At 46.1% G+C, this 72,089-nt stretch overlaps 2 protein-coding genes across 2 annotated transcripts; one reads left to right on the forward strand and one right to left on the reverse strand.

Annotated features, from left to right (window-relative positions):
- The first annotated feature begins 29,790 nt into the window (after positions 1–29,790).
- LOC119327531 (activator of 90 kDa heat shock protein ATPase homolog) lies at positions 29,791–32,532 on the forward strand. Its single transcript, XM_037600630.1, has 3 exons — positions 29,791–30,787; positions 31,949–32,028; positions 32,125–32,532. The coding sequence occupies exons 1-3, from the start codon at positions 29,885–29,887 to the stop codon at positions 32,216–32,218; spliced, it is 1,077 nt and encodes a 358-aa protein (XP_037456527.1). The 5' UTR covers positions 29,791–29,884; the 3' UTR covers positions 32,219–32,532.
- A 10,962-nt stretch (positions 32,533–43,494) lies between these two features.
- On the reverse strand, positions 43,495–54,360 carry LOC119329204 (ultraviolet-B receptor UVR8-like). The gene is made up of 11 exons (XM_037602209.1): positions 54,153–54,360; positions 53,933–54,077; positions 53,717–53,827; positions 53,581–53,641; positions 53,384–53,502; positions 52,970–53,055; positions 52,667–52,868; positions 52,192–52,245; positions 45,439–45,549; positions 45,261–45,317; positions 43,495–43,895 (listed from the first exon to the last, which is right to left on the reverse strand). Exons 1-11 carry the CDS (start codon positions 54,188–54,190, stop codon positions 43,710–43,712), a joined length of 1,170 nt encoding a protein of 389 aa, XP_037458106.1. The 5' UTR covers positions 54,191–54,360; the 3' UTR covers positions 43,495–43,709.
- Between the last annotated feature and the right edge of the window lie 17,729 nt (positions 54,361–72,089).

Genomic DNA, 72,089 nt, shown 5'->3' on the forward strand with positions numbered 1-72,089 from the left:
CGTGAGACCCGTACCTTGGTGTATGTTATGTATGACTCTCTGAGCCTTAAATAAAGTACTTGTGTCGTAGAGTCATGTTGTGATGCTTCGTTGTAATTGCACATATCGAGCATATTGTGTGTATGATTGAAATGCTTGGTATGTGTGGGATCTGACTATCTAGTTGTTTATCTTTAGTAGCCTCTCTTACCGGGAAATGTCTCCTAGTGTTACCGCTGAGCCATGGTAGCTTGCTACTGCTCTGGAACACCTAGGCTGGCCGGCATGTGTCCTTCTTCGTCCCTGTGTCTGTCCCTTCGGGGAAATGTCACGCTTTGAGTACCGGAGTCCTGTTAGCCCGCTACAGCCCGGTTTACCGGAGTCCTGCTAGCCCAGTGCTACAGCCCGGACCCACTTGCTGATGACCGACACGTTCGAAGCTGGGTCATGGATGCCTGTCCCTGTAAGTCTGTGCCACTTTGGGTTTACGACTAGTCATGTCAGCCCGGGCTCTTTATCATATGGATGCTAGCGACGCTATCATATACGTGAGCCAAAAGGCGCAAACGGTCCCGGGGCAAAGGTAAGGCGACACCCGTGAGGATACCGTGCGTGAGGCCGCAAAGTGATATGAGGTGTTACCGGCTAGATCGATGTGACATCGAGTCGGGGTCCTGACATGACAATAATCGGGATACTTACCGGTGATGACCGTAGTTTGAGGAGTTCATGTATTCACTATGTGTTAATGCTTTGTTCCGGTTCTCTACTAAAAGGAGGCCTTAATATCCCTTAGTTTCCATTAGGACCCCGCTGCCACGGGAGGGTAGGACAAAAGATGTCATGCAGGTTCTTTTCCATAAGCACGTATGACTATATTCGGAATACATGCCTACATTACATTGATGAATTGGAGCTAGTTCTGTGTCACCCTATTTTATGATTGTTACATGATGAACCACATCCAGCGTAATTATCGATCACTGATCCGATGCCTACGAGCTTTCCATATACTGGTTTACGCTTATTTACTTTCCCGTTGCTATTGTTACAATCACTACATAATACCAAAAATATTACTTTGCTTTCATTACTCTTTTGTTACCGTTACCACCACTATCATATTACTTTGCTGCTAAACACTTTGCTGCAGATACTAAGTTTCCAGGTGTGGTTGAATTGACAACTCGGCTGCTAATGCTTGAGAATATTCTTTGGCTCCCCTTATGTCGAATCAATAAATTTGGGTTGAATACTCTACCCTCGAAAACTGTTGTGATCCCCTATACTTGTGGGTTATCAAGACTAATTTCTGGCACCGTTGCCGGGGAGCATAGCTCTATTCTTTGAGTCACTTGGGATTTATATCTGCTGGACACTATGAAGAATTTGAAAGGCGCTAAGACAACAATTTATCCCTCAACTACGAGGGGAGGTAAGGAACTGCCATCTAGCTCTGCACTTGATTCACCTTCTGTTATGAGTAAGCTTGCGACACCTAAACCTGCTACTGCTATTCGTTCTGATATGTCGCATGTTATTGATGATGCTACTTCTGCTATACATGATACTTATGATGAAACTACTTCTATGATTGATACTACTGTGCCACTTGGTGATTTTCTCGAGGAATGACTTGCTAGGGCTAGAGAGATTGAAAATATTGAACCTGGTTATGATGATGAAAGTGATGATGAAGAATCACTTGTTATTCCTGAGGGTTATTTATTTGATCAAGAAGCTTCTTTAGCTATTTTAGCTTGCAAAGATAGATATGAACTCAAAAGGTTGGTAGGTAAATGGAATAAGCAATCTCTAAATGCTAGGATGAAACCTGACCTGCTTTTGCTACTTCACCTATCTGTGTTACTGATAAGGATTATGAATTCTCTGTTGATCCTAATATAATTACTTTAGTTGAATCTGATCCTTTTCATGGCTATGAATCTGAAACTATTGTGGCACATCTTACTAAATTAAATGATATAGCCACCCTGTTCACTAATGATGAGAGATCTCGCTACTTTTATATCCTTAAAATATTTCCGTTCTCATTAAAGGGTGATGCTAAGATATGGTTTAATTCTCTTGATCCTGGTTGCGTGCGTAGCCCCCAGGATATGATTTACTACTTCTCTGCTAAATATTTCCCTGCTCATAAGAAACAAGCTGCTTTAAAGGAAATATACAACTTTGTGCAAATTAAAGAAGAGAGTCTCCCACAAGCTTGGGGGAGGCTTCTCAAGTTACTTAATGCTTTGCCTGATCATCCTCTTAAGGAAAATGAAATACTTTATATCTTTTATAATGGACTAACCGGTGCTTCCAGAGATTACCTGGATAGTTGTGTTGGTTCTCTTTACAGGGAAAGAACACCGGATGAAGCTGAAATCTTATTGAATAATACGTTGACAAATGAAAATAATTGGGCACCTCCTGAGCCAGCTCCTGCTCCCATTAATGATCCTATTCCTAAACCAACTCCTAAGAAGAGAGGTGTTCTATTTCTCAGTCCCGAAGATATGCAAGAGGCAAAGAAATCTATGAAAGAAAAAGGTATTAAAGCTGAAGATGTTAAGAATTTACCTCCTATTGAAGAAATACATGGTCTTAATTTACCGCCTGCCGAAGAAACATATGATCTTGATCCTTTACTTATTGAAGAACCTCCATACCTCGATAACCCGACACGGGTAGTAAAGGTAAATTATCTCTATAGATATGATAGAGTTGAAATCCCTCCTACTAAAATTGCTAGTCAATGCTTGGATGAGTTTGATAATTTTATGTTTAAGCAAGAAGACTTCAATGCTTATTTTGGTAGACAATTAAAACAAGATGCTGATATGATTAAATACTTGGGTGATTATATGACTAATATTAGAGGTGAGCTTAAACTTGTTAGCAAACATGCTTCTATGGTTACCACTCAAGTAGAACAAGTACTTAAAGCTCAAAAGGAATTGCTCAATGAGATGAATAGTAAGAAAAATGATTATGCTGTTAAAGTGGCTACTAGAACTGGTAGAATGACTCGGGAACTTTTGTATCCTGAAGGCCACCCTAAGAGAATTGAGCAAGATTCTCAGAGAAATAATATTGATGCACCTAGTTCTTCTAAAAAGAAGAAAAAGAAAAATGATAGAACTGTGCAAACTTCTAGTGAACCTATTGCTGAACCACCTGATAATCCAAATGATATCTCTATGTCTGATGCTGAAACACAATCTGGCAATGAACATGAACCTAATGAAAATGTTAATGATGATGTTCATAATGATGCTCAACATAGTAATGATAACGATGTAGAAATTGAACCTGCTGTTGATCTTGATAACCCACAATCAAAGAATCAACGTTATGATAAGAAAGACTTTATTGCTAGGAAACATGGTAAAGAAAGAGAGCCTTGGGTTCAGAAACCCATGCCTTTTCCTCCCAAACCATCCAAGAAAAAGGATGATGAGGATTTTGAGCGCTTTGCTAAAATGATTAGACCTATCTTTTTGCGTATGCAATTGACTGATATGCTCAAAATGAATCCTTATGCTAAGTACATGAAAGATATTGTTACAAATAAAAGAAAGATACCAGAAGCTGAAATTTCCACCATGCTTGCTAATTATACTTTTAAGGGTGGAATACCAAAGAAACTTGGAGATCCAGGAGTACCTACTATACCATGCTCCATTAAAAGAAACTATGTTAAAACTGCTTTATGTGATCTTGGAGCCGGTGTTAGTGTTATGCCTCTCTCTTTATATCGTAGACTTGACTTGAATAAGTTGACACCTACTGAAATATCTTTGCAAATGGCTAATAAATCAACTGCTATACCTGTCGGTATTTGTGAGGATGTGCCTATTATGGTTGCAAATGTTACTATTTTAACGGACTTTGTTATTCTTGATATTCCCGAGGACGATAGTGTGTCAATTATTCTTGGAAGACCTTTTCTTAATACTGCAGGGGCTGTTATTGATTGCAACAAAGGCAATGTCACTTTTCATGTTAATGGTAATGAGCATACGGTACACTTTCCGAGGAAACAACTCAAGTTCATAGTATCAATTCTATCGGAAAAATTCCATCGATTATATTTGGAGGTTTTGAATTTCCTCTTCCTACTATCAAGAAGAAATATGATATACTTATTATTGGGGATGTGCATATCCCCGTTGAGGTAACCTAGTGTTATTCGAAATTTCTCCGGTTTCATGTTAATCGAATGAGTTTGTTAACAAGACTTGATCAACCTTGTTAGTGGATTCCTTTTGATGAGCATGAGATGGATGAAACTAGAAGCACAACCTTCTGTACCCTCTCTATACTTTCTGTTATTTAGTTGAAATAAAGTAAAAATAGTATTTTCTGTCTGTTTCCTGATTTATCCGTACAATATAAAAATGTCCTGAAAATAAAAGTCCTTGGAATGACATGCCAATTTAATATGATTTTATCGAGAATATTTGAGGATTTATGGTGCAAAAATTACCGCGGGGGGAGCTGCCACCTGGTCACGAGGGTGGAGGGCACGCCCTACCCCCCTTGGGCGCGCCCCCTGCCTCATGGGCCCATGGTGGCCCTCCTCCACTTATTCATGCACTCATCCTCTTCTTCTTCCTCCCACAAACACGAAAAACCAACTCAAGCACGAGTTCCAGCCCTCTTTGCTGCCATTTTTTATCTCCTTGCTCAAAGCACCTCTCACAAAACTGCTTGGGGAGATTGTTCCTTGGTATGTGACTCCTCCATTGGTCCAATTATTTTTTTTCTAGTGCTTTATTCATTGCAAATTTTTGCTGCTTAGGTGACCCTGTTCTTGAGCTTGCATGTCAAATTTATATGGTCAAAAGTAGTTTTGATGCATGATATAGGCTCTAGGCACTTGTAGGAGTGGCTGCTATCAATATTATTGAGTTTGGTTTACTTTTATTTTGAAGTTACTAAAAATTTCAGAATTTTTCAGAAAATGATGAGGAGACTTTTGAGGGGCTCATCGAGCCAAAGCTCGAAGGAGAAGGCACCGAAGCCTAAGTATAATTTGCCTCGCACCGCGGAGGTTCAGGCGTGTGAATGGCCTTCTGAGGATTTCTTAAGAGCGGCCGGGATTTATGAAGATTTTCATGAGTTGGCTCAGACTGCAGGCCTTACCGCTTTCCTCCACGACCAATGCGATCAGTATCTCTTGCTCACAAATACCTTTGTGCAAAACTTTCATTTTCATTCTAGGAACTCACCACCTACGGTGGAATTTCATTTATATGATGAGCATAAGGAGATGTCACTTTATGATTTCTATCGGACTTGTTTAGTCCCTTTTGGGGGCAAGACAGAAGAACCACATCGTGATGATGTGGAGGGATTTATTGACACTATCACTGTAGGGGAAACAAGGAAGGTTTCCGATGCACGAATCACTAGCATACATTTTCCTGTTTTACGCTACTTTGCATTATTTGCTAGTCGTTGCTTAATTGGTCGCGGAAACTGTGGAAACCTGAGTATCCCTGATATTATCATTTTGCACCACGGCTTATACGGTGATAACTATTTTAGTATGGGCGGCATTATTGCTAGACGGTTAAGTATGAACCGTACTAAGGGTCCCATCTTTGGAGGCATCTATGCTACACGCCTAGCTGCACATTTTAACATACCTATTAGGCATGCTGAGAAGGAAGAGAAAGTGCTGCCCCGTGTTTATCTAGATTATAAAAGTATGGTAGCACATGATTTTATTGTTAAGAATAGGGAAGGAGAGCTTAAATATCAATTGTTCTTTAATAAACATCATCCTGAGACTGTTACCTCGCCCGCTCCTTCTTTGTTTGATTTGACTGTAGGCACGTACCTTGTTCCGTTGGCGGCTATTCACGCCTACCGGAACCCTGCACCAGCCCCGGAACCGGAACCACAAGAGGAGCCTCCATGACAGTCTGTTTATTCTTGGGATCCGGAGATGGTTGTCAGCCAATGGCAGTCAGAGTCTTCTTCGTCGCAGTATGACCCCAGCTACACCTACAGGTATCCGCCAGGGTATCCCTGGCAATAAACCAACTTAGACCAAAAGCCTAAGCTTGGGGGAGTATGTATTTCTCACCGACATTACATTTATGTTCACACACTCATTGCTAGATGTTGGTGTTCATACTTTTTCATTGTATCATCCATGCTAGTTTATTTCCTTTTATGATTTCTTCTTGTGTGTTTGATAAACCTTAAGAAAAACCAAAAAAATTAGTAGTAGTTTACTTTTCTTGCTGTAGTAATAATTAAAAAGAAAAACCCAAAAATATTTCCTGTTCTTCTTTTGCTTGTTGGGAGCTTTCCCGTGTAAATAGTTTTATTTGTTTTCTTTGGGGGTCAGTAGGAGAAGACCATGATTAAATTGTTGAAGTGGCTCTTATATGCTTTATTGTTGATTTAACCAATAGCCCATATTGCTTTGTCTTCTCGTGTTTATTGAATGCTCGCAAATTCCAACTTAGTCCAATGCACGTGCACTCTTATTATTATTCACATCATTCGGTCATGCAAGTGAAAGGCAATTATGATGATATATGATGGACTGACTGAGATGAGAAAATTTGGTATGAACTCAACCTCTTTTGTTTTTGTAAATATGGTGAGTTCATCGTTCTTAATTCAGCTTGTTATGAATAAACATGTTTGCGATGGCAATTAGAGATCATAGTTGCTTGTGCCATGCTTGATTAGCTATGAGTTATAATGGTTTACCTTGCGTGCCAACATGCTATTGAGATGGTTATGATGTGGTATGATGGGGTGGTATCCTCCTTTGAATGATTTAAGTGACTTGACTTGGCACATGTTCACGCATGTAGTTGAAACAAATCAACATAGCCTTCACGATATTTATGTTCATGGTGGATTATATCCTACTCATGCTTGCATCCAATGTTTATTAATTTTAATGCATGTACATGGCTGTTATCGCTCTCTAGTTTGTCACTTCCCAGTCTTTTGCTAGCCTTCACCTGTACTAAGCGGGAATACTGCTTGTGCATCCAATCCCTTAAACCCCAAAGTTATTCCAGATGAGTCCACTATACCTTCCTATATGCGGTATCTACCTGCCGTTCCAAGTAAATTGTATGTGCCAAACTCTAAACCTTCAAATAATCATCATGTTTTGTATGCTAGAATAGCTCATGTATCAACTAGGGTTGTCTGTATCTTCCATGCTAGGCGGGTTATTCTCAAGAGGAGTGGACTCCGCTCCTCACTTACGAGAAAATGGCTGGTCACCGGGATGCCCAGTCCCATGCTTTATGCAAACTAAATCAAAAAAATTGCAAAACAAAACTCCCCCTGGGACTATTGTTAGTTGGAGGCACTCGTTGTTTCGAGCAAGCCATGGATTGATGTTTGTTGGTGGAGGGGGAGTATAAACTTTACCATTCTGTTTGGGAACTGCCTATAATGTGTGTAGCATGGAAGATATCGCCATCTCTTGGTTGTTATGTTGACAATGAAAGTATACCGCTCAAAATATTATTCACCTCTATTTCAAAACCGAGCTCTAGCACCTCTACAAATCCCTGCTTCCCTCTGTGAAGGGCCTATCTATTTACTTTTATGTTGAGTCATCACCCTCTTATTAAAAGCACTAGCTGGAGAGCGCAGCTGTCATTTGCATTCATCACTGTTAATTTATATTGGCTGTGACTATGATTGCATCTATTTTACCATGAATTACAATGTCTAGTCAGTCCTTGATCTTTAAAGGTGCTTTGCATTTATGTTTTGCGGTCTCAGAAAGGGCTAGCGAGATACCATCTTGTTATATCATATTATGATTGTTTTGAGAAAGTGTTGTCATCCGAGATTTATTATCATGGCTTGCTAGTTTATTATGCTATTGATATGGGTAATCATGAGACCTGAGAATTATTGCAAATGTGGTTAGTTATAATCTTTTCTGAAAACTTAAATGCTAGCTTGACATATTTATAACAACAAGAGCAAACAGAGTTTGTAAAAGTTTTTCTATATTTCTTTCAGTTTGTCAACTGAATTGCTTGAGGACAAGCAAGGGTTTAAGCTTGGGGGAGTTGATACGTCTCCGTCGTATCTACTTTTCCAAACACTTTTGCCCTTGTTTTGGACTCTAACATGTATGATTTGAATGGAAGTAACCAGGACTAACGTTGTTTTTAGCAGAACTGCCATGATGTTGTTTTATGTGCAGAAAACAAAAGTTCTCGGAATGACCTGAAACTCCACGGAATATCTTACAATAAATAATAAAAAATCCTTGCCAAAGATGAAGACCAGGGGGCCCACACCCTGTCCACAAGGGTGGGCCCCCCTAGGGCGCGCCCGCCTACCTCGTGGGCCCCCTGGAGACCTCCCGACTCCAACTCCAACTCTATATATTTGCTTTCGGGGAGAAAAAAATAGGAGAGAAGATTTCATTGCGTTTTACGATACGGAGCCGCCGCCAAGCCCTAAAACCTCTCGGGAGGGCTGATCTGGAGTCCGTTCGGGGCTCCGGAGAGGGGGATTCGTCGCCGTCGTCATCATCAACCATCCTCCATCACCAATTTCATGATGCTCACCACCGTGCGTGAGTAATTCCATCGTAGGCTTGCTGTACGGTGATGGGTTGGATGAGATTTACCATGTAATCGAGTTAGTTTTGTTAGGGTTTGATCCCTAGTATCCACTGTGTTCTGAGATTGATGTTGCTATGACTTTGCTATGCTTAATGCTTGTCACTAGGGCCCGAGTGCCATGATTTCAGATCTGAACCTATTATGTTTTCATCAATATATGAGAGTTCTTGATCCTATCTTGCAAGTCTATAGTCACCTATTATGTGTTATGATCTGTTAACCCCGAAGTGACAATAATCGGGATACTTACCGGTGATGACCGTAGTTTGAGGAGTTCATGTATTCACTATGTGCTAATGCTTTGTTCTGGTTCTCTATTAAAAGGAGGCCTTAATATCCCTTAGTTTCCATTAGGACCTCGCTGCCACGGGAGGGTAGGACAAAAGATGTCATGCAAGTTCTTTTCCATAAGCACGTATGACTATATTCGGAATACATGCCTACATTACATTGATGAATTGGAGCTAGTTCTGTGTCACCTTATGTTATGACTGTTACATGATGAACCACATCCGGCATAATTATCCATCACTGATCCGATGCCTACTAGCTTTCCATATACTGCTTTACGCTTATTTACTTTCCCGTTGCTATTGTTACAATCACTACATAATACCAAAAATATTACTTTGCTTTCATTACTCTTTTGTTACCGTTACCACCACTATCATATTACTTTTCTGCTAAACACTTTGCTGCAGATACTAAGTTTCCAGGTGTGGTTGAATTGACAACTCAGCTACTAATACTTGAGAATATTCTTTGGCTCCCCTTGTGTCGAATCAATAAATTTGGGTTGAATACTCTACCCTCGAAAGCTGTTGCGATCCCATATACTTGTGGGTTATTAGCAGCCCCTCCCTCTCTCCCCTAAAGCCCATTAGGGCCCATATACTCCCCGGGGGGTTCCGGTAACCTCCCGGTACTCTAGAAAATGCCCGAACTCACCTGGAACCATTCCGATGTACAAACATTAGGCTTCCAATATATCGATATTTACGTCTCGACCATTTACTCCTCATCATGTCCGTGATCAAATCCGGGACTCCGAACTACCTTCGGTACATCAAAACACATAAACTCATAATACCGAAGGTTAAGCATGCAGACCCTACGGGTTCGAGAACTATGTAGACATGACCGAGACACGTCTCTGGTCAATAACCAATAGCGGAACTTAGATGTTCATATTGGCTCCCACATATTCTATGAAGATCTTTATCGGTTAAACCGCATAACGAAATATGTTATTACTTTTGTCATCGGTATGTTACTTGCCCGAGATTCGATCGTCGGTATCTCAATACCTAGTTCAATCTTGTTACCGCCAAGTCTCTTTACTCGTTCTGTAATGATACATCCCATAACTAACTCATTAGCTACATTGCTTGCAAGGCTTATAGTGATGTACATTACCGAGAGGGCCCAAAGATACCTCTCCAACAATCAGAGTGACAAATCCTAATCTCGATCTATGCCAACTCAACAAACACCATTGGAGACACCTGTAGAGCACCTTTATAATCACCCAGATACGTTGTGATGTTTGGTAGCACACAAAGTGTTCCTCCGGTATTCGGGAGTTGCATGATCTCATAGTCATAGGAACATGTATCAGTTATGGAGAAAGCAATAGCAACAAACTAAACGAGCATCGTGCTAAGCTAACGGATGGGTCTAGTCAATCACATCATTCTCTAATGATGTGATCACATTAATCAAATGACAACTCATGTCTATGGTTAGGAAACATAACCATAATTGATTCAACGAGCTAGTCAAGTAGAGGCATACTAGTGACATTCTGTTTGTCTATGTATTCACACATCTACTAAGTTTCCGGTTAATACAACTCTAGCATGAATAATAAACATTTATCATGATATAAGGAAATATAAGTAACAACTTTATTATTGCCTCTAGGGCATATTTCCTTTAGTCTCCCACTTGCACTAGAGTCAATAATCTAGTTCACATCGCCATGTGATTTAACACCAATAGTTCACATTACCATGTGATTAACACCCATAGTTCACATAGCCATGTGACCAACACTCAAAGGGTTTACTAGATTCAGTAATCTCAGTTCACATCACCATGTGATTAACACCCAAAGAGTACTAAGGTGTGATCATGTTTTGCTTGTGAGAGAAGTTTAGTCAATGGGTCTGCCAAATTCAGATCCGTGTGTATTTTGCAAATTTGTATGTCTACAATGCTCTGCACGGAGCTACTTTAGCTAATTGGTCCCACTTTCAATATGTATCTGGATTGTGACTTAGAGTCATCCAGATCAGTGTCAAAGCTTGCATCGACGTAACTCTTTACGACAAACTCTTTATCACCTCCATAACCGAGAAATATTTCCTTAGTCCTCTAAGGATAATTTTGACTGTTGTCCAGTGATCCACTCCTGGATTACTTTGGTACCTCCCTGCTAAACTGATAGCAAGGCACACATCAGGTCTGGTACACAACATTGCACACATGATAGATCCTATGGCTGAAGCATAGGGAACACCTTTCATTTTCTCTCTATCTTCTACAGTGGTCAGGCATTGAGTCTGACTCAACTTCACACCTTGTAACATAGGCAACAACCCTTTCTTTGCTTGATCCATTTTGAACTTCTTCAAAACTTTATCAAAGTATGTGCTTTGTGGAAGTCCAATTAAGCGTCTTGATCTATCTCTATAGATCTTGATGCTCAATATATAAGCAGCTTCACCGAGGTCTTTCATTGCAAAATTCTTATTCAAGTATCCTTTTATGCTTTCCAGAAATTCAGTATCATTTCCGATCAACAATATGTCATCTACATATTTAGATATATTAAAAATGAGCACCCTCCCAGCCCTCTCAAGCCATTAGTTTTCAGCCATTGGATCCTTAATTCAATGCATTTATGGCCGTTAGATATGCTCTGGATCGCCCTCGGTTCGTTGTTAACATCTGCCAAGTGTTATGGGCCGCTACTCTGGTCGCATTTTTCGGCCTATGTGGTAAACTTCAGCCTAATGGGTCGTTGCCCTCTTCCAGACCCGTAGCAGCATAAGTGCCTTTTTCCAAAAAAAATACATTATCTCAATCAGCAGAGTCGCGTGCCTCCCATCCCTTCGCTTGGCGGCTCTCTCCAGATGCGATCGGCCTGCGTGACGACCGATGCTGGACTAGAGCAAAGATCCATGGTGACCGTGCTGGTTTGTGAGGCGCCTCATCGGGCAATGGGGCACTGGGTTGGCTCGATCCATTCGATTGCACAGCGCGGGATGATGGTCTGTGGCGGCAAACATGCATCCGTCCTTTGAAGTTCTATTGCCAACTAACGATGATTGATGGAGAGTTTAATCGGCCATTACTACCAGTCAATGCGTGGACTGCTGGTTATTGTAGGTCAGTTACAGTTGGTGATTCGTAATTTTCATTCAACTTATACACGCCTATATCATCCCAACTGTGCCGCTGCTCGTTCCCCACTCTCCTCACTCCCAAAAACCAATCTCAAGCAACAATATGTTATTCTCATGTCTCCAATCTGTTCCAATTCTTCCTATTTCCTGCATCTCCTCTTCCCTAATCCTTCCTCCAATTTTGGAATTTGTTCTGTTTACTGATGTTGTTCTTCGTGCCCACGAAAAAAACGCAGGTTCTGTACAAGACGAGTCAGGCACACACTATTGGCTTTCTTACCTTTTTTCCAGCTGAATCTGTCGATATCCAATGGTTACCGGACAGGTTAGTATGAGTTTGCTCTTATGTCTCGTTTAACTAAATTTATGCCTAAGCTCAATATATGTGTCTATGTACTTTCTAATCTTATGATGTGATGTTACTCTAACTATTTAAAATAATTGCATCCTATCGAGCAGGTTATTTAGCAAGTGAAAAATGCGAGAAAGAATTGTACAAGGTGTTGATGCGTCGACATCACACTGTGAATCAAATGAAAATATTGTGGGTCACTCCGACGTTGTTAATCGCCGCCGTCGCACTGGCTTTTGCATGTGGTGTTCCTCTCCTTGCTGTACTAGGGAGGAGGGACCATGGTTCTTGTTGCATCCTACTCACTTAGGTGAGCACGTTTTTTGATTGACTTCTGGATCAACTTGAAACTGGGATGTTAGGTTTCTTGCTTTTCCTCATGATAGTCGTTTTTCTGTCAGATGAGATCTCACATTAGTTCTGTGTTCCATCTGAGAGACATAGTAAGGTTTTTGAAGCTCTGATGTTTACTATAGACGGTGTGTGGGGTAGCTGAAAGATTGAGAATCTGTATGTAGCTGTGGCTAATGAAGCTGACTTGCACTCCCCAATTGTGTTACGATATGCCATGACATGTACTCTATTTTTTGTGATGAGAATTGCTCTGAATATACATCCACGTTAAAGATCTCAGTATATATATGGCGAAAATTATTTATAATGTGATTTATTCTAAATATACAAGTTGTGAGCATTAAGAAATATCCTCCAATTTTGCGTTCAAATTAATAAATATCCAGTAGACCAATAGGTTGTCAGCTTTGTAGTCCTATTGCCCCGATTCTTCAAGAGTTCATGTGTGCTATTATGATAACATATTATAGATTTGTAAATGATAATTACAATCATATTTAAATAGGAAACCCTTTTACATATATGAGTACATGTAGCTAGAGGGGAATCAAAGCAGGTTGTGACATGTTTGTCTAATGAAGTCTAACACACGCAGAGTTCAGGCTAAGAGAACAACGAGTAGGTCAGACATGAGAATGATGGTGAAGGACTTCTACAGATCATCTGTCCATTGATTTTCCATAAGACTCAAACCAACTTCACAATACATAATTCAGTTCATGCCAAATTGCAAATCTAACTTCCATGTTTCGTATCTCCACATATTTACATAATATCCTATATAACTTCCATTTTCATGTCTTCGTATACTTGCAAAAATTCCTGCCATTTTATAGCAATAATGGACGGGCGTAGCAACGCGCGCCGGTATGATCTAGTAATATCAGAAATGCTATAGAGCTCCCACTCACTTTCTTATAAATACAGACTTCTCCAAAAGTCTGTATAAAACTATATGCTTTGATCACACTATCAAAGCGTATATTCCAACTCCGAGAGGCTTGCACCAGTCCATAAATGGATCGCTGGAGCTTGCACACTTTGTTAGCACCTTTTGGATTGACAAAACCTTTTGGTTGCATCATATACAACTCTTCTTTAAGATATCCATTAAAGAATGCAGTTTTGACATCCATCTGCCAAATTTCATAATCATAAAATGCGGCAATTGCTAACATGATTCGGACGGACTTAAGCATCGCTACGGGTGAGAAGGTCTCATCGTAGTCAACTCCTTGAACTTGTCAAAAACCTTTTGCAAGAAGTCGAGCTTTGTAGATAGTAATATTACCGTCAGCGTCAGTCTTCTTCTTGAAGATCCATTTATTCTCTATGTCCTGCCGATCATCGGGCAAGTCAACCTAAGTCCACACTTTGTTCTCATACATGGATCCCATCTCAGATTTCATGGCCTCAAGCCATTTTGCGGAATCTGGGCTCATCATCGCTTCCTCACAGTTCGTAGGTTCGTCATGGTCAAGTAACAGGACTTCCAGAACATGATTACCGTACCACTCTGGTGTGGATCTTACTCTGGTTGACCTACGAGGTTCGGTAGTAACTTGATCAGAAGTTTCATGACCATCATCATTAGCTTCCTCACTTACTGGTGTAGGAATCACTGGAACTGTTTTCAGTGATGAACTACTTTCCAATAAGGGAGAAGGTACAATTACCTCGTCAAGTTCTACTTTCCTCCCACTCACTTCTTTCGAGAGAAACTCCTTCTCTAGAAAGGATACATTATTAGCAACGAATATCTTGCCTTCGGATCTGTGATAGAAGGTGTACCCAACAGTCTCCTTTGGGTATCCTATGAAGACACATTTCTCCGATTTGGCTTCAGCTTATCAGGTTGAAGCTTTTTCACATAAGCATCGCAGCCCCAAACTTTAAGAAATGACAACTTGGGTTTCTTGCCAAACCATAGTTCATAAGGTGTCGTCTCAACGGATTTAGATGGTGCCCTATTTAACGTGAATGCAGCCATCTCTAAAGCATAACCCCAAAATGATAGCGGTAAATCAGTGAGAGACATCATAGATCGCACCATATCTAATAAAGTGCGGTTACGATGTTTGGACACACCATTACGTTGTGGTGTTCCAGGTGGCGTGAGTTGCGAAACTATTCCGCATTGTTTCAAATGAAGTCCAAACTCATAACTCAAATATTTACCTCCACGATCAGATCGTAGAAACTTGATTTTCTTGTTACGATGATTTTCCACTTCACTCTGAAATTCTATGAAATTTTCAAATGTTTCAGACTTATGTTTCATTAAGTAGATATACCCATATCTTCTCAAATCATCTGTGAAGATGAGAAAATAACGATATTCGCCGTGAGCTTCAATGTTCATTGGACCACATACATCAGTATGTATGATTTCCAATAACTCTATTGCTCGCTCCATTGTTCTGGAGAACGGAGTTTTAGTCATCTTGCCCATGAGGCATGGTTCACAAGTACCAAGTGATTCATAATCAAGTGATTCCAGAAGTCCATCAGAATGGAGTTTCTTCATGCGCTTTACACCAATATGACCTAAACGGCAGTGCCACAAATAAGTTGCACTATCATTATCAACTATGTATCTTTTGGCTTCAATACTATGAACATGTGTATCACTACTATCAAGATTTAGTAAAAATAGACCACTCATCAAGGCTGCATGACCATAAAAGATATTACTCGTATAAATAGAACAACCATTATTCTCTGATTTAAATGAATAACCGGCTCGCATCAAACAAGATCCAGATATAATGTTCATGCTCAACGTTGGCAGCAAATAACAATTATTTAGGTCTAAAACTAATCCCGAAGGTAGATGTACAGGTAGCGTGCCGACGGCGATCACATCGATTTTGGAACCATTTCCCACGCGCATCGTCACCTCGTCCTTGGCCAATCTTCGCTTAATCTGTAGCCCCTGTTTCGAGTTGCAAATGTTAGCAACTAAACCAGTATCAAATACCCAGGCACTACTGCGAGCATTAGTAAGGTACACATCAATAACATGTATATCAAATATACCTTTCACTTTGCCACCCTTCTTCTCTGCCAAATACTTGGGGCAGTCCCGCTTCCAGTGACCAGTCCCTTTGCAGTAGAAGCACTCAGTCTCAGGCTTAGGTCCAGACTTGGGTTTCTTCACTTGAGCAGCAACCGGCTTGCTATTCTTCTTGAAGTTCCCCTTCTTCCCTTTACCCTTTTTTCTTAAAACTGGTGTTCTTGTTGACCATCAACACTTGATGCTCCTTCTTGATTTCTACCTCCGCAGCTTTTAGCATTGCGAAGAGCTCAAGAATCGTCTTATCCATCCCTTGCATATTATAGTTCATCACGAAGCTCTTGTATCTTGGTGGCAATGATTGAAGAACTCTGTCAATGACACTATCATCGGGAAGATTAACTCCCAGTTGAGTCAAGTGGTTGTGGTACCCAGACATTCTGAGTATATGTTCACTGACAGAACTATTCTCCTCCATCTTGCAGCTGTAGAACTTATTGGAGACTTCATATCTCTCAATCCGGGCATTTGCTTGAAATATTAAATTCAACTCCTGGAACATCTCATATGCTCCATGACGTTCAAAATGTCATTGAAGTCCCGGTTCTAAGCCGTAAAGCATGGCACACTGAACTATCGAGTAGTCATCAGCTTTGCTCTGCCAGGTGTTCACAACATCTAGCGTTGCTCCTGCAGCGGGTTTCTCACCTAGCGGTGCTTCCACGACGTAATTCTTTTGTGTAGCAATGAGTATAATCCTCAAGTTACGGGTCTAGTCCGTGTAGTTGCTACCATCATCTTTCAAAATAGCTTCTCTAGGAACGCATTAAAATTCAACGAAACAACAGCACGGGCCATCTATCGACGACAACATAGACATGCAAAATACTATCAGGTACTAAGTTCATGATAAATTAAAGTTCAATTAATCAAATTACTTAAGAACTCCCACTTAGATAGACATCTCTCTAATCATCTAAGTGATCACGTGATCCATATCAACTAAACCATGTCCGATCATCACGTGAGATGGAGTAGTTTTCAATGGGGAACATCACTATGTTGATCATATCTACTATATGATTCACGCTTGACCTTTCGGTCTCAGTGTTCCGAGGCCATATTTGCATATGCTAGGCTCATCAAGTTTAACCTGAGTATTTTGTGTGTACAAAACTGGCTTGCACCCGTTGTATGTGAACGTAGAGCTTATCACACCTGATCATCACGTGGTGTCTCGGCACGACGAGCTGTAGCAACGGTGCATACTCAGGGAGAACATTTGTACCTTGAAATTTAGTTAGAGATTATCTTATAATGCTACTGTCGAACTAAGCAAAATAAGATGCATAAAGGATAAACATCACATGCAATCAATATAAGCGATATGATATGACCATCATCATCTTGTGCCTTTGATCTCCATCTCCAAAGCAGCGTCATGATAACCATCATCATTAGCTTGACACCTTGATCTCCATCGAAGCATCATTGTCATCTCACCAACTATTGCTTCTACGACTATCACCACCGCTTAGTGATAAAGTAAAGCAATTACATGGCGATTGCATTTCATACAATAAGGCGACAACCATATGGCTCCTGCCAGTTGCCAATAACTCTGTTACAAAACATGATCATCTCATACAATAAAATTTAGCATCATGTCTTGACCATATCACATCACAACATGCCCTGCAAAAACAAGTTAGACATCCTCTATGTTGTTGCAAGTTTTACGTGGCTGCTACGGGTTGAGCAAGAACTGTTCTTACCTACGCATCAAAAACCACAACGCGGCATAGTGATTGCTTTTTGATCTTCAGAAAGAACCTTGTTCATTGAATCCGATTCAACTAAAGCTAGAGAAACAGACACCCACTAGCCACCTGTGTGCAAAGCACGTCGGTAGAACCAGTCTCGCGTAAGCGTACGCGTAATGTTGGTCTGGGCCGCTTCATCCAACAATGCCGCTGAATCAAGAATCAACTAGTGACGGCAAGCAATATGTATATACCCACACCCACAACTCCTTTGTGTTCTACTCATGCATATAACATCTACGCATAAACCTGGCTTGGATTCCACTGTTGGGGAACACAGTAATTTAAAAAAAAATCCTACGCACACGCAAGATCATGGTGATGCATAGCAACGAGAGGGGAAGAGTGTTGTCCATGTACCCTCGTAGACCGTAAGCAGAAGCGTTATGACAACGCGGTTGATGTAGTCGTACGTCTTCATGATCGACTGGTCCTAGTACCGAAAGTATGGAACCTCCGTGATCTGCACACGTTCGGCTCGGTGACGTCCCACGAACTCACGATCCAGCAGAGTGTTGAGGGAGAGCTTCATCAGCACGACGGCGTGATGACGGTGATGATGATGCTACCGGAACAGGGTTTCGCCTAAGCACCGCTACGATATGACTGAGGTGGATTATGGTGGAGGGGGCATCACACACGGCTAAGAGATCAATGATCAACTTGTGTGTCTATGGGGTGCCCCCTCCCCCGTATATAAAGGAGTGGAGGAGGGGGAGGGCCGGCCCTCTACTATGGTGCGCCCTAGGGAGTCCTACTCCCACCGGGAGTAGGATTCCCCCCTTCCATGTAGTAGGAGTAGGAGAGAAGGAAAGGGAAGAGAGAAGAGAAGGAAGGAGGGGGCGCCGCCACTCCCCCTAGTCCAATTCAGACTAGGCCTTGGGGGCGCGCGGCCTGCCCTAGGCAGCCTCTCCCTCTCTCCCCTAAAGCCCATTAGGGCCCATATACTCCCCAGGGGCTCCGGTAACCTCCTGGTACTCCGGAAAATGCCCAAACTCATCCAGAACCATTCCGATGTCCAAACATAGGCTTCCTATATATCGATCTTTACGTCTCGACCATTTCGAGACTCCTCATCATGTCTGTGATCAAATCCGGGACTCTGAACTACCTTCGGTACATCAAAACACATAAACTCATAATACCGATCATCACCGAACGTTAAGCGTGTGGACCCTACGGGTTCGAGAACTATGTAGACATGACCGAGACACGTCTCTGGTCAATAACCAATAGCGAAACCTGGATGTTCATATTGGCTCCCACATATTCTACGAAGATCTTTATTGGTTAAACCGCATAATGATATATGTTATTCCTTTTGTCATCGGTATGTTACTTGCCCGAGATTCGATCATCGGTATCTCAATACCTAGTTCAATCTCGTTACCGGCAAGTCTCTTTACTCACTCCATAATGCTACATCTCGTAACTAACTCATTGGCTGCATTACTTGCAAGGCTTATAGTGATGTACATTACTGAGAGGGCCCAGAGATACCACTGCGACAATCAAAGTGACAAATCCTAATCTCGGTCTATGCCAACTCAACAAACACCATTGGAGACACCTGTAGAGCACCTTTATAATCACCCAGATACATTGTGACGTTTGGTAGCACACAAAGTGTTCCTCCGGTATTCGGGAGTTGCATGATCTCATAGTCATAGGAACATGTATAAGTTATGGAGAAAGCAGTAGCAACAAACTGAACGATCATCGTGCTAAGCTAACGGATGGGTCAAGTCAATCACATCATTCTCTAATGGTGTGATCCCGTTAATAAAATAACAACTCATGTCTATGGTTAGGAAACATAACCATCATTGATTCAATGAGCTAGTCAAGTGGAGGCATACTAGTGACATTCTGTTTGTCTATGTATTCACACATGTACTAAGTTTCCAGTTAATACAATTCTAGCATGAATAATGAACATTTATCATGATATAAGGAAATATAAATAACAACTTTATTATTGCCTCTAGGGCATATTTCCTTCACGAACCTGGGTAAAACATTGTGTTCCCATCGTCCCTTGTTACCATTAATCCTCAAATGCATAGTTCGGGACCCCCTACCCGAGATCTGCCGGTTTTGACACCGACATACTTCTTTGACCAGCCTCTTATACATCAATAACTTGTATGCCATTCATACCTGAGCTGGACCTTCCAGTCTTATTTCCTTTTGCCTTCACACTTCTAATAGTTTTACTTTCGATATTTCTGTCACTCACATAAGAGGCACCCAACCTTTAAGAGTGGATTTAGACCTGGATTTCCTAGGCGTGTAAGTCTCACTAACACCCTTCAGACTTGTACTTTCTCTTTAAGTTGTTGTTTTATTCACCATCATCACATGACTAGTGTCCTTCATGATCACATCTTTCACCAGCCTAGTTCATAGTGAGCACTTCACAAATACTGCAAACAAACATTGACCATATCTTTTGGCCTTTGTTTCTACTTGGAAACTAATTTTCAATTCCATAAATACTACATAACTATCCTAGATATTTGAAGTTCGAGTCTCATGGAAACAAGCGTATTGCACTTGCCTGTAACGAAATTCTAGCTTTTGGGTTGAAGGACGAGAGCCACTTCATCCACAACATTAGCGAGAGAATACCAAAAGCATGCGGTAGGACAAAGTCCTTCTCGACACTCTTGAGGACAATCCTCACATTATGTTACCAATCGCAAAGTATTAACCATATAAATAACATCTATTCAATTCCAACAGGGAAGGTGGAAAAGCAAGCCATTATCTACAACTAATATGCAAATTATACTTAGACTATGTTCAATAATTAACTACACTTAGTGATTAAACATTTAAGTCTAAAGTGCGCTCCCACTCAAATCAATATCTCTCATAATTGATTTTGAGGGATACAAGACCCATTTATCAATTCAATAATGTGGACATCACTGATGACAAGAATTTCAATCGGTAGGCCAGCTTGCCAATCACATCTCTATGTGACTCTTGTTCATCTTTCGATGGACATGTTCTGAGCTCACGGGGTTCGATGCGAGGTCTAACCTCACCCGCCTCATACTCTTGATTCGCCCGTACCCATGCAGGCAAGGCACACCCCAAAAAGATACATATTTCAGACGGTGCTACTCTTGGGAGAACACTAACTACTTCATATATTTAAGTGAGAGATCACCCTAATAAAGAGCGACTACGGTGCAATCAAAAGGGTGCAATAAAAGGGTATAAACATCTCAAGCAATTCATAATAGCATGATATGGTATAGCCCTTTTTGATGGAGGAGTTTTATTTTCTTCACCTTTGGCATTTGTGTCAGTGTCCACCTTCGCAAAACTTGTCACCGCCTGTAATATGCATCAAATAATATTGCTATCACAATAGTTGATTAAATTAATCCAATACAACAAGGTCGACACGCTGGTCATTAAAGTGACAATCATCTGGCTCCAGCCATCATGCTAAATCATGCAAGCAGGTCAGGTTAATTAATTTACATTGTATAGCCTTCTCACATATACTCTCATTAGACGAAGACTATACCATATCACATGCCTTCCTGCAAAACCAATTTAGAGGCCACTAATCGGTTTGTGCAGATTTTATTTTACGCAGCTTCTAGGGTTTCGAAACAAACCGCAGCTACCAACGTTCATCATCAAGTATGATTATTCAATTCGCTAGATTAACTTTGTGGGGAGTATGAAACATGAGATAAAAAATCTCGAGCCCCATAGTGAACTTCGTCATACGCAAGGACCCCGTGCAGATCATATCAACATTGCCATTTAATATGCGAAACATTCATCTTTCTTAAGTATGGTGGAACCCAAAGAACTGAAGCACTTCGTTGATCTATCAACCAACATACCCAGGAGCAACATGGAAGGATCGTGGATTGCCAAAACTCTGTAACAAAAAGTCCACCATGTCATCAAGATTAGAACTACGCAAATTCAAGGGAAACAAGAAGAACATCAGGTAATAGATCTCATCTACTACTCACACAAATAATTTTCAGCAATAGATCTCATCTACTAAAAATTATATTGTGCAATACCCATACATATCATGTATTCTAGATCGTAACATGCATCTACGCATAGCACGACCCTTGATGCCACTTTAGGGTCACGCAACATAAAACAATAATTTCCAACCTACGCACTAGCCTAGGACCACTATGAAGATGCATACAAGGTTTGATCTGATCGTTACCAACTCGTAGCGCAATGGAAGTAGAGTTAGCGAAGATCGTCAGTGCAGATCCCCGCAGCTAGGATTTTATAACCTCCCAACCATGAGGATGTTCTCCCCCAGACAGCCCCTCAGGCGGTCCCCGGATACCCCTTGGGAGGCCCTCAAGCAGAACCTCCGACGGCCCTTCGAGAGGCCCTTAGACATAACCTAAGATAGTCCCTTGGACAGCACCTCGACATGTCTCTTAAACTAAGATCAAAACTAAGACCTCTCTACCGGGTTGCACACATCTGGTGTCAACTATCCGGCAGGGCTTTGTCGTCCAAAACTAGGACCTACCGAAGACTAGACAGCCTTTCGACGTACAAAACTATTTCGCGATGAGAGAGATGGAAAGCCAGATCATTGCATGGCATGTGTTGAGAGAGAACTTGAGTGAAATGGAGAGCTCTCTCCACCTCTATTTATAGTGGGAGGCAAGGGGTAGAGACTAGGGGAAAAGATCAAAACAACCTTGGATATTTTCCACCTAAAGCCACAAAAGGGGGGCACCTCCCATGACATCACCCACTACTTTAGGGTACGGGTGACATCACCCACTACTTCATGGCACGGACGACATCTCCCACTACTTTAGGGCACATATGACATCACCCACTACTTTAGGGAATGGGTGACATCACCCATGACATCATAATCCCACGATTCATGGGATCTTGTCCCCTCAGACTGGGACAAGTTTCCCCACGACCATTTAATCTGGAAAAATTCCCGAAGGTCAGGAACATTTTTGGCACCCCCTAAAATAATCCTGGACGTGTTCCAGAACATTTTTGGTATGTTGTTTTTATCTCTAAAACACTTCTAGTGACTCTGAAACATTTCTAATTTTCTCTGAAAAATTTATGTCCTCTTCGAAACTCTCCGGTAACATTCTCTCGGACTCCATGGCTATTACTTTGCAGATAGATGACCCTTAAGTGTGTGACCCTATAGGTTTGTTGAAGTATAGACATGATCGGAACTCTTTCCGATTAATGATCAATGGCGTAACCGTGGACATCCATATTGACCCCTATACCCACATGAATGAATATTCGAGCGAACTTGTAATCATTGAATGTTGTTCCTGCTGCTTCGCGATATGCTACAAATACCCGAGATGAAATTTAATGGCATCCTCGTGAATCAACAACTTGTTCACCATGCCAGTTTTCTCCTTACTGGTTTTGTTCTCTTTTCTTGTTCCCGTGTTTCGGTATCCTTGTGATCAAATCACATTGTGTCTAGCCAGACGATGATGGATACCATAACACCAAGAGGTCTCAAAGAATATATCTCCATCCTTATAGGAGCAAATACCAATCTTGAGCTATCAAGTCACTTGTGATACTTTTCCATGAACCCAAAAGCTGTTGTAATAGCCACCCTGTTACGAATGATGGTAAACAAAACCCCAAAGTTCATGAAGCAAGCAAGCATGAAGGAACTCAATACTCTCATGGTCTTAGGAATTCTGAAAACGCTAACTTCTCTGTGTTATAAAACTATTAACTCGTGACCGATGTATCTCGTAGCATAACATCAATATCGGTCAATTGAACACAAGCGTTCTCATAACATTGTGTCCTCGAACTTGCCGGCATAGTCATACCCATGATAAGGAAAACGTGACCAACATGCAATGCTTGAGCTAGTCTTAAAGGCACGACTAGGAATATTTATTTTTCATTTATTATTCTACATGTGCATATGGGCCCTCTGAGACTTTATGGATATATAGACTCAAGGACCATTGCAGTTATAGCATGGAACATAAATATAGTTACGAACTTGGAGATAAATAGTAGCTATTATAATTTTTTCTCGAATACGCACGAGAGTGCGTGTCATTCATTAAAGAATAGAGTGGGGGTGGGGAGCCCCAAAACACCAATACAATGTTTGACGCTATTTACATGCCAGCTTTTAGCTGGCCTACCGAAATACAAGAAACCGTTCAAACTACTCAGGTTACTGCCCACTCCGCTGGCCACATGCCCTATTCTATCAGCCCCGCCTTCGTCCAGGACGCACCTTCCTCTCTAAGCATATTCGTAACCCATGGAAGTGATGGAGTCGCGCCGTTGAAGACTATATTGTTCCTGTGTTTCCAGAGTGCCCACATTCCTAGTATGCATAGTGCCCTAGTTGACTTGCGATGAAGATCACTGACATCCTGTCTCACACACCAGCCAGCCAGGGTCTCTCCTGGTAACGGAAGGAAATCCACACGTCCCTTGAGTGTGGTACACCAATGCCATACTTGCTTTGCGAATGAGTAGTCAATGAGCAGATGCTGCATGGTTTCATCATGTTGGCTGCAAAGCGGACAGGTGTCCTGATGAGGCAGTCCTCTCCGCGCTAGCCTGTCAGAAGTCCAGCAGCGGTTCCTGATAGCCAACCAAGAGAAGAACCGGCATTGCAATGGCGCTTTGGATTTCCATGTGACCGCAGCCATCAGCGAGACTTCCCTTCCCAAGAACCTGGCCTCATACGCAGATTTCGCCGAGAAGGTACCATTGCTCTCCCAGACCCATTTGACCGTGTCCTCCACCTCGTCGTCAAGTTGCACCGCCTCAAGCTGCGTCCAAATGGTCAAGAACTCCTGAAGCTCCTCCCACGTTAGGTTTGGGCCAACATCTAAAGCCCAACTGTCGTTGGCTTGTGCCTCCCTGACCACCTTCTTCCTTCTGGTGCGTGGTGGTACTCTGGCATATATTGCCGGTGCAATCTCACTAATTCTCGCTCCGTTGATCCAACGGTCCTCCCAAAACAGGGTCTTGGCGCCGCTCCCCACTGTCGTATGAGCCGCGGCCTGGACCAGAGCGTGGGCTTCATGTGGTACCGAGATAGAGAACTCCGCCCAGGCTCTGTCACTGTCTACCTTCTGTAGCCATGGCCAGCGGGCCTGGAGCACCTTGTTGAGCCACCTCAAGTCTGGCAAGCCCAACCCGCCTGCCCACTTGGGTGTACACACCTCATCCCAGGCCACCGAGCAGTTCCCGCCGTTTGCTTCGCTCTTGCCACACCACAAGAAGCCTCGGCAAATCTTGACAAGTGCAGTGAGTGTTTTTGCAGGTAGGGATAGCGCGAGCATGGAATGAACGGGCATGGCACAAAGTACCGATTGGATCAAGAGCAACCGCCCACTCTTTGGCAGAAGAGCTGCCTTCCATAGTGGCTAGGAGTTTCGAACTTTGTCCACGAGACCCTGGAACTGGGCCGTCTATTGCTTTCGGATCGTCAAAGGGAGTCCCAAGTAGGTGCAAGGGAACGCCGAAGCCGTGCATCCCAGGATGGTCATAGTCTCCTCCACCTCCTCTTGAGAGCAGCGAATCGGCCAAATCGCGCTCTTGTTCATGTTGACCATCAAGCCCGACGCTTGCCCGAAGATGTTTAAAAGCGCAGCACAAGTGGTTGCATCCAAAGTTGTTGGCTTGAAGAATAAAACCACATCATCCGCAAACATTGACATTCGCTGCCGCAAGCCCGATCTGGCTAGGTGGCAGAGGAACCCCTTCGTTGTCGCATACTCGAAGAGTGCACGTAGTGGCTCCATGCAAAGGATGAATAACATTGGGGACATCGGATCCCCTTGTCGAAGGCCTTGACATGCCAGTATTGGTCTACGAGGGGCGCCATTGACCATGATCCTAGTCAACGACGTTGCCAAAAGTCCACAGATCCACGTCAACCATCTCTCCCCAAAGCCCATTCTCCTTAGAACCTCTAGCACAAACGGCCATTGCAACGTGTCAAACGCCTTAGTAATGTCGAGCTTAAGCATGACCGTTGGCCTCCATAGTGCATGCAACCTCCGGGCAGTGCATTGGACTAGCATATAGTTATCGTGCAGAGATCGCCTCTTAACAAACGCACTTTGGTGGTGCCCCACAAGCTTTGGTAGTTCCTCCGCCAACCTTGTAGCCAAAATTTTATCAAAAATCTTGATCGGTCCACTGACTAGGCTGATTGGTCAGAAGTCTTTTTATATCCACCGCTCCTGGCTTCTTAGGTAGAAATATGACAATGGCCTTGTTTATAGCAGCCATTCCCCTCATATCTCCTCTATGGAAGTGATCTAGCGCCCTCATGAAATCGTCTTTGAGCACCGTCCAGCAAGTGATAAAGAAGCGGCCGGTGAACCCATCCGGGCCTGGCGCTTTGTCAAGTGGCATTGACTTAATGATGTTGAAAACTTCCTCCTCCTCAAACTGCACCTCCACTCGGTGAAGATCATGGGACGGCAAATCCAACATATCAAGGTTTATCGTCATCTTCCTTGCTGTCGTCGAGCAGAAGAGCCGCCCATAGTAGTCATCGACCGCGTTGGCTATATCCTCCTGACCCGTGTGTGTTACCCCGTTGGCCTGGATGGCCGTGATGATGTTCTTGCGTTGCATGTGCCTCGCATGTCGCTGGAAGTACTTTGTGTTGGCCTCCCCTTCCTTCAGCTGCAATAAGCGCGAACGCTGTCGCGCAATCGTCCTCTCCAGCAAGCACAGCCCTAACAATTTCCTTTTGAGCATCTTGCGGAGATCGTGTTCCTGATTCTCCAACGTCCTCTTGTCCGAAGCGGCATCTAGTCTAGAAATGACTTCCATGGCCAAGGCAATTTGCAGTCGAGTGTTTCCAATTCACCTGTCGCTCCAGGATTGCAATGCCTTGGCAGTGGCGTGTAGCTTGTTATCCAGCACGGTAAATGGATTCCCCACCGACTGAATCGAGCCCCAAGCCTCCTGGACCGTATCCAAGAACCCATCCACCTTAGGCCAGAAGCACTCAAATTTGAAACGCTTGCCCATATGGAATTCAGCATCCGTATCCAGTAGAAGAGGGAAATGATCTGATACTGATGATCCCAGAGCAGTGAGCAAGCTATTTGGGAACAAGTCCTCCCATGTGTTGGTGACAAACACATGGTCGATCTTCTCTAGTGTCGGGTCTCTTTGTTCGTTGATCCAGGTGTACCTTCTGCCATTCAGGTATTGTTCCTTCAGTTCAAGCCTATTTATCAAAGCACGGAACCTTGCCATCATCCGTCTGTTCGTGGTAGGCTTGTTCTTGTCGTCCGTGGAGACCAAAAGGTTAAAATCTCCCAACAGAATCCAAGGTCCAACATGTAGATACCGAATGTCCCTCAATTCCGTCATGGAATCAACTTTGGCCACATCACCTTGTGTGCCATATACCCCGGTAAGCCACTAATGCAGTTTCCCTTCCTGTGAGACTAGAGCCGTGAGCGTGTTGGCCGTTGTGTGCCTGTTCGAGAGGGAGACTACTAGGCTATCCCAAGCGATCAAAATACCACCGCGAGTGCCCATCGCAGGCACGTAGTAAAATTGCTTGAATTTATTACCCAGGCAATGTTTAACCACATCGATGGAGATGGACTCCATTTTGGTTTCTTGAATGCATACAATGCTCACATTAGCCGCCGCCACTACTTGATACACCGCATTTCTTCTAGCTGGCGAATTGAGACCTCGCACGTTCCACACGAATACTTTGGGCGGGTTTGAAGACATCGATAGTGCCCACCGATCCACGTGCCACCGAGGCTTGAGTAGCTATTATAATTGCCGCTAGGCATATCTCCTACCCTTATGGATTGATTATTTTTTATGGACATGCCTAATATGTGCTCTTATGTGCATTGTACTCAATATACTTTGCTACTTTTAGCCTAATGCACTATTTTTGGGGCATCATTGAGGAGGAACGCCAACAAAGACATGAATTGATACAGGAACCTAGGTAGATATTTATGATGTCTAATAAATTGGACACACTTTTAATACACTTTAAAATCGTCCCACCTTTATGTCTTCACGCAACACCATCATGTTGTTTCTCGTACAACATCATGAAATATTTCAAGGGATTTGCTTATGTCTTGAGTGTGTCTGAGGGGTGTTCTTTTCTCCGTCCCTTGTATGTCAATTATTTATCTGTTTTATTGTGTGAATAGAAAATATCCCTTGTATGTGTGTTATGACATGGTCAATTTGTGAACCGGTGACATGGTCAACTGGTCATCTCCCTTTATATTCTGACTTGGTGCCTTTTCCCATGCATATTGTGTGACCTGATATGGATTCCCCCCACTCCTCCTCCCTCCCCACGTTTCTATTTTTGTCACCCTCCGCCACTAAATGGAAGGGAGCTTGGGGTTTCATTGTTCGTTACGAGTATGGTAAGGTTCATGTTACGGCTGCAGGGGAGTTTGATCATGTTCGTAGTCCACTACAAGCTAAAGCAATGACGTGATTAAAAGCAATGGAAGGTGTTGTGAATCTTGGAGGAATCGTGTTATTTTCGAGTCCGATTACCAGGTCCAAGTTGAAGCTCTCAAGTCAAGGGAGTATGATTCTACAAAAGTAGGGGATCCTCCTGCGCAAAATGAACTTTGCAAAATTCAATTTTGTCTTTTGTCATCCGAAGTGTAATAAGCCTGTATTAACTGTTGCACCCTTCAATTACTCTAAAAGTCAAAACTATAAAAGAGGACCGGATATTATACTCTAATTCTTCCTCATGTCTATGCTTCTTTGGAGTTTATGACGGTGGAAGCGGGGGCATGCCACGATTATTTATTATATCTACTGGTTTTTTACTCTAAAGCCCCGTTTGATAGCTCAGCTTTTTCTAAGTATTATAAAAATACTGTAGTTTTCTAAAATACCATGGTTTTAATTACCGTGAGCTATTTGGCATCGATAAAAAACTGTAGTATTCAAACTATAGTATTGTCAAAACTGTGGTATTTTCTCTGCATTAAAAAAAGAACCACAGACCTCTTTTTTAAAAGCAGAGCACGCGAAGAAAACAAGACTCTTCGTGATCGTCTTTCTCGCTCTCAAGCTGCCGCCGCCCGGAAGATCGTTGGCCATGGGACAAGCCAACAGAAGGGAATGGAAAGAAAAATGGTGTCCTTCCTGCTCTCACTTGCGCTCCTCCTTTCCTCGTATGTGTTGTGCATCAGGTTGTCCCCCGGGCAACTCATGCCGTTGTGTGCGATCATAACCATACCGTACGTGTGCAGCTCTATCATGTCGCGTCCTTGCTCGCCGTGGCTTGCCGTGCATGCGCTGCTCCCGAACGTCGCCCCATGCCTCAGTGCGCCCCGCTCGCCGCTGCCGGCCAACCTGCAGCCCGAGCTAGAGCGACACCGCGCGCTTCCGTGCCGCGCCGCTGTGCTCCGACCGCCGCTGATGCATAGCATGCCGCCGAGTCTGATTAGGCTGTTCAATTTGCGGTTAGCTAAATTCATGCATGTTTGCAACTGCCATGAACGGCTAGCTAGCCACTTTACGTCGTTGTAAACATTCACCAGCCAAACACTTTCAGAGTATTTCCAATACTACGAAATGCTTTGATATGTCAAAACGATGGTATCTAGTACCTATAGACAAAAATATTGCAGGTTTTCAATACTATAGTTTCTGCAGTACTTCACTATCAAACACAGCCTAAACCTTAAAGGTGAGATGATGTAGGGCGCAAAATCTTTCTTTAATACTGCATTGGCAAGGTCTTGAACTCAATACTGCGTTAGCACGAATTCAATCAACTAATCCAAAAGTTCAAACTATAAGAAATAAGTGGATATTATATCACATCTACTCGCACAACACGGACTGAAGGTTGTTCTGCCGCTCTCAGTCTTGGCAGATGCCGGTGCCCCTGACATTGTTATTGGTTTGGTGACTAGCGATATGGCTAGGATCCAAAGGTTAAGTGGAATAGTACTCCCTCCGTTCACTTTTGTAAGACGTTTTAGGCATTTAAGATAACACCCAAAACAGTTTAATTTCAGCTGTCTTAAACGTCTTACAAAAGTGAACAGAGGAAATATATTTTATTTGTTTCATAAAAGGAAAATTCCAGACCATTCGAGCGCACGACCGAACCGTCCAGATTCAGCCGTGGGCCTAATTCTTCCCCAATTCTAAAAGCCCCCCGTCTCTAGACATCAGTTTCGTACGCTCGCTTACACGACTCGCAGATCCGAGGAAAGAAAAGCAAATCGTGCCCAACCAAACCCTAGCCCCCTCCCCAGCCCATGGCGAAGTTCGGCGAGGGCGACGCTCGGTGGATCGTGCAGGAGCGCGCCGACGGTGCCAACGTCCACAACTGGCACTGGGCGGAGCGCGACTGTCTCGACTGGTCTCGCGCGCTTCTCTCCAAGCTCCTCGCGGGCCTCCCCGTCCTCTCCGGAGAGGGCGGCCTCACCCTCCGCACCACCACCCTCGACAAGCTCGATGGCGAGGCCTACGTCAACATCCGCAAGGGCAAGGTCATCCCAGGGTACGAGCTTTCCCTCACGCTCGCCTGGGAGGCCGATGCCACAACCGAGTCGGGGGTCGTCAAGGTCACCGGCACCGCTGAGGTACCCTACCTCGCTGACGAGAACGCCGACGAGGACCCCGAACTCCGCATCACTGTTCGCGGTGACGACGGCCCCCTCGCGCGCCGGGCCAAGGATGCCTTCATCGCCCATGGCAAGCCTCTGGTTATTACGAAGATCCGGGATTATGTCGCCGCCATGGCGAATGGTGGCCCCGCCAAGGACGAGATAGATTCTAAGAAGATTTCCACCAAGGCTGCCCCAGCGGCCGGTGGCGCAGCTGTTGCTCCTGCTCCTTCAGTGAAGGTAACAGCAGCGCCAGTGCAGGCGCCAGCAGCTAAGGAGAAGAAGGCGAATGGCAAGGATAAGGAAGGATTCAAGACTATCGAGATGACAGAGAAGTTCAACTGCCGCTCCAAGGACATCTATGAGATCTTGATGGATGACAACAGGTGGAAGGGTTTCACACAGAGCAATGCGAGGATCAGCAAGGATGTTGGTGGGCAGTTTAGCCTCTTTGATGGGTCCATCACAGGTGTTAATGAGGAGCTGCAGGAAGGGAAGCTGATCGTGCAGAAATGGCGGTTTGGGAGCTGGGCTGATGGCGTCCATTCTACAGTAAGTTCTATGCTCAAAGACATCATTATGACATTGTGCTTGCTTGTGTTATGTAGTTGTACCGCTCCACCGTTCGGTATTTGATAGGGATGCATGAAATTGGCTCATGCTGAACCAAGTTAGCTTAGGCTCATCTAACAATGAATGAACAAGATTGGATGTTTGATTATATGAATTATTACTTTCATACAGTTAGACGTGCTGGTAAGAATGGGCCATCTGCGAATTCTACTCCCTCCGTTCCTAAATATTTGTCTTTTTAGAGATTTCAAATGGACTACCACATACGGATGTATATAGACATATTTTAGAGTGTAGATTCACTCATTTTGCTCCGTATGTAGTCACTTGTTGAAATCTCTAGAAAGACAAATATTTAGGAACGGAGAGAGTAATAAGCATAGAACTTGAGCTGTTGACTATTTACAGTTACAATTTACTTTCCCACTCCTTTGTACCTCCTGCCAAGTACCATCTGTGGGTAGCACCATGTTCAGCAAAAATTGGCATCTCTAGTATGGCATTTGAGGTTGATATAATTCAGCATATGATCAGTACTATTTTGTTTTTATGATGAGAGGAGAGATTTTCATATATCATACCAATTACCATGGACATATTATCTTCTAAGATTCTAGCCTTGTAGCCTTGTAGGTGGACTGAATGCTAGGCCTTGTGTAAGGAATGTCTGCCTGTTGCCATAGAATTAGTCTGTTACCATCAATGTGGAGTGATACAAGGACTAATGAGTCCAGTCTACCATTTTTAGAACATGAGTCCTAGCTAGAAGAATGGTTTCACTTCATATTGTTTTTTTTTTTTTTGCAATGAACTACTAATGCTGACCTTATATACTGTATTAATACTGATTCAATTTGGGCGATGTAAATTCTTGGAACGAGATCCTCTGACTTATCAAGGGATGTCAGAGTAGCTACAGTGGCCTAACATTCCTTCCTTGCAGTTATATCTGCATGCCGTAATATGCATATGGTTATTTGCCTACGTGCTCCATGTCTCTTTTCCTAGCTGCCTTACTAATAAATACTAGTGCTTAATATGCTTGACCAGCTGATATTTTCATCTTGCTAGTGATGTTCTGTAGATATAAAACGTCACATTTTTCGTTCAGGAACATAACCTCATTGTGCTGTAATGCAGGTCAGGTTGGTGTTTGATGAGCCTGAGTCAGGAGTGACAACAATAAAGCTCAAACAAACTGATGTGCCAGAGGAAGACAGGTACTTCAAGTTTTTGTGTTTTAAACTTTTGAATTGGTTAATCTCTACCGGTTTCGGCTCCTGTTGAAAGTCCTGTGTTGCCATTTCCTACTGCAGGTATGGGAACTCAACCGTGGTGGAGAACACTGAGAGAGGCTGGAAAGAGCTCATCTTCCAGAGGATACGTGCAGTGTTCGGTTTTGGGGTCTGAAAAAGCATCTTTGACATCCAGCTTCAATGAAGTCGATCCTGCCTTTTCATGGCTATCCATGTTTTGCTGTCTTAGTTTATTCGATGCTGATCGACACACAAAACTTCGTGAACTTCCGGGAATTGAAAAATACTCCGTGTTACCTTGTATTCATCACGCTTGGTTGTGCTTTGAAGTCGTCACTCATGAAAGTTTGAGCTTGTGACTCATGTAGAGGCCGGCGAAAGATGGTCGCTGAGTGACTATTATTTTTATTCCTTGCGTCTGTATGACATGGTACCAGATAAATTGTATTGAAGTTTCTAGTTCTACAAGCACCACTACGAGTGCTGCTTTGCTAAAATGTCGTGGAAAGCCTCGAAAATAAGTGTGTGCGCGCGCATTGACAATATAAGATTTACTGCCCTGCTATATTAATATAGCAACCACCTGATACAGCCAGAAGTTTGATGCTGGGGCAAACAACACAATCACATCCAAAAGAAATGCTGGCAGCACCGGATGAACGAAAGCTGAAGCATCCAGCAATCGTTGGGCCGGATGAACGAAAGCTGAAGCATCCCGCAATCGTTGGGCCCACCAAAACATCCACCACGCTCCAATGCCATCGAGTCGCCGCGAACCAAGCAACACGGTACACGCAGGAAAGAGGGGGAGAGGTACTCCCGACCCACCGGAAACATCCACCACGCTCCAATGCTATCGAGTCGCCGCGAACCAAGCAACACGGTACACGCAGGGAAGCGGGGGAGAGGTACTCCCGATGTCCTTTCAAGAAGGTTGATGGCGCCCGCAGGCGTCATCACTGTCGGTGTCAAAACCGGCGGATCTCGGGTAGGGGGTCCCGAACTGTGCGTCTAAGGCGGATGGTAACAGGAGGCGGGGGACAAGATATTTATCCAGGTTCGGGCCCTCTCGATGGAGGTAATACCCTACGTCCTGCTTAATTGATCTTGATGATATGAGTATTACAAGAGTTAATCTACCACGAGATCGTAGAGGTTAAAACCCTAGAAGCTAGCCTATTGTATGATTGTATGTTGTCCTTCGGACTAAACCCTCCGGTTTATATAGACACTGGAGGGGGTTAGGGTTACATAGAGTCGATTACATGGAAGAAGATCTACATATTCGTATTGGCAAGCTTGCCTTCCACGCCAAGGAGAGTCTCATCCGGACACGGAACGAAGTCTTCAATTTTGTATCTTCATAGTCCAACAGTCCGGCCAAAAGATATAGTCCGACTATCCGGAGACTCCCTAATCCAAGACTCCATCAGTAGTCCCTGAACCAGGCTTCAATGACGATGAGTCCGGCGCGCAGATTTGTCTTCGGCATTGCAAGGCGGGTTCTTCCTCCGAATACTTCATAGAAGATTTTGAACACAAGAATAGTGTACGGCTCTGCAAAACAAGTTCCACATATCACCGTAGAGAGAATAATGTTTCCACAAATCTAATCTGCTGACACGTTTAGCAATATGACATCATGCCATGGCCCGATCATTATTCGAACCGTTTTTCTCAACCAGCACTGCACATAACGCGAGGCGGTTTTCTTAACACGTCTTGTCGAAGCATAGATCGTGTCCCCTTATCACAAGATTCTCATCAATACGGGTATGGGTAACCCAACCGCGCCATCAATTACGGCGTTCGGAGAATAAGCGATTTTACCAGGTAAGTGGGGAGGCGCATCGCCTCTTCTGCCCTTATAAAGGGACAAAGATTCACCCTTTTTACCCACGCCTTCTTCCTCCTTGCTTATCCATTCTCGCACACTCGAGCTCCAGCGCCCAAGTTCGCGTCTTTCTCCTCAAATCACTCCAAGCATGTCCAGAGCGGAAGGCAAGTGGATGGTCTCCTTCGTCACGGAGGAGAACATCACAAAGCTACGGGAAGCCGGATATCTGGCCGCGGACATCGCGCATCGGCTGCCAGATGCGGGGCAGATCATCCCTACGCCCAAACCCCATAAGAGGGTAGTTTTCCTTACCCACTTTGTCCGCGGACTGGGATTTCCCCTTCACCTGTTTGTCCGCGGGCTCATGTTCTACTACGGGCTGGATTTTCATAATCTGGCCCCCAATTTCATCCTCAACATCTCGGCGTTTATTGTCGTGTGCGAGGCCTTCCTCCACATCAGGCCCCACTTCGGCCTGTGGCTAAAGACCTTCAATGTTAAACCGAAGGTGGTGGTCGGCCAGCAAGCAGAGTGTGGAGGCGCCATGGTGGGCAAAATGCCTAATGTCACCTGGCTCGAAGGCTCCTATGTGAAGACCATAAAGGGGTGGCAATCGGGGTGGTTCTACATCACCGAGCCGCGCGACACCAACTGGGTGGCAGCCCCCGAATTTCGATCCGGAATCCCCACGTGGCTTATTTCCTGGAAAGAGAAGGGCCTGTCCCAGGGTTCTCCGGTAGAGCTAACCGAACTCCAAACCTGCATCAAGAACACGATGAGCAAGAAAATCAAGCTCGTCAACGTAGTCCAGGTCATGCTCATCCGTCGGATCCTCCCGTGTCAACGACGGGTATTCAATTTGTGGGAGTTCGACCCGGCCAAGCACCAGACGCAGCGAGAGCTTTTCGACACAACGCACAAGGACGTCTGGAAGGTGCTGTTCAAGGGCGCCGAGGTACCTCCTCCCCTTACTGAGGATCGCGGACTCAGCGCAAAGCGCCATGCCAATCCGATAAGTTTTTATATCTCACAGGATATTTATTTGCCCCAGTTTAATCATGTGCGGGATCTAAGCTCCCATGCCACTAACAGGACTGGGTAGAGACAACGGAGCAGATCGATTGCCCAGCCCCTCTACCTGAAGATCCTGCAGATGCTCTCCTAACGGAGATGCTAGCTCCGGCGCCTTACGAGGTGCTGGTGAAGAAGGCCACAGGGACCCAAAAGGGTCTCCGGTGCAAGGTTATATCGGACTCATCGCCCAATAACTCCGAAGCGCACTCCTCCCGCGAAAACAAGGAGGAGGAAGAGAAAAGTTCTCCCCCCCCCCCCAGCCGGGGGAGACAAAAAAAGGAAGGCCGCCCCAACCGGGGAGGCCGAAGGGTCCAAGAAGGGAAGGACCCTCCTTCCGGACTGCTCCACGACGGCCGCCTACAGCGACGATGAGTGGTTACCCAGGGACAAGCCCCTGGCGAAGTCGTAAGTATCCGGATACCATAGTAATTCATGATATGTTTTATTGCACTGCTTCTCCTTACGCCGAATATGATTATGCAGTCCGTCCCGAGCCCGTCTCGACGTATCTTCGTCGGACGGTTCTTTGGACTCGTCGGATATGAATAGCGATTCACTTCCGACCGCCTCCACCCCTTGCCCTACAGACAACGTCGAGGTATTGTCTCAAAAGGCACCAAGCCGAGGGGAGGTAGTCCTGGGGGCGCCTCGAGGCGACCTTCCGGACCCTAGGCGCAAAGGGAGCAAGACTCCCACGGGCTCCAAGTTCGGCCCCCAGCTGAACACTGCGCCGGAACCTTCGGTGGTTCCGGACTCCGGTAGGCGATCCCCCGTTAAGGGGCGCAAGCCGCCCGTGCCGGTGGCCTCTGTCCATCCAGAGGCACCGGACAACTTGCTGAAAGCGCTTCACGGCACTTCCATCGACGAAGAGCACCGCACTATCATGAGTGCGGTGATCGAGAAAGTTCAGTCCGCCAAAAACGGACTAACCGAAACTTGTGCCAGCCTCCTAACAGGCTTTCAGGTAAGCAATCAAAATATAGGAAAATATTACCGCATAGACAGTAGCCCCTGATGCTCTTTTTGGCGTTCGCGAAGAAAGGCCGAATAGAGGATCAAATAATGACTCAGGAGTCTAATCAGAATATGTCTATGTGCATATGCAGGCTTCACTGCTGGCCGCTGCCGCACGTACTGCGGAGATCGCTGCACTGAAGCAGGACCTTGAGCGGTCCGAGGAAGAGCTCGGCCTTACCAAGACGCAGCTCGAGGAGAGCAAAGGTAAGCAATACCTTGTCTACATATTAAAAAGAAATTCGGTTGTAAAGTAATAGGATCATCATGAATTTGCCAGGGGCCACGACCGAGGTGGCGACACTGAAGAAGGCGCTATCCAAGGCCAAAGACAAAGCGGCCAAGGAGCGCATTGAGCGGGAAAAGCAAGAAGCCCGGGTAGGCGAGGTGTAGCAAGAGCTCGAGGCTCTCGCCAAAAAACACGAGTCATTGGAGCTTGACTCTAAGACGCGAGAGTCCAAGCTTGCGAAGACGCTCGAAAGCGCACAGAGCACCAAGGCTGAAGCCCACAAGGCCCTCCAGGAGATTGATGCGGTGAAGAAGATAGCAGCGGGTAAGGCATTCATTATGCAAAGCAAGCATGTGAAGGAAACTTTCCTTTTACTTACCCGAGTTCGGAGCTCTCTAGGAGCGTTCGCAGATCTTCCCCGTAGTGTACTGGATGCCGCGGAGTTTTACCGAGCTGAGGAGGGGAGCTCAATGGAAAAGTTGTTATGGTCTCAGTATACTGGGACCGAACACCCAATGCCCTTGAGCGACCAGCTAAAGCAACTGGTCGAGCTTCACAAGGTGGCCGAACAGGCCATGAAGGGTCTTATAGTCCGGATGTGGCATGGCGATCCCCTGCCTAGCAGCTACTTCAGTCTGGTGAGGCGGCTTGTGGATGCCTGCCCATGGCTTGAAGTCATAAAGTGGTTCGTCTGCATCGAGGGTGTGCGTAGGGCTTTTGCCCGGGCGAAGGTGCACTGGGCGAAGCTGGACGCCATAAAGCTGGTGAAGGAGGGGCCGCTAGAGGGCAAGGAGCATCGCTGCCCCGAAATGTATTATGACAGTGTCCTGAAGGGTTCCCGCCTTGTGGCGGAGGAATGTACTAGAGATGTAATTTTTGAATGAATATGCTCATGTGATCCTGTAATGTGAAACGAGTTCATTTGCGCTATGCAACGCTTTTTGAATTTAAAATATTACCTTCTGTGCGGCCGTTTATAAAATCTGATAGTTGGCCAGTCGTCGGCTTCTGCCCCCATGTAACTAGTACTGGGGTGTTCGGGATAAACCTGAGCACTCTTTATCCCAATTTTGGGTCCTTCAAGGGAGGTGTTCAGCACAACGAACCAGGCAATCGGACTATAAGGCTTTATCACTCTCACTTAGCCATAGAAGTCTATAATTTTAAATTTTGGCGAAGCCCCTAGTATTCGGAAGGCCGAATTGGGGCGCTATATACGCCTAAGTGGGGCAAGGCCGACTCCTCGCCTGAAGCGGAAAAAGTCTTTAAGGACTTGAGACCTCTTGAACAGCGACCAGCTCTCACCTTATCATGACAGTCAGTTTTCGGCTTTCTCTACTGAGGTGCTCGTCCGAAAGAACCGGGACACAATCGCAGTAGTTCTCCCAGCGCTACCTTAGCCAATATAGCGGAATGTAAGGTACCAAAACATGGAAGCCGGGCAAACCCAACTATTGACCCAAGACATGATTTGGAGCTGATGCATATAATGCTATAAGTTCGGGGTGCCGCACTGTCGAAAGTGTTTGGACTTCTCACGCCGTATTATGGGGTAAACGAAAGCCCCTGGCGTACTGATCGTACCAGAATGTACAGGTGCAAGTTGTCGTAAATGAACATATAAGAAAAAGGGGATGGATAATGCAATAATAGACTGATGTTATGCATTGTTATTTAAATAATACGCCGAAGCGTACTGATACAAGTAGTGCAATAAGCAAAAAATAGGACTATTTGACATGTCCTATCCAAGGGCAAGCTGCGTATGGGTAATAAAAAGCAGGTATATCAATTGTTAGTAGAGACCACCTGGGGGTTCCCTTGTACGTCTTAGCTTCTTGCCTCCTTGGTTGTTCCTTCCCGTAATATGTCCGGCAATCATACTGCCGGAAAGGGTTTCCAGAGAGTAGGGTCCTGAAAAACAAAAAATGATAAAGGTATACAACCCCTAGGGCGGTTAAGCTGCATTGTGGGACGTGCCCCGATCGTGCCCCCGCCTATGCCCATGGTATTTTCAGTGCGTAATTATGTACGCGCGGCACGGATTTCGTCGCTTGACTGGGACTGGGACGGGGGCCAAATTGCTAGGCGAGCTCTGAACGTGCCAGGCGATCTTGTTGCAGGTTACTCCGGACTCGCTTGACGGTGTCCGGGGGCTGTATCGCCGAATTGGCGGTTTGCCTTAAAAGGCTACTTTGTGCTTCTGCGGCGAGGGCCGCAGTATACTCTTTCGTGCAGAGCGAGCGTTCTGTGTTTCCATTGACTGTTATGACCCCCCTAGATCCTGGCATCTTGAGCTTGAGGTATGCGTAATGTGGTACCGCATTGAATTTTGCAAATGCGGTTCGCCAGAGCAGTGCGTGATAGCCACCGCGGAACGGGACGATATCGAAGATTAACTCCTCGCTTCGGAAGTTGTCCGGAGTTCCGAAGACCACTTCCAGTGTGATTGAGCCCGTGCAATGTGCCTCTATACCTGGGATGACGCCCTTAAAGGTGGTTTTGGTGGGTTTGATCCTCGAGGGATGTATACCCATTTTGCACACTGTATCCTGATAGAGCAGTTTCAGGCTGCTGCCGCCATCCATAAGGACTCAAGTGAGGTGAAATTCGTCGATGATGGGGTGTAGGACCAATGCGGCAGATCTGCTATGACGGATACTAGTGGGGTGGTCCCTGCGATCGAAGGTGGTCGGACAAGAGGACCATGGGTTGAACTTTGGGGCGAGGGGCTCCATCGCATAGACGTCCCTTAGTGCATGCTTCCGTTCCCTCTTGGGAATGTGGGTTGCGTATATCATGTTCACCGTCTTCACTTGTGGGGGGAACCTCTTCTGTCCCCCGTGTTCGGCGGCCGGGGCTCCTCCTCCTCATCACTATGCAGCCCCTTGTCCTTGTTTTCGGCATTCAACTTGCTGGCCTGCTTGAACACCCAACATTCTCTGTTGGTGTGATTGGCTGGCTTATCAGGGGTGCCGTGTATTTGACACGAGCGATCAAGTATGTGATCCAAACTGGACGGGCCCAGAGTACTTCTTTTGAATGGCTGTTTCTGCTAACCGGATCTAGAGCCTCTGAATCCGGCATTGACTGTCGTATCATCGGCGTTATCGCCGTTGTTGCGGCGCTTGTGTCTGTTACGACGTGGTCTTCCGTTGGCATCTTTGGTATCCGAAGTGTCCGGATTCCTTGATGTGTTGTTGCTGCGAGCCAGCCAGCTATCCTCGCCCGTGCAAAAGCGGGTCATGAGTGTCGTGAGGGCTGCCATAGACTTCGGCTTCTCCTGGCCGAGGTGCCGGGCGAGCCACTCGCCACGGATGTTATGCTTGAATGCCGCTAAGGCCTCTGCATCCGGACAGTCGACGATTTGGTTTTTCTTAGTTAGGAATCATGTCCAGAATTGCTTGGCCGATTCCCCTGGCTGCTGAGTTATATGGCTCAAGTCATCAGCATCCGGTGGTCGCACATAAGTGCCCTGGAAGTTCTCAAGGAATGCGTCTTCCAAATCCTCCCAACTGCCGACGGAGTCTGCTGGCAAGCTATTCAGCCAATGCCGAGCTGGTCCTTCGAGTTTTAGTGGGAGGTACTTGATGGCATGCAGATCATCACCGCGAGCCATGTGGATGTGGAGGAGGAAATCCTCAATCCATACAGTGGGATCTATTGTACCATCATACGATTCGATATTTACGGGTTTAAAACCCTCCAGGATTCGTGATCCATAACTTCATCAATGAAGCATAGGAGGTGTGCGGCACCTCTGTGTCGGGCTATATCACGACGCAGTTCATATGAGTCTTGTCTGTTGTATTCAGCCCGGCCGGATTTACTTTTAGTGTATCCGACGTGACGGTCATCGTCCCGCGTTGGCGCGCGCCCCCGTGACCCATATATCGACCTTGTATGTTTTGCCATGCTTTCCAATATGTCTCGCAGGTCCCGTGTGTTTCCCCGGGCCTTGGTATTTTTGTTCGAGTGGCGGCGGGGTACAGGGTGAACTTCAGGCTGAAACGCCTCTCTGGCTCGGCCACGAGGTGGCCGGTCAGCCGCATCGTACATTGGTGATGTAGGTTTCAATGCTTCCTCCTCGAGTCGGGGTAGCAACCTGCGCTTTGGGTAACTCTTGGAGGGGCACTCGAGTTCGTATTCCTCGGCCGCAAGGACTTCGGTCCATCTGTCTGCTAGCAAATCTTGACCAGCTCGAAGCTGTTGTTGCTTTTTCTTCATGCTATTTGTTGTGGCTATAAGCCGGCGCTTGAAGCGCTCCTGCTCGACGGGATCCTCAGGCACGGTAAATTCTTCATCGCCGAGGCTCACCTCGTCTTCGGAGAGAGGCATGTAATTGTCCTCCTTCGATTCTCTATTCGCTGCCCGCTCTGGAGGGCTAGCTTGTTCACCCTCCCGCTCTAAATCGTGCTGGAGGAGATTGTTGTCGTCTTTGGCACTATCTGGAGTGTTATTGCCTCTTGTGCTGGTATCACTACTTTTGCTATGGCGGGACTTAGAGCGGCGCCGCTGACGTCGGCGCTTAGGTTGCTTCTTGGATGGGTCATCCCCCACTGTCTCGTCGCCATTGCCTTCTTTGGGGGTGTCCACCATGTATATATCATATGATGAGGTGGCGGTCCAGCGCCCCGTGGGCGGTGGTTCCTGTTCGTCTCCTGCATCATCGTCCATACCGTTGATGTCTTCGGAGTCGAAGTCGAGCATGTCGGTTAAATCATCGACAGTGGCTACTAAGTGGGTGGTGGGTGGGGAGCGAATTTCTTCGTCGTCCGCGTCCCATTCTAGCCGGACATAGTTCGACCAAGGTTCTCCTGACAAGGAGAGAGACCTTAATGAATTTAGCACGTCGCCGAAAGGTGAGTGCTGAAAGATATCCGCGGAGGTGAACTCCATGATTGGCGCCCAATCGGATTCGATAGGCACGGACACAGGCGGCTCGGAGTCCGTGGCCAGAGATGAATCCAGTGGTTTGGCAACACGGCTCTCGTAAGGGGTGAAGTCAGTATCCGGCTCTATCGTCACTGAGAGTGCGGCCTCCATGGCGGGATCTACCACCCGTCCTCGGATGGCGCAATTTTCTTTGGATTGAAGGTCGGAGTAGTTGCAGGTGTAATCTCCTGAACACTGTCCGACGGCAGAGCTAAATCATGCTCGTCGTGATCGTTCGGCGCACCTGACATGGGCTCGAATCTGTCGAAGATCAAGTCTTCGCGGATGTCGGCAGTGTAGTTTAAATTTCCAAACCTGACCTGATGGCCAGGGGCGTAGCTCTCGATCTGCTCCAGATGGCCAAGCGAGTTGGCCCGCAGTGCAAAGCCACCGAATACGAAGATCTGTCCGGGGAGGAAAACCTCGCCCAGGACCGCATCGTTACCGATGATCGAAGGAGCCATCAAGCCTTACGATGACGGCACAGTGGAACTCTCAATGAAAACACCAATGTCGGTGTCAAAACCGGCGGATCTCGGGTAGGGGGTCTCGAACTGTGCGTCTAAGGCGGATGGTAACAGGAGGCGGGGGACATGATGTTTACCCAGGTTCGGACCCTCTCGATGGAGGTAATACCCTACGTCCTGCTTGATTGATCTTGATGATATGAGTATTACAAGAGTTGATCTACCACGAGATCGTAGAGGCTAAAACCCTATAAGCTAGCCTATGATATGATTGTATGTTGTCCTACGGACTAAACCCTCCAGTTTATAGAGACACCGGAGGGGGCTAGGGTTACACAGAGTCGGTTACATGGAAGAAGATCTACATATCCGTATTGCCAAGCTTGCCTTCCACGCCAAGGAGAGTCCCATCCGGACACGGGACGAAGTCTTCAATTTTGTATCTTCATAGTCCAACAGTCCGGCCAAAGGATATAGTCCGGCTGTCCGAAGACCCCCTAATCCAGGACTCCCTCAACCGTGTCGGTGCCGGGCAGACCCGAAAGGGATTTTGCCCTACCCCTCATACCCACAACCCAGAACCAACCGGCGGCTCCACCACGCCAACCGCCCACCAACCTGCGCCATCACAGTCACGAGGACACCACCGTCGTCTCTCCACCGCACACGTTGCGAGGCCGGCCGAACCAAACGAGACCACTAACGACAGGGACCGGGAGAACGACAGCCACGTGGGAGGTTTCATTATTAAGTCCACTTTAAATCCCATCCTCGACCTTTCGACACAGTTTCATGTTACCATCAAGACAAGTTCACATTATAGACGATTTGAAGTGTTTTTTTGTGACGCTGCGCGGAGGGAGTCGAGATGACGTTGGCTCTAAGGCGTAATCGTCCTGGAGGAGCACCTTTGTCTTCTCCTCCCGCGATGGCATGTACGGATTCGGTGGGGTGGTTGGCAAGGTTAACTTAGTGGTGTTTCTCTAGAACAGAAGAGGAGCGGCCGCGTTGCCTCGGAGGGCAGGAGGCGGTAGCACCCATGATGATTGAATCCCTCTTTCATCGCAACCGGTGGTCCATCAAGAAGAAACTCTTCGGTCAAGGGCATTTGCAGGTCATCGCTGCCACGAGGTCGACCGTGCCGGCTAGAGCTCCTTCACACTCTGAGGTCAAACGTGCCGGCCATTGCTCCTTTCTGGTCTGAGAGAGTCACATGCCGCTTAACCTTTGTTTTTGTCGTCCTCGACGTCTAGTGGACCGCTGTTCGCGGCCATGATGACTAGCAGTAGATGCCATCGATGGCCACCTTGCAACTTTGCGTGGACTATGAGCTCACCGCCGCATTGTCCAACAGGTGCTCAGCGACGCTCGATCTCCATCATCTCTGCATCATAGGCGCAACTCCACCCCATCTATGCCCTTGATGTCTCCCCCAATGACATCTCCCCCCTCCTAGCATCATGTCTCCCACCTCAGCTCACACTCGCAGCGCCCTTGCGAAGGTGGAACAAGAGATGGTGCCCGTGATGGGTGCCACTCCTACTCCCTCACATATGGGCGATGCCGCTGCCTGTTGCTCTCGCATATGGCCGATGTACTGGAATTGCACATGGTTTAGTGATAGCTGAATAAGAGTATCGATTCCACGAAGAGATGAGGAAATGGTCTTTTGCCCTTTATTGAGGTTTATCGGAATGGGGTTGGAAATATTGCAAGTGTGTGAAGGCGAGAATTAGAGCTGCAATAGGGATACATAAATGTTCTCATGGAGTCCGGATTACCCACTAGTACTTATGATACTTAATTGTTGTAAACACAATATTGGGTTCACATACTTAATCCGTGTTACATGTGTATTGTGTGGGCGGATCCAATAGCTAGATAACATTTACCATTATAGAATCTTTGCAATTTGAACCGACTCAAGATAGCTGCGGTGACATGCAAAGGAGAAAACAACATTGGGAAGTCGGCACAAAATTTGTTAATCGGAACATTCAATTGAAGCCTGAAGTGCACAACTTCTAGTTCTTATTCTCCATTACTGTTACCACAATTTCAATTCATACACTCAAGTGATCATGCCTTGTTACATATCGGTCCATGTCACGATGGCGAGTGTGTGTCGTCCGCCACAGGCAACGTAGTTCGCTTGCCATAGCCCTTCGGAGCTGGTGCTGGTCTTTGGTGGCGGCAAGTTTATGGGCACTTCCATTGGGTGACCCGTAGTCACCTTCCTACCGTCGCCTAGACGGCCATGATCGCCCCTCCCATACTGCAAACAAAGAAAGGGAAAAAGGATGAGCATAAATAAAGCTCATTAATAAAGAAATCCACTGGTTACAGACAGTTATGTACTCACTCTTTTCCGGTTTATAGGGCTCAATGCAAAAATCTCACCAACCAAGGTAGATGATAAGTGGTGAAATACTTTTTGTAGTTTGCAAAAGCACCAATTAATGCTCTTGTTTTCTTTAGAAAAATATGTTTACCAATGCATTGGTCAATTTTCTCTTAATACCTGCATGCAATGATTTAATGCACCTTGGATCTGAACATGTGATGAGGAACAACCAAATTGAGCCTTATAAGATGAAAAAACTAAAATTTTAAGATAAACCCTATAAACCGGAAAGGAGGGAGTACTATTCAAATGTTCCTACAAGAGAAGGGCTTATCAGCAAACATTATTGGCATTGTCAGCAATATGACCTTTCAAAGCTAAAGAAAACAGTGGGGTTTCTAACAAACATGGTAAAGAAAATAATTTTAAAAGCATACACGTTTTGCTCTTTACTCGCTCCGTAAACTAATATAAGAGCATTTAGATTACAAACGCTCTTATATTAGTTTAAGGAGGGAGTAGTACCTAACCTAAGCAGTACTAACTTGTGCCATGGGTGATAATCATACAACTTTTTCCGAAAAGGAGGATTACCCCGGCCTCTGGATATCACATGAATCATGATGTTTCCAAAGCATATCTATGACCCTGAGAATATGAAAATTCCTCAAGCAATTCATATTACTAGTGCAGATAGTTGCTTCGTACAAGGAGGATTTGTGGCTCTCATAGCATTAAAAAATATATCAGGAAATTTCAAAAAATTCTGAAATTTTGGAATATCAAACTTGGGTGCACATTGTACACCCATATTCAGTTTCGTGGGGAATGGACGCCCATGATGGATCGTATGTCGGACCGTATTCCTTCGCCACGGATACTACCACGGGCACCCATTCCCCACGAAACGGAATACGGGTGTACAACGGGCATCCAGGTTTGATATCCCAAAATTTCAGAATTTTTTGAAATTCTCTGATATTTTTTTTTAATGCTATACTCATATATGGGTGTGTGGCACCTGAGAGCTGCAATGCATTATCTTCTTGCGATGCCTATAGTAGAGGTACCCATTTCGACTGGTTACAATGGTCAGTGAAACAATATCAACTAATAACAATGCTTATACCATATTTTGTCTGTCCTAGTTCTGGTAAACCCAAAATAGCTTTAAAACTATGTTTAATTTATTTTATCTGCATAGCTAACACCTCCAAAAGTTGCTTATTCTAGCTGACATATCCAAAAACATATTTACAAGTAGTGCATGTAAGCAACTCCAAATTTTCTACTTACAGAGAATATTCGGCCATCACTGGTTAGCACAACCGAATGGGTCCCTCCACATGATACCTGCAAGCATTTAGAAGAGTGAACTCAGGTGCTGAACTTGGAAACAAACCTCAGTCAGACGCTTATAGGCGACAGACAATCAAGAAATTCAATACAACATTTCAGGCCCATGTTAAACTACCTGAACAATATCCTCTCCAGCTAGAAGCTGAACCTTTAGCGGCACCATGTGACTGCTCTTGTCATCCCCAAAGCCGAGCCTCCCATGTTCTCCTCTTCCCCAAGCATATACCTGCAGAGACCGCCAAACAGATGATTGTGCCAAAGCATATTCAAGCTCGTGTTCGAGCAGTAAACATATGGAAAATGGTTAGTTCCAACTAAGAGTTCAAAATACATTTTCCTTCATCAGTTTAACAATCACGAATTTGGAACCGGACTCATTTCTTCTAATTTATGCATAGCAATTACCAAAATACATTTGTTTCAAACCTAGAAGATTCGCAATTGCCCATTGAACAAAACTTCAGAATAGTAAATACATGCTTCCTAAATTTAGTTTTCAACTGATATATTCACTATGTCAATTCGCTGTTATTTCTTAGCCTTCTTGCTCTGATGGCAGTACCACACCAAATGACAGTTGCATTGTGCTTCTCTTCTCATCATTATTCCAGTGGTCACAACTAATAGCTTCCTGCATCCATACACATTTGCATGTCCGCTCTACTATTTATGCAGAAAATTTGGAACGAACTAGGTGTGACCTAACTGAGCAGCCAACATTGAGCCAGTCAGTTATTTGCATGTCCGCCAACATTGAGCCAACAGATGAGCTCAACTTCTTCAAAGCTCAAGTCTAGTTAGCTTTATATCTTTGCCGGAGTTTCTTATGGACATATTTTGATCATGAATAGAAGGAATAACAAACTTGTCAGATTATATTGATTCTCAAGCCCATTAAAAGTTATGACATGAATGTTCTCGGTCAAGAACTATCTGGAATCAATCAACCTTCTCTATTCTTCTATTGCTATACATACTAGTGTATAGGGAGAGATCAGGTGCTCCAGTGCCTTAGATGCTCCGGTGATACGAGCTATCGGAAGCCATTGGATCTCAGATCCGAATGCTCCTAGGGGACTTTGAACATTTCTCAAAAAAGCCCTTCGAAAGTCTGAGAATCACGTGCAAGTGTAGTAGCCCCCCAGATGTCATTGGATCTGAGATCCGACGGCCCGGAAGCTTGTATCACCTACGACGCTGGAGCACCTGATATTCCCCCTGGTGTATATGGGCCGCACACGCACACCTCAAGATGGACGATAGATATCTATAATCCACATGCTGACAAACACTCTTTTGTTCCTGACCCCTTCATTATGCAATCAGCTATTTTTCCGAGGAAGTAACATGGATTAGCTTCAGTGTTCCCTCGTCAAGCCTCTCTTTTATGAAAAAAACGATCTACACATGCTTTGTTCGGTCATGCCGAACTAGATAATTTGCAATGTTGATTGCTGACTTGTTAGAGCAAGTCTAGCAGACCCCGCATAACGCGCGAACCTGCATAATTCCGGCGAGTATACGGGCTCGGCCCAATTTTCTGGCCAGAACAGAGCCCGTATACTCGTCCGGCCCGTAAATATTTTTGCCGCAGCCCGCAAACGTTACCCCTGAAGCAGTATAACTACGGGTTTGCGGGGCAGATGCGGGTCGAAACCCTATCAGCCGCGTTTCCCCCCGATTCCCCACCACGCCGCTCGATTTCTCGCCGCCGGCAAGCCTGCGAAAGCCATGGACAGCTCTAGGGATAAGGCGGAGCGCCGCCGCCACGCCAGATCTGATGCCACGCGCAAGCGAGGGGCGCGTCTGTGGCTCAACCCTTGTAGCCGGCCGCCGCCGGCGTTCGACCGCCGCGAGCTAGACGAGTTCGATCGCGAGCTCGCTCGCCGCCGTCACGCCACCTCCGGCTCCTGGTCCGCAGGGAGCTCATCCGCGGGCGCATCGAGCTCGCGGCTCATTCCGGTGAAGAAGGAACCGAAGGAGGAGCTCTCACCTCGCGTCGTAGAGCCCGATGCGCCGCCGCGCCGAGGCGTCATCGGGCCCGAGGACTACCTCCCCCCGAGGCATGAGGAGCTCCTCGAGCGCGTCTTCCTCGAGCGGTCGGCGAGGGAGCAAGAGGAGATGGAAGAGCGCATCCGGGGCGAGCTCGAGTACAAGCGGCTCTTCCTCCAGACGGGCGTCGCCGCGTCGCAGGCGCACGCGTCCAAGGAGGCTGACCTGTGACTGATGAGAAGGCGGAGCAGGCGAAGTTCTACATCGACCTCGACTCCTCCGACTCCGATTGAGCGCCGCTGCTGGGCAGCTACTGCACAAGCTCCGGTGAGCTCAATTTTGTGTAGTGATACGGTAGCGTAGGCCCGGTCTAGCTCCGGCGAACTTATATGTATGCATGCTGTGTACGAACTTATGTGAAAAAGAACTAACTATGTGAAGAACTATCTATGCGAGCGAGCTCCGGCGAGCTTTTCCTTAAATTTCTCACGCAAAACGAGTTTTTAAAATTTTACGGGTTTGGATACAGTTTCTGTTCTGCCGCGGTGATTTTGAGCCTGCATAAACGCCCCCGTGCAAACTGTACAGTTTACAGTTCGGCAAAATGTGGGGTCTGCTAGAGATGCTCATATCACACCAGAGCTTCAATGCTCCTCTCTTTAGTAGCCTTAACTCTGATATGAGGCCTTTCATCCACAGCATCTCGCACAAACAAAAAGACATTGCTCTATATTCTGCTTCAGTTGTAGATCAGGAGACCACCGTCTGCTTCATCCTCCTCGCAGGTTTACTCCAACAAAGACACAAAAGCCAAATGTTGACCTTCTGGCATCAATGCAACTAGCCCAATCAGCATCACAGTAGCCCTCTACATTTAAGTGCCCACTGGCCTTAAACAATAGACTTCTTCCATGACTCCCTTTTAGATAGGGCAATATATAGTGTGCTGACTTCTTGGGCCATGCATGTAGCGGATGACCACACTCACTGCATAGGATGTCAGGTATCGTGTGGCACAAAAAGATGAGCCAGACTACAAGCCATTTGTAGTTCTCCCTACAATTGGACTTCCAGATCGTGCATACGATTGATGATTTGGCTCGATAGGAGTTGAAACAGCTCGACACCCAAGTATTCATGCACCACTAAGAAGGTCCAAGACATACTTCGGCTGCAAGAGAACTATCCCTTTTGAGGATGTTGCAATTTCCACTGCCTAGAAAATACCTCTGTTGGCCAAGGTCCTTAATCTCAAACTCTTTGCTTAAGGTCTGCTTTAATTGTGACGTCTCAACAGTATCACCCCTTATAACAATGATATCATCCGCATATACTGCAAGAACTGTGATATGCCTGCCGGAGTTGCGCTGTAACTATCGCATACCACACATAGCACAATGAAATTGATCAAACCATGCCCATGGAGATTGCTTAAGCCCGTACAATGACTTTCTCAACCTAAGGAACTTTCAATGAGTTTGAGATGTACCAAAACCAGGTGGAATTTTCATGTACACTTCCTCATGAAGATCACCATGAAAAAAAAAAGCATTTTTCACATCGAGCTGGTATGAAGGCCAACCCAAATTTGCTGCACGTGATATCAAAGTTTTCAGGGTACTCCTCTTTGCCACAGGTGCAATGGTCTCATCATAGTCAATTTCATAGGTTTGGCTATAACCCTTTGCAACAAGTCTGGCCTTATGTCTCTCCATCTTACCATTTGACTCTTGCTTCGCGGTGTAGACCCATTTGCAATTACCTGCCTTTTCCCTTTTGGAAGCTCTACAAGCTCCCATGTATTATTCTTCTAAAGGGCTGGCATCTCCATCATCGCTTCATCCCACTCAGGATCTTGCGCTGCTGCTTTCCAATCAGTTGGGATTACTGACGATTGTTAGGAGGCAATGAAGGCTCTATACCTAGGTGACGGTGAGTCATATGACGCATAGTTTTCACTTTTCAGTACCATGCTCAAAACCGTACCTTCCAAGAGGATTTCCTGCCCCAGCTCATGGTTCTTTCCTCAAGGCAATAGGCACATTCATTCAATCATCTATGACACGCAACTGACTCTTAGATGAGTCCACTTCATCAAGTACTGGAATCTAATGTCGCTGATGTTGCTCCCCCTGCAATTTGACCTCGCCAACTACTGGGATTTGTTGTTCATGTTGCAATTTTATCCTTGCATACGCAACTAAATTTGACTCCTCATTGGGCTTTCTCCATCTCTTCACTCATAGGTTTTCTTCTTGCATACACCCTCAAAGTTTCTTCCTCGTTTGACTTCTTGAATCTTTCCTCACTCATACGACATGGAAGTGTGCCAATCACAACTCTCGATGGTTTCTCTTTCTCCACCGGCATTGCTGCAGCTTCATCCTCTCAGCCGCCGCCACCTCCGTACTTCCTACTCTTGCTTCCATCCGACCACCAGGACCTAGTGAAAGGACAAGTGCTCCCTGGGTGATTTTGATAATTAATGTCAACATATCTCTTGTTGGACTAATGCTTTCATCTAGTATGCTTCAGATAAGTTCAACAATGGAGTGGCATGGACTAGAGGATGTGGAACCCTTTCGAGATGATAAGGACAAAGGATTGGCTCAAGCTCAAAGCTCAGGACTCTACATTTTTCATTTTAGTGATCCAAGATCATATTGAGTCCATAGGAAAGCCAATACTATTAAGAGGGGGTGAGGTGTTGCTTAATGGCTTGCTTGCTCAAAGTGCTTAGTGATATGCTCCACAGCCCTCAACCACTTTCTCATATCCACATATGTCCCAAATCAAAAGTCAAACTCGGCCCCACCGAAATTTTCTATCCGGCGCCACCGAGTTCTCTTGACATAGCCACTGCCAGAAACCCTAATCAATTTGGTCTCACCGATAGGGATCTCAGTCTCACCGAGATGGGCTTGCAAACTCTCTGTTGCCTATTGCATTAATTTCGGTCCCACCGAAATATGAAATTGGTCCCACCGAGTTTGCTTGGCCAACTCTCTGTTTAGCTTATTACCAAAATCGGTCCCACCGAGTTTGTGTAATCGGTCCAACCGAGATGAGGCTTTACCCTAACCCTAGCACATCGGTCCCACCGAGTTGATCATGTCGGTCCCACCGAAATGCCTAACGGTCACATTATGAACCAAATCGATCTGACCGAGTTTTATGATTCGGTCCCACCGAGTTCGGTGATTTGTGTGTGACGGTTAGATTTTGTGTGAAGGCTATATATACCCCTCCACCCACTCTTCATTCGAAGAGAGAGCCATCAGAATATGCCTACACTTCCAACATACATTTTCTGAGAGAGAACCACCTACACTTGTGTTGAGGTCAAGATATTCCATTCCAACCACATAAATCTTGATCTCTAGCCTTTCCCAAGTTGCTTTCCACTCAAATCATCTTTCTACCAAATCCAATCCCATGAGAGAGAGCTGTGTTGGGGAGACTATCATTTGAAGCACAAGAGCAAGGAGTTCATCATCAACACACCATCTATTAACTTCTGGAGAATGGTGTCTCCTAGATTGGTTAGGTGTCACTTGGGAGCCTCCGTCAAGATTGTGGAGTTGAACCAAGGAGTTTGTACGGGCAAGGAGATCGCCTACTTCGTGAAGATCTACCCTAGTGAGGCAAGTCCTTCGTGGGCGATGGCCATGGTGGGATAGACAAGGTTGCTTCTTCGTGAACCCTTCGTGGGTGGAGCCCTCCGTGGACTCGCGCAACCGTTACCCTTCGTGGATTGAAGTCTCCATCAACGTGGATGTACGATAGCACCACCTATCGGAACCACGCCAAAAATCTCCGTGTCTCCAATTGCGTTTGCACACTCCAATTCCATCCCTTTACATTCTTGCAACTTGCATGATTTACTTTCCGCTGCTCATATACTCTTGTCATGCTTGCTTGATATGTATTGTGAATGTTTGAACTTGTGCTAAAACCCCACTTCAACTTAAAGAATTTAAAAACTGCAACTTTTCTTGCTAAGAGTCTATTCACCCCCCTCTAGACACCTCTTCTCGATCCTTTCACCTAGCATCGCTGCCAACTGCCAAGACCAAGTGCTGCCGTCTCCTCCGGCAGACCCACTCTCGCACACTGCCGGCCGCCGGCTCCATTCCTGCACAACTACTCCGCCTGGGCCTGTTGGCCTTTTCCCGGAGCTTGTTCCCCGCTGCGCTGACACCCTAGGCGCCCGGAGCTCCACCCCATGCTGCTGATTCACCACGGGCGACCTGCAGACCCAACATCTTCTCCCACCTGTGCTCTGACACAATCTTGTCGTTCAAGAAATATCTAGAATCAGTCAAGAGTCAACCTTCTCCATTCTTCTCTCTTGCTTTACATACTAATGTATATGGGCCACATGGGCCAGGTAACACACACACACACACACACACCAGCCAACAGTGGACAACACCCTTCATGAATAATCCTATTATGCAAGAACTAGTACGCGAGAACAGTTTGTTGCTCCCTATAGCCGTGTCGTCTTTCACCAACATAAAATAAAATAGAACTGTGTCAAAACTGGCGGTTCGGTCAGAGAACAACAAAGCCTTTCAGTCCCAAACATATTGGCATAGGGTAGAGTTGAAACCCATAAGATCTCAAAACATGGTTCCGACACGTGGATAGCACTTCCACGCACCCATGTCCATGGCTGGTTCTTTGGTGTTATTCCAGTCTTTCAGGCCTCTCTTTACGGACCCACCCATGTGAAGTTTGGTCTACCCCGATCTCTCTTGACATTATCAGAATGCTTTATCCTTCCGTTATGCACCGGCGGTTCGGTTAGAGTAAATAAATTTTATCATATGATGATAAACCAGTTTACAGAAAGAAAGAAAAAAGGAAATACCTCTCCTTCTTTAGTTAATGCGGCTGAATGCCAACCTCCAGCAGCAATGTCAACCTGCAAATAGATGTGGAAAATATAAAACAAGAAACAGAAACAGGACTTTTAGGATTCATAGGCCTGGTAAGGAAAATATGTGTGCATAAGTATTTGTGATTTATCAGCATCTAGTGGTAGCCTGGTAGGCCATAATCAATATGAAATTATTTACATAGGCAACATCGAACAAATGTAAGTTCCACAAAAATGGCAGAAATTCAACGATTAGTACCAGAGGTGCTATATGCTTAACTTACTGCGAGTCAACATGAATTAACCTGGGATCCAATGGACCAACTTTTTTTTTCTTTTGCTCAGCTAGAGTCTAACCAAGCCTTGAACCAGGCTTGTTAGGTAATGTCTTCATACACCTCATTAATGTTCACCTTGATTTAGAAAGGATGACAGAAATAAGAAGCAACAATCCAGTGTGGCTCACCAATGAGAGGTTAGATAGCCCTTCAACACGGATCGGTTGTGATCTCGGTTGGGTATCTCCAATCCCCAGCTGGCCATATTCATTATTACCCCATGCCCACAAGATTCCGTCTACTGACAGTGCCAAATTATGGAATGCCCCTACAGCAATCATGCTCACTTGTTCAAGCCCTTGCACACGTACTGGCGTAGATATTTTTTTGCTGAAAAGAAGACTAACATCGTCAATACTATGATACAAGGACAAACACACCAAAAATATAAAAATGATTGATGATTTCAGTTGAAGTCACAGGCGCCATACATATCACCCGGAGGCCACGGTTGTCCCCAAGTCCAGACATGGCCTTCTTGTGTCAAAACCACTGAGTGAGTCCCCCCCGCAGCTACCTAGAGTCAATGAAAGAAAACAGTAAACCAGAAGTTAATGATGTTGAATGGAAAGCAGGAGTGCAGGACTGAAAAGTTCTAGCATCATTTTACTAGAACATCAGTATTTCATTTGGACATGGCACACTGTAACAGTTCTAACAAAAAGTTATCCTATGTGTTCTCCCAGCCTAACACAAGTTGGCAACAAGTATGCTGGTGTTGACAGTAAGATGCAAAAAATTGCTAGTCACAATCCTTAAAACATGCATAAAAATGACTAAAATCCCAAGAACATTGGGACTGGTGCAAGTAGTACATGATAGGAATCTGATTCCATTCCACTCACTTGCCGAACTTTGAGCTTGAGAGCGCATCGCTGTGGGATGGGGATGTCCCTCCTGAGTGCCCTTGTGCCATCTTCCTTCCTCTCAGGCTCCTCCCCGCACTGCCCATATTCGTTGCCCCCTGGAACATGGGCGCACATGTCATGTAATCAACCAATTCCGAAAAGAAAAAACCAGCCAAGAAACCGAGTTCCCTTACCCCAAGCGTAAGCCCGGCCCTTGTCGTCCACCGCGAGGCAATGCCACCCGCCGATCGCTGCCTGGCACCAAAACCCAATGACACACGCATTACAAAAGAAGCGAATCGCATTTCAAAAGAGTGATCATGCGCTCACCTGCACGATCTTGACCCCGATGAGGGCGTCGACATGCGCCGGGGAGCTCTCTGTCTTGGTCTCCGGCGGGTGCCCGAGCGTTCCCCGCTGATTCCACCCCCAAGTGAAGAGCTGCAGAGAAACGGCGGCCGCCAGCGAGAAACCACATCAAAACAAACACTGTACTGTATAGAAAGGAAACGAGTGCAAGAAGGAAGCGGGGCAATGGAAGCGTACGCTGCCGTCGTCGCATATGGCGAGGGAGTTGCGGCTGCCGGCTACGACGGCGGAGACGGCGTACGCATCCAGAGCGCCGATGCAGCGGGCCCAGTCCTTCTCGTCGCACCGGCCCATGCCCAGCTGCCCGTCTTCCCCCGAACCCCTGCAAAACCCAACGAAATCAGGCGCCACATCTCAGGGACAGAGCGGCCGGAGGGGGCGAGCGAGGAGGCATCACCATGCGAGGACGGCTACGGGGCGGGAAGGCAGCGCCATATGGGGTGGGGGGAAGGGGGGAGGGGCGGCTCGGTGTCTGAGGTGGCCGGGAAGCGGTGGGGAGATAGCGAAACCGCAGCGGCAAAACAAGAATGCAGCGCTGGAGGCTGCTTTTGTTGCGGCCCTGTCCGGGAGGGGAGGTGGGATTGGGGTGGGTGAGGAGGTGAGGGCGCCTACCTTTTGCGCGTGTCTTGTGTGGGTTTTGTGCTCCGCGCAATAGGGTTTTGGAGGCGGGGAGGCGGTGGATTCCACGTCACCTCCCGGTGAGTCACTCAATTTATCCAAGGTTGCCCCGCATGCTGCTCTTGGATCTCGTCAGGCCAACTCTATCACGCGACTCCAAACAGACATCCGTTTTAACTGGAATTTCTCAAAAAAAAATCTGTTTTGACTGGATTCTGTTCATTTGGGTTTTTTTAAGATAACCTCGCGAAGTTCTTTATTAATCCGTCACCACAGTTACAGGGACGAACGAGAGATTCCCGGGATGTCCCAACCAAATATGGCGGTCACCATCGAGATTAAGAGCATGCTTCGCTAAGTTGTGAGCTTCGACATTCGAGCTCCTAAACTCATGATTAAAATTACAGAAATCGAAAGACATAGACTGATCTATTATTTCATGAATAATTGCTCCATAGCTCGCTGCATTTTCCTTCTTGACGTCCTCGACCACCCCCTTGCAGTCCGATGCTACATGGATCCTCCGAAGATGGAGGTCCTCCGAGAGAGCCAATGCTTCCCTTATCGCCAGCGCCTCGAGGGTTTGTGGATCAGCGATATGTTTGAAAAAAAAGTCGAGGCTCCCAAGAAGGCCCCTTCTTGATCCCTGCATATGGCGCCAACAGCACCATAGCCCCGTCGAGATACAGCGGCATCGACATTTACCTTTGCGGCTCCTTCGCGTGGTTTTACTCAACGAGTAGACCTCCCTGTTGCCACACCCCTTGGTTTCTGGTGCACGTGATTCATAAACCGGAGATCACCCAAGTAGCTGTTGATGAATCCGTTGATGGAGTGCGGCGTCTGGTAAATGTCTTCGTGAATAGCCTTCCGTCGAGCTTTCCAGAATGCCCAAAGAGTTACAATAAGCCTTTGAAATAGATCTGTAGGTAATATTGCATGTAACTCAAAAAGCCAGTCCTTGGCTTTATCCTCCGTTCACTCAACCATTGGTTCTAGGAGATCCTCCGAGGCAAGCGCCCAAACAGCAGCAGCCAATGGACATTTTACCAATGTGTGCTTCCATGTGTCTCTTCCCCCACATAGCAGGCATGTGTCTTCTGTTGTCATGTGTCCATGTTTTAGGACCTCTCCGCATGGCATAGAATGTCTACCAAGGCGCCAGACAAACATCCTCAGTTTGGATGGGACCTGGATATGCCATATCATGCTCCACTTGTTGATGTCAGCATGTTCGAACGAGGACCCCCCTCTTCCTGTAACCACGCTTCTCGATTCATCTTAGTCCGCAAGACCATCTGATACGCGGACCGAACACTGAAATTGCCTCGTGTCTCTTCATGCCAAGCCCAAAAGTCGGCAACTCTACGTGTGCATAGAGGTATCTTCAGAATCTCAACAGCATCGAAAGGTGTAAAGATAGACCTTATGTAGTCCTCATTCCATGACGCCATTGGTGCATGGATCAACTGCGCCACCCTAGTGGGGGGGGTTCGGAATTAGTGATGTGATGGGCCTCTTATAACTATCCATAGGGATCCAGTTATGCAGCCAAATATCTGTAGTATCCCCATCCCCAATCCTTCGAACAATCCCCTGTGCTAGGATATCTCGACCATCGAGTATTGCTCTCCAAATTTGAGAAGGGTGAGAACCAAGCTCTGCATCCAGCAAAGTGTTTTGTGGGAAATATATCACTTTCAGCATACGTGAGCTGAGAGATGACTCTTCTGTCAAAATCATCCACGCTTGACGTGCTAGCAATGCCAAATTGAAGATCTCCAAGTCACAGAAACCCAGCCCTCCCAAATGTTTAGGTCTGGTCATGACATCCCACGCCACCCATCTTGGCTTTCTCCTTCCTTGCTTGCTACCCCGCCAGAATTGCCTTACGATGGAGGTTATATTTTCGCACAGCCCCCTCGGCAACCTGAAGCACGACATAGAATAGACTGGTATAGCCTGTGCTACAGACTTGATCAAAATCTCTTTACCTGCCGATGATAGGAGCTTCTCCATCCATCCATTTATCTTTTCCCAAACATGGTCCCTCAAATATTTGAATGTACCGTTCTTTGAGTGGCCGACATCAGTAGGCATGCCCAAGTAGCGATCACTCAAAGATTCATTTTGTACCTGCAAATTGTTCTTGACAATATCCCTTACAGGTCCTAGACATCCTTTGCTGAAAAAATTGAGGACTTCTCATTATTAATCCTTTATCCCTATGCACTACAATAAGTAGTTAGCAGGTTTGACACCGCTAAAGATCCCTCCCCACTCGCCTTGAAAAGTAGCAGGCTGTCATCTGCAAACAAAAGGTGGTTAACGGTAGGAGCCGTTGGGGCCACCTGAATACCTGCCAATGATGACTGAGAACTGGTTTTGAGTAGGCACGAAAGGCCCTCTGCTGTTATCAAGAATAAATAGGGGGAGATTGGGTCTCCCTGCCGAATACCCCTTGTAGGTTTGAAATATTCGAGTTTCTCTCCATTAAATAAAACCGAAAAGGAAATTGATGAGACCATACCCATAACAATATCAATCCACTGTCCTGCAAAACCCAGCTTGGTCATGATGGCCCTCAAATATGTCCACTCCACACTGTCATAGGCTTTCATCATGTCCAACTTCAAAGCGCAGAAATTGTTTGTTTTTTTATCTCGAGCGCTTCATAAAGTGCAAGCACTCATAGGCACAAATAATGTTGTCAATTATAAACCTTCCAGGTACAAAGGCGGACTGCTCTTCTAATATAATGTCAGGCAGAATTACCTTTAACCTGTTAGCAACCACCTTTGAAGCAATCTTATAGAGAACATTGCGAAGACTTATAGGCCGGAATTGGGACAGTACCGTTGGGTTCGTTACTTTAGGAATCAACACTAGTACAGTATCATTGATGCACTCTAGGCTCTCCTCTCCACAGACTATTCTTAGAACAATCTTTGTGACTTCCTCCCCACACATGTCCCAATGGTGTTGATAGAAGTGAGCGGGAAAACCGTCCGGGCCTGGGGCTTTGGTTGGGAACATCTGGAACAAGGCCGCCTTAACCTCCTCATTGGTGTACGGAGCGCAAAGTAATGTGTTCATCTTGTCTGTCACCTTGCGCGGTACATGGTTCAGAACTTCATTCATATTCTGGACCCCTTCAGACTGGTATAAGGTTTGGTAAAAACTGTTGGCAAGCACCCTCAATTCTACTGGGTCTGAAATCTCAACTCCGAGCGAGTTTTGTAGAGCTTTGATCATGTTTTTCTTGCGGCGAAGGCTAGCTCGAAGATGAATTTTTTTTGTATTCTTATCACCCACCGAAAGCCACTCGATTCTAGCCTGTTGCCACCACATTATCTCCTCTCTATGGTACAGTTCGATCAATCGCTCATTTATTTTCAGCTCCACATGCGTTGGCCTGATCCTTAGTGGATCGCTGTCGGTGTCAAAACCGGCGGATCTCGGGTAGTGGGTCCCGAACTGTGCGTCTAGGCCGGATGGTAACAGGAGGCAGGGAACACGATGGTTTACCCAGGTTTGGGCCCTCTTGATGGAGGTAAAACCCTACGTCCTGCTTGATTAATATTGATGATATGGGTAGTACAAGAGTAGATCTACCACGAGATCAAGGAGGCTAAACCCTAGAAGCTAGCCTATGGTATGATTGTTGTATATATTGTATATCTATCGACTAGCCTGGCCTCGGTTTATATAATGCACCGGAGGCCTAGGATAACAAGAGTCCTAGCCGAATACGCCGGTGGGGAGAAGTCCTTGTCTTGATCGCCAAGTCTTGTGGAATCTTCCTTGTATGCGGTAGCTGTCCGAACTGGCCCATGAGTATACGAACACGGGGGTCCTCGGCCCAATCTAATAGATCGGGAGATGACGTGGTGAGTACCCCCTAGTCCAGGACACCGTCAGTAGCCCCCTGAACCGGTCTTCAAGTTAGGGACGCTCCTCGATTCTTCTGAACTGTTCTTTGTCTTCGGTTGCCGGTCTTGAAAACTGGTTCAACAAATCTTCTTTATCTTCGATCTTGAGGATCGCCGAAATGCATTCGACGAGTTTACACGTCGGGTATCCGAGGAACCCCTTTAAGTTTCCGGCCTTTATCAATGCCTTGTTTATTTTTATGCCACACCTCGGGTTTGAAGTTGTTCCCGGGAGGCAGGGTCCTCTTGCGTCCGAGCTCCAACGCCGGACTGCATTCGAGGTATCTTTTGCAGCCGAGCACCAATGCCGGACCGCTTCCCAGCTCTAGCGCCGGAATGTATCTGAGCTCCAACGCCGGACTATGTATCCGAGCTCCAACGCCGAACTGTATATCCGAGCTCGAACGCTGAAATATATCCGAGCTCCAACGCCAGACTGTGTCCAGGCTCCAATGCCGGACTATATCCGAGGTGTCATATCACCTTGGTTCAAAAAAGTTGAAGGAGTTTAGCCGAGCTTAATGCCGGAAATGCCCTCTATGGAGCCAGCCACTAGCGCCCGAGCTTTATGCCGGACTGCTTCCGAGGTGGTGCACCACCCCGACTATGGGCCATTTTTTGTCAATATTTTTTATTGGTGCAATTTATTCTCTGCCGAGATATATAGCCAGTAGCCCTCAAGGTGTGTATCAGTCTAAAACCCGAGATGCACATGAAGGATGACATAAGACCGCTGATCCCAGTAGCCGCTGAGACTCAGGTTGATTTGCAAAATCGGCCTGAGGATCAAGTCCTAGCTCGGCGGAATACTTCGGGACACAAAAGCGGCGTGCTCAGTCCTCAAGACTCAGGTTGGGTGCGGTCGACCAACCTGAGGATCAAAATCTCCTCGGAAACTATATTGCACATAAAATTTTCTGCATTGGACAAGCAATGCAGCAGCCCCCGAGACACTGGTCGGGTGGCAACACCAAATCAGGGGATCGATGTGCCCCTTTAATATTTGTAAATAATAAGCCCGAAGCCCAGTAGCCCCCGAGCCTTAATGCGGGCTCGGGTGGCCGAATTAAGGATCAATATCCATAGTAAAATCACAAATTATGTGTAATGACTCTATGTATCCAAGTACTTTACGTCATTAATGCTCGGATCCGCATTGTACAAAACATTGTTGACCGACCATCGGCTTCCACCTCCTTGGCCAGTAGCCGAGGAGTGTTTGTCCTACTATATAAAGCCTTTATGAGGGCAAAGATTTACGACAAACAAGGTAATCTGGCCACACGGTTTTATAAACAAAGGTACGCAGAGAGATATGTTATATTACTATTTAACAAAAGAAATGTATTCCAAAGAAAATAGTCCCGATATCGGTTCCTTTCTTTGGGTTGTCATGCTAAGCATGATCATGAAACCTCAGCTCGAATGTAAGAGCAAAATATCAAGGATTTAGTTTGGGAGGCCAGTTAATAGCCCCCGGTAGTGTTCGGCGACAGTCGAGGTCAAGCCGTAAACACTTCGGCCAATGTTATGAATGGTCCGTCATAGTCATCGGATCGCTGACCAGTTTACGCTTATTGTGACAGTCAGTTTTCGGCTTTCTCCACTAAGGTGCTTAACCATGTGAGCTGGAAGCACAATCGTAGTGGTTCTCCCTTTGCACACCTAGCCGAACAAAACGGAACGTAGGAAGCAAGTGCAGGAGCCGGGCAACCCAACTATTGACCGAAGACACAATTCGAAACCGATGCATATATAGCAATATCTGAGAATGTTTTTGCCGAATCCCTAAAGGTGTCCGGCGTTGCACTGCGAGAGTAATGCTGGAAAAGCACAAATAGTTTAAAAGTGCCAAAAATCTTGGAAAACCAAGAAACGTCAGTAAAAACATGACGTCCGAACAAGATCAAGTGTTCGGTGCCAATCCGAAAATTGGTCTTAGAAAAAAGAAGTGCTTCTGTCGTCCTTTAACGTGACACATCCTATCTCAAGACTTCGAGCGGGTCAGCCTACGGCTTCAACCTCCTATCCCGAGGGCGGAGTACTTCTCATTAGGCCAGTTTAGCAAACTAAACTCTAGCGGCTTTGAGAGAGAAATTAGGCTCCCCGGCTAGTGACCGCACACTCGCGTTGAAAAAAGGAGTGATAAATAATAATAATAGAACTTTGCAACGATTGAGAAGAAGAACACTTATTATAAAACGGCTCAAATAAACTTAAGAGCCCCCAAGTGACTTGGGTAGAAGAATGATTGCATGTACCGAAGTACTTATACCATATCTATGTTCAACCGAACTTTAAACGCGTCTTAACCGACCGTCGACTTCTCCCTCTTCGGTTAAGGACCGAAAAGTGTTATGTACTCCATCGGTCGAGAATATCGACGGTGTTTCCAATAACCAGACAATCAGGCCATAAGGCTGTAACAGACAAAGCGCGCTCAGGGAACTTATGCTATATTACTGCGAGGAGTAAGAAGCATCTTCGAAGAAAATAGTACCCCCACCGATACCTTTCTTCGGTGCTCATTGTTATTATGAGACTTGTGCAATAGATTTTTTGTACTCATGAGTTCCGTTGTGTGCCGACCATCATTGAATAACTATAAGAGTGCTAGCTTTCGGCTTCACCCAGTCTGAGGTCCGGCTCGGGTGACCCGATCGTGACAATCACAGAGATTCTCCCTTTACTCCCTAGCCGAACAATCGGGAACGTAGGGGTAAACACAGGAGCGAGGCAACCCAGCTTGCAAATCGCTTAAGTCAATGTGGTGCATATTGTGGCGTAATACACGAACAAGGAACGAAGCTGTACAAGTATAATCATATGCAATAGGAAAAGCTTCATAAAGGAAGCCCCCAAGTAAACGGGGTATTTGAATTTATGCGTCACAAACAAAGTTTGGACAAGGAAATTTTTTAGAAGCAACTTTTTTCCAAAAAAGTATAATGCTTGGTCGAACCGAACGCAAGTTAGAAATTAAAGCTTTGAGCATGAAAGCGACTTAGCTGGTTTGTGTTCGGTATTGATGACGCGGTCCGAGCTTGATGCGGGGCAAGGTTCCATCCCTCAAGCCGGTCCCGAGGTGGCGGAGCGGAGAGCTTGACACGCCGAAGTGGTGACATAGCACGATCAATGCAGACCGGCAGAGTGACGCCGAAGTTCCCGGATCATTTTCCTGTGCACAAAAAATAGTGCAAATCGGAGATAATAGTAATAATGATAATTAAAAAAAATCATTGCATAATAAATAATTTATGCAAAGTGAGTAATAAAAGAAATATGGCCTGGCGCCAAAGTCAAGTCGATGCAGGGCATCGGCGTGATGCGGTAAAGGCGTGGCAAAGCCTGAATTCGCAGGTCGGTCCGAGCTCCGAGTGCGGCGTTCGCCGAACTATGTACGGAAATTGACCGAACCACCATGTGACTGTCGTTAATGCAGCCACCATTTGATAGACCTGTGTACATATGACGGACAAACCAGAGTAATAATTCCTTGGGAAAAATGAACCCAAACAAGCAAAAAATACTGGGATTAATAGCACCTGGTTTATTTGTTGTAGCAATCCGAAGGAAGGTGATTCCTAAAATTGGGACCCGCTCCACACACCCATTGCCTGATGGGCGATAAAACGACGGCATGGCAATGCTGGTGAAGGTTGACTCACCGAGGCAAAGCCCCCGGCCCAGCTAACGTGACGGAGCTGGTCGGCTAGTGACACCGAAGTGTCCGGAGTAGGTTGATGAAGAGATGGTGAAGCCTCCGGTCCAGCCGAGATGTCGAAGCCTCGATGTCAGCCGATGAGTCGAAGTAGGTCGGCGTGATGGACACCAGCTTGAAGAAGCAATAATGCGGCCCTGTCGATGCAGGTCGTGACGTGGTCGATGCCGGCTTGATGAAGCAACCGTGCGGCGATGCCGGTATGCCCGCTCCGTGTAATCCGTGGGGCGGCGATGTTGGTGATGATTTATCCTTCGCGATGCCGGGCTCTTGTTCGGCTTGCCGAGATGATGATCCAAAGAAGTTGAGCTCGGCTCAACAAAGTGACGCCGTGTCTAGCGCAGGTCGGCAGCCGTGGAGTAATATTGCCGGACTGGTTTGACACCAGCATGATGTTGAAGATCATGTTCAAAAGATCTTACAGTTAGTGGGATGTGTTCGGGAACAAAACACAATACCCATACAAAACTTCCTTCAAAAGGGATGTCCGAAATCCTGTTCATAAAAAAGATGAACTCGGGTCGGATTCGTTTTCGCGCAGAAAACAGATCCGGAAAGTGATGCACTAATCGGAAGGTTGCCGGAGTTTGGACGGTCGGATCGAGCCGAAATTTTGAGAGGTGGTATATATAGGAATTCCGTAGCCGATCAACGGTTGGATCTTCCAAAGGACGTCCGAGCTAGAAGCTGGACACCACGCCCTAAACTCATCCAAATTCTCGTCCAGATTTGACAGGGCTCCGGTATATCGTGGATTGCCAGAGATTCCTCCATCGGAACTCGACGAAATTTTCCAGGGCTGTTGTAGACTCAATTCCGCACAATTCCACCAAAGCGATCGTCAAAGCGATACTCGAGGAGGTGGTGGTGGCAGATACGAGTTTGCTGTCCAGAAAAACAGCACGGTCGCTTGAGGGCAATGTTGACGTTGATCCCCCGAGCTCCATAGATGATTCCTCCGTGATCTTGATAGAGATCGGAGCTGATGTTTGATGAAGGCCCTCGTCCGGACATGGTGATCCGAACACGGGGCGCAATTCTTGGTCGAACCAAGGTGACCAGTCGAGCTGGTGACGAAGATGCCGAAGTCGTAGTTGATCTGCAGGCGAGCCATCGATCCTATTGTCGATCACACAGCGAAACTCTCAATGAAAGCACCAATGTCGGTGTGAAAACCGGCGGATCTCAGGTAGTGGGTCCCGAACTGTGCGTCTAGGCCGGATGGTAACAGGAGGCAGGGAACACGATGTTTTACCCAGGTTCGGGCCCTCTTGATGGAGGTAAAACCCTACGTCCTGCTTGATTAATATTGATGATATGGGTAGTACAAGAGTAGATCTACCACGAGATCAAGGAGGCTAAACCCTAGAAGCTAGCCTATGGTATGATTGTTGTATATATTGTATATCTATCGACTAGCCTGGCCTCGGTTTATATAATGCACCGGAGGCCTAGGATAACAAGAGTCCTAGCCGAATACGCCGGTGGGGAGAAGTCCTTGTCTTGATCGCCAAGTCTTGTGGAATCTTCCTTGTATGCGGTAGCTGTCCGAACTGGCCCATGAGTATACGAACACGGGGGTCCTCGGCCCAATCTAATAGATCGGGAGATGACGTGGTGAGTACCCCCTAGTCCAGGACACCGCCAGTCGCCCTTGAGTCCTTCTAGAGCCCGCTTGAGCTGTTTTATCTCCTTTCTGACGCTGCCAAATGTGTCCGTGCTCCACTTTCCCAAGCCCTTTGCAAGGTCACTAAGCTTCTGCCGCATCCCGTCTACAGATGTGCAAGGCGGCCCCTCGACCCAGCCCAAGGAAATTGTGTCCTAAAGGCCGTCATGTGTCTCCCACATAAGCTCGTACTTGAAAGGCTTCCTTCTTCGCACCTCTCCATCAGTGTCTCCCATCTCGAGCAGCAAAGGTGAATGATCAAATGTGGCTCCGGTGAGATGTTGGACTTACGCTAGAGGATATATTGCCATCCACAAGGCGTTGACAAGTGCCCCGTCAAGTATGCATTTAGTGTAACTTCCTCCTGAAACTTTTTTCTCAAATGTCCAGAAATTTCCTTTATACCCCAAATCTAGCAACATGCAAACATCCACCGCATCCTGGAACGCTTGGATTTGAGCATTACTGCACTGACCTACTCCTTGATGCTCATCTGAACGCAACACTTAATTAAAATCCCCAATACAAAGCCAAGGGAGGGAGCTCAAAGTGCTAATGTTTTTCAAAACTGTCCAAGTCTCATGCCTTAGGTGTGTTTGTGCCTCACCATATATGCATGTCATCCTCCACTTGCCCTTACCCTGTTCCTCCACCAAAACATCCAGGTGATAACGAGAGTAACCAAGAATATCAATATTTATTCCATTATTCCAAAACAAACCTATTCCACCACTTCTACCTTGACTATCAACGACATAAGAGTTATCAAAACCCAAAGTTCCAGCTAACGCTTCTACCCTAGCTCCTTCTATTTGTGTTTCAACAATGCACAAAAGGGTAGGGGCAAATTGCCTCGCAAAATCGCGAAGCTCTCGAACTGTCGCGGCTTTGCCCACGCCACGACAGTTCCAACAGAAGACACTCATTGGGCTCGGTGGCGCCCCTCAGAGGAGCCCGCCAACTTTGTTTCATACTTTCCCTGTCCGGCTTGCTTGGTCATAATGTTCTTCACAATTTCCAATGCTAGCTTGGTCCTCTTCGGGTCTTGTTTTGCGCTTGGTCTTGGAGGAGCAACAGTGGAGGACGACACTAAGGTGTTTCCCTATGCTGTAGCAGTCGTCCCCATGTTTGGTGCTTCCAAAGAGAGCTTCTGATCAGATGCTCTCTTCCTATTCCCCTCTGTGTCAGCCCTCTCCGATTCCATGTCCATATCCTCATCTCCCCTCCCTTCTGGTCCCCCAGCTTGAGAATCTGCACTGCGCCCTCCAGTACGGCCACCACGGCGTCCGCCCCTGTGGCCTCGTCCGCTTCCCGGTCCCTGGCTATTACGCATTGCCTAGTTTTCCTTCAGGTCCTTGAAGACCAAAGCAGAAGGTGGATGTATACCGGGTTCCATGCTGCTTGTACTGGTGACCCAACATGCCGCATACGACGCACCATTCCGGAAGTTTCTCATATTTAACCCTATAAATTTGGCGCTTGCCATCTCATATCATGGAAACAACATTCGTCAGCGGTTTATCGACCTTGATCCTCAGCCACACACAATGAAAATTTCCCGCAAAATCCTGTGAGATAGGCTCTGCGAACAGCACCTCCCCCACCTTCGCTGCAAGGGACGGCACTACATATGCATATAGCGGTGGCACATCATGGATTTGTGCCTAGATCTCAATGCTATGAAGTTGAACTATCGAAGGCTTTGCCATCCCGTCATACGGCTTGAGGATCACTGTGTCCCCCCTAAAGTGCCACGGACCTTCTTGTGTAACTCTCTCCCAGTCACCTAAACAGGAGAATTGCACCGAGTAGAGATTATCCTCCAATGGATTGAATTGTACGTCCTGGGAAAGATCCCACGCTGCTCGCATATTGTGAAAAAAAATCAGAATTGGCTGTACGTCTTGATGGTATGAACCTTTGCAAGAGCAACCCAGCGAGCAGCCGCCGGTGGTGCTTCCTTCTCATCAAACACCACATCATCCAGGTCTTCTTCTCGCAATCCCAACTCCTTCATCAGTGCCGCCACGTCGTCGATCTCTGGTTGGCCTGACGCAGACGACCCCAAAGCTTTACTTGAAGACATCGCGAAACCCTAGCCCAATTGCGATCTAAAACCGGGCCTTCTCGGACGAACCCTAGATGCTTCCGCCCCCCGCCGTCCTCCCAAGATCGGGGAGCAGACTCCCCAGCAAGGGATAGAAGCAGCGAGTCGAGGCAAGGAAGTAGGGAAAGCAGGTTCTCAACGGCGGCGACAAAGATCGCCCCCGGGAGGAACGAAACCCTAACGAGAGGGAAGTGGTCATTTCTTTCCATTTGGGTAGGGCAATGGGGTTGTATCCGGGCCGTTTCTAGGATGCGATGGTCGTGCGCCCAATGCGCGGACGCATCCCGGCCGCATCATGTCCGTGTATTTTTTTCTTTACAAGCCCTTAAACTTTTTTCATCACTCATTCTTGGTACATGGGAATACATCACCAAATTTTGACTAGAAAAGCAAGACCAAAGAAAACAAGAACCACAAGAATACATTTTAGAAGATATCCAACTTCCATAACTGCTCCTGTAAGTTGGATTAGTGCCTTCTCGATGCATTCATTGTTGATCTGCGGAAGAGCCGCCTCCATCTTGCGTGTTTCTTTCTTCTTCGAGTCCAAAGAAGCAGAGGTTGCTTCCTCGCATCTAGTCTCGTGTCTAGCCTCTAATCTAGCAACAAGTGCACTTGTCTCATCTACAGCCTCTATGCTAGCTAAAAGTGAATGAACATCTACTAAATTACGCTCTATCTATATCGATGTACTCTTCTTCCCAATACCAAAACTTGCACCATTCTACACAATAAAATTTGAAGTTAGCATAACTAGTCAAATCTAGAGCACAAACCGAAGCTAAAAAGAGCACATACCCTATCGTTTAAGCACTTGATGAACACCCATCCGGGATGTTCCGGTGTTATAGACACGCTGTGCATGACCTTCTTTAGGCAATGCTCACACTTAATGAGTGGCAACGGTGCGCCGACGAGCTGTTGGGCTAGCACCGAGCCCGGTCGACCGCATTCATGTATCTGCTTGCGGACCACCGATGTTGTAGATCCGAGTGGCTATAGGAGGAGCCACTGCCTGCATGTGGCCTTGCGGCCCTGCCAGGGCCTTCCGGCCCGGTGCCCGGCCAGTCCATGGCGCGGTGTGGCCTCCCACAGCCGGGCGAGCTTAAGACCGACCGGATCCGCCCCAAATCAGGCCGGCGGGTGCGCAAATCAGGTGGCCGTGGTTGGGTAGCTCAGGGGCGCCGAGGGGAAGGGGTTGGGCGAGCGCGCGTCCGAGCTGCACAGCTACAATGGCAGCGGTGAAGGCGAGGGAAGAGTGGAGAAGAATGGAGGGCGTGCGGCCGGAGGGAGGGTGGGGGCGGATAGAAAAAGGCGCCCCTGTGCCACCGACGGGCGGGCCAGGGAAGGACACGCGCAGACGGCCCGCGCGTCCACGTGCTGTCCGTTTCACCCCAAAAGCGGCGCAAACTGGGACCAGGATGGATCAAAAGTGGACAGAAAACGAACAAAAGTCTGTTTGCGTCCGCGCGCTGGGCCGTCTGGTTAGTCCGTTTTACCCCAAACGGACGCGCGCGGACAGGATGGGTTCACGCGGTGAAGTTGGCCTCATTCCCCACCTGGGCTGACTAACTCCTTGGAAGATGGTCATCCTGGTGCTTGGAACAGAATGGCGTGGGGATGGTCTGTTGGGTGCTTTGCCGAGATGCCTGTTGACTATAGGACAATTGTACTATCAAGAGATATGCACACAAAGGATCTATGATTTGAACCCAATGAAAGATCCCAACGAAAGATCCTCCAAGTATCTACCCTTAGCCGCTCAACATCCATCTTTCCCAAGCACTCGTACCACTGTGCTTTTCATAACCAATATTGTTGAGCCATCTGAGTGTTCTAACCCTAGAGAGCACAATCTAGTTTTCCACAGTTCAAAACTGGAAGGATATAGATTACCTAGAGCGGGATGAGTACGAGAAGATATACATTTTACTTCACTTATTAACAAATTTAGATTGTACGGACTATAAAATGTGCGCCTAAATATGCTACGATGAGATAACAACCTATATGATGTTGGAAAGGTCATGGGACCAAAGTTAAACACAAGTAAATAAGCTATGGTTGAGGATAACTAAAAGCACATGGAGATATAAATGTATCCCGATGTTACTCCCTTGGAAAGGTGGGAGTACCACAAGGGCACACCAACACTACAAAGCCTCACCTTCTTCTCCTTGAGATATCACCATAATGGCTATTCTCAATCACTCATGGTAGACCTTGAGACAGACTCCAAACCTATACAAACTTTGGGGGTAAAATCATAAACTAGATTTCTTACCAAGAATCCTACCGCCTAGGAGTCTCCAACCTCCAAGAGTAACAAAACATGCTCAATTCACGGACCTGATTGTTTGAAAAAGAGAGGAGTAGATATGTGCTTTGGTTCTCTCAAATCTCTCTAGAATCAAAGATATATGATCGTGGAAAGTTGGAGAGCCTCTTCTCAGATCTGATCAGGTGTATATGAAGTGTTCAACCCAGTCATGTCATAACATGGGCACAAATGGCACAAGTAAACATACCATTCTTGTCATGGTTGAAAGAGTGGTCTTATAGCAAAAACCTACATTGTTATGATCCTGCACATTGTGGGTCGATTTATGATGCAATATGATAGTGTATTGATCTTGATGTTCTTCGTTGCAGTAGTCTACATGTGAATTAATCACTAGGAATGATGTTCTAGGAAGCAAAGGGCAAGATTGTGGTAGAAGGGGGCGCTTCCAATAAGTGCCAGGGAAGGACAATGAATGTTGGCCACTTCCATGCACTACAAAATGGAGGAATTTTAGCGTCGGTTCACTTGTGTCACGTAAAACCGGTTTTCATCAACCAAAATGGTTTGTTGACGGTTCGACCGTCAACCCCATCATCACTGAAGCACCGGCACAAAAAATATTGAAAGTTCCCCTTTTTCTATCACGTAAGATCGTATCTTAGGTGACGAAGCCAGTTTTATCATGAATGTCCATTTTCAGTGACTGACAAAATTGTCACCTTTGATAGGCTGATTTGTCACCTAAGATTGCTTTTGGTGATGATAATTCGTCACTACTAATCGGTTCATTAGTTTGATCGGTCAAAGATTCTGACAAAATGGGCCCAGCAAATGCTGACATGGCTACCTCCATGTGGGTCCGACTATGGTTTTTTATTACCATGGTGCCCGTCAGTAGAAGAAAGGCGTCGGTTTTGACCGGTCAGCGTACTGACATTGGGCCAAGAAGATGCTGACGTGGCTGCTAAAATGTGGGTCCGGATGGTGTTGATGTGGTTGCTTACATGTGGGCTCCATACGATGGTGATGGCTTGAATTTCTGTCGCATATTCTAGATGGCGTCAAATCACGTATGGTTTGAAATTGTAGGCAAAATTTTATTTAAATTACTACAATAAAATAAAATGAAATATTGCCATCATAGCTTCATTAACAATGGGACTTGACAATTATCACAGCACTGTACCACATATTACAATGAGCATCCAAAGGACATATACCGAACATGAGCAATAAGATGCACAAGAAAGTATCATGACAAACAATAATGCACCATCTGTAATTGGTGGGTTGTAAGTGTTGGGGAACGTAGCATGCAATTTCAAAAAATTTCCTACGATCACGCAAGATCTATCTAGGAGATGCATAGCAACGAGACGGGGAGAGTGTGTCCACGTACCCTCGTAGACCGAAAGCGTGTTAGGTTAATGCAGTTGATGTAGTCGAACATCTTCACGATCCAACCGATCCAAGTACCAAATGTACGAAACCTCCGTGTTCAGCACACGTTCATCTCCATAACGTCAATCGAGCTCTTGATCCAGTAGAGGGTCGAGGGAGAGTTCCGTCAGCACGACGGCATGGCGACGGTGTTGGTGATGTGATCCGCACAGGGCTTCACCTAAGCACTACGACGCTATGCCCGGAGGAGTAAACTGTGGAGGGGGGCACCGCACACGGCTAAGAAACAACTGTTGTGCTTTGGGGTGCCCCCTGCCCCCGTATATAAAGGAGGAGGGGAGGAGGCCGGCCACAGGGGGCGCGCCAAGGAGAGGGGAGTCCTACTAGGACTCCAGTCCTAGTAGGATTCGGCCCACCCCTTTTTTTCCTTCTACTGGAGGGGAAAAGGGGAAGGAGAGGGAGTAGGAGAAGGAAAGGGGAGTGGCGCCCCCTTCCCTAGTCCAATTCGGCCTCCTCCCTTGTGGGGGTGCACCAGCCCCTTGTGGGCTTGTTAGCCTCCCTCCTATGTCCCATATCTTTCCCCGGGGGGTTCCGGTAACCCCTCCGGTACTCCGGTATGTACCCAATACACTCCGGAACCCTTCCGGTGTCCGAATACTACCTTCCAATATATCAATATTTACCTCTCTACCATTTAGATACTCCTCGTCATGTCCATGATCTCATCCGAGACTCCGAACAAACTTCGGTCACCAAAAGACATAACTCATAAATACAAATCGTCATCGAACGTTAAGCGTGAGGACCCTATGGGTTCGAGAACTATGTAGACATGACCGAGACACCTCTCCAGTCAATAACCAATAGCGGAACCTGGATGCTCATATTGGTTCCCACATATTCTACGAAGATCTTTATCGGTCAAATCGCATAACAACGTACGTTATTCCCTTTGTCATCGGTATGTTACTTGCTCGAGATTCGATCGTAGGTATCCTCATACCTAGTTCAATCTCGTTACCGGCAAGTCTCTTTACTCATTCTGTAATGCATCATCCCACAACTAACTCATTAGTCACATTGCTTGCAAGGCTTATTATGATGTGCATTCCCGAGAGGGCCTGAAGATACCTCTCCGATATTCGGATGACAAATCCTAATCTCGATCTATGCCAACCCAACAAACACCTTCGAAGATACTTGTAGAGCATCTTTATAATCACCCGGTTACATTGTGACATTTGATAGCACACAAGTCCTTCCTCCGGTATCCGGGAGTTGCATAATCTCATAGTCAAAGGAATATGTATATGACATGAAGAAAGCTATAGCAATAAAACTGAACGATCATTATGCGAAGCTAACGGATGGGTCTTTTCCATCACATCATTCTCCTAATGATGTGATCCTGTTCATTAGATGACAACACATGTCTATGGTTAGGAAACTTAACCATCTTTGATTAACGAGCTAGTCTAGTAGAGGCTTACTAGGGACACAGTGTTTTGTCTATGTATGTAACACCCACGATGCGGCTATATCTCCCACGTGTCGGGGCACGACTTAGAGGCATAGCCGCATGGTAGGTTTGTCGCAAGAGGGGTAATCTTCACACAATCCCATGTACTGAATAAGAAAGGGATACAAAGTTGGCTTACAGTCGCCACTTCACACAAATACAAGTTAAACATACATCATCCAGAGTACAATCAAGGTCCGACTATGGAACCAAAATAAAAGAAGACAACCCCAAATTCTAGATCCCCGATTGACCCAACTGGGCTCCGCTACTGATCAACCGGAAAAGAAACAAAACAATGATCAAGATCTTCATCGAGCTCCCACTTGAGCTCGGTTGCGTCACCTGCACTGGTATCATCGGCACATGCAACTGTTTGGAAGTATCTGTGAGTCACGAGGACTCAGCAATCTCACACCCGTGAGATCAAGACTATTTAAGCTTATGGATATGAAAGGGTAGTGAGGTGGAGTTGCAGCAAGCACTAAGCATATATGGTGGCTAACTTACACAAATAAGAGCGAGAAGAGAAGCAACACAATGGTCTTGAACTAGAAGTGATCAAGAAGTGATCCTTAAACTACTTACATTCAAGCATAACACAAGAACCGTGTTCACTTCCCGGACTCCGCCGAGAAGAGACCATCAGGGCTACACATGCGGTTGATGCATTTTAATTAAGTTAAGTGTCAAGTTCTCTACAACCAGATATTAACAAACTCCCATCTTCCCATAACCGCGGGCACGGCTTTTGAAAGTTCAAACCCTGTAGGGGTGTCCCAACTTAGCCCATCACAAGCTCTCATGGTCAACGAAGGATATTCCTTCTCCCGGGAAGACCTGTTCAGTCTCGGAATCCCAGTTACAAGACATTTCGACAATGGTAAAACAAGACCAGCAAAGCCACCCGATGTGCCGACAAATCCCGATAGGAGTCGCACGTATCTTGTTCTCAGGGCACACCAGATGGGCAAGACATCGGGTTTGCATAGACCCTGGTTGCCCAGGGGGCGCCGGATATCGCCTAGTTTGGACCAACACTCGGAGGAGCACTGGCCCGGGGGTTTAAAATAAAGATGACCCTTG

Source organism: Triticum dicoccoides, chromosome 7A (assembly GCF_002162155.2).
Source record: "Triticum dicoccoides isolate Atlit2015 ecotype Zavitan chromosome 7A, WEW_v2.0, whole genome shotgun sequence".
Lineage (NCBI taxonomy): Eukaryota > Viridiplantae > Streptophyta > Magnoliopsida > Poales > Poaceae > Triticum > Triticum dicoccoides.

What these genes read in the sequence shown, in the direction of transcription:
- LOC119327531 (XM_037600630.1), top strand. Translation starts at nt 29,885, where the DNA reads ATGGCGAAGTTCGGCGAGGGCGACGCTCGGTGGATCGTGCAGGAGCGC. An exon ending in CTGATGGCGTCCATTCTACA is followed by an intron (nt 30,788 to 31,948) that starts GTAAGTTCTATG and finishes GCTGTAATGCAG; the next exon opens with GTCAGGTTGGTGTTTGATGA. An exon ending in GATGTGCCAGAGGAAGACAG is followed by an intron (nt 32,029 to 32,124) that starts GTACTTCAAGTT and finishes TTCCTACTGCAG; the next exon opens with GTATGGGAACTCAACCGTGG.
- LOC119329204 (XM_037602209.1), bottom strand. Translation starts at nt 54,190, where the DNA reads ATGGCGCTGCCTTCCCGCCCCGTAGCCGTCCTCGCATG. An exon ending in GGCTATCTAACCTCTCATTG is followed by an intron (nt 52,246 to 52,666) that starts GTGAGCCACACT and finishes ATCTATTTGCAG; the next exon opens with GTTGACATTGCTGCTGGAGG. An exon ending in CTGGAGAGGATATTGTTCAG is followed by an intron (nt 45,318 to 45,438) that starts GTAGTTTAACAT and finishes AAATGCTTGCAG; the next exon opens with GTATCATGTGGAGGGACCCA.